The sequence below is a fragment of the Mustela putorius genome, unplaced genomic scaffold (genome assembly GCF_011764305.1).
Source record: "Mustela putorius furo isolate JIRA1106 unplaced genomic scaffold, ASM1176430v1.1 tig00000083_pilon_pilon_pilon, whole genome shotgun sequence".
NCBI lineage: Eukaryota > Metazoa > Chordata > Mammalia > Carnivora > Mustelidae > Mustela > Mustela putorius.
Genome location: NW_025421273.1, coordinates 10,864,358 through 10,934,468, shown reverse-complemented (window position 1 = coordinate 10,934,468; position 70,111 = coordinate 10,864,358). Strand labels below are relative to the sequence as shown.

General features: G+C 54.9%; 2 protein-coding genes across 4 annotated transcripts; one reads left to right on the top strand and one right to left on the bottom strand.

The window, feature by feature from the left end:
* The first annotated feature begins 24,957 nt into the window (after positions 1-24,957).
* On the top strand, positions 24,958-28,729 carry NKX1-1 (NK1 homeobox 1). The gene is made up of 2 exons (XM_045077162.1): positions 24,958-25,444; positions 27,563-28,729. The coding sequence occupies exons 1-2, from the start codon at positions 24,958-24,960 to the stop codon at positions 28,432-28,434; spliced, it is 1,359 nt and encodes a 452-aa protein (XP_044933097.1). The 3' UTR covers positions 28,435-28,729.
* A 13,276-nt stretch (positions 28,730-42,005) lies between these two features.
* Positions 42,006-68,928, bottom strand: UVSSA (UV stimulated scaffold protein A). Of its 3 annotated transcripts, none has more exons than XM_013045831.2 (14): positions 68,793-68,928; positions 67,125-67,224; positions 65,867-66,197; positions 65,114-65,234; positions 63,855-64,250; positions 62,837-62,949; positions 62,450-62,578; positions 54,312-54,423; positions 48,151-48,289; positions 47,622-47,741; positions 46,821-47,004; positions 46,366-46,474; positions 43,676-43,850; positions 42,006-42,492 (listed from the first exon to the last, which is right to left on the bottom strand). In XM_013045831.2, the coding sequence occupies exons 2-14, from the start codon at positions 67,220-67,222 to the stop codon at positions 42,399-42,401; spliced, it is 2,121 nt and encodes a 706-aa protein (XP_012901285.1). In that variant the 5' UTR covers positions 67,223-67,224; positions 68,793-68,928; the 3' UTR covers positions 42,006-42,398. The 3 variants fall into 3 exon arrangements, with proteins under 3 accessions (XP_012901285.1, XP_004772371.1, XP_012901284.1); XM_004772314.3 differs by having other exon boundaries at positions 67,125-67,365; positions 68,793-68,919; XM_013045830.2 differs by having other exon boundaries at positions 67,125-67,361; positions 68,793-68,866.
* Between the last annotated feature and the right edge of the window lie 1,183 nt (positions 68,929-70,111).

The window sequence follows — 70,111 nt, the reverse complement described above, 5'->3', positions numbered from 1 at the left end:
TAGAACATGAACAAAACACATAACAAAAATTAAATTCCTGTGTGTGTATATATATATATATATATATATTTTAAGATTTTATTTATTTATTTGATAGAGACACACACAGCAAGAGAGGGAACACAAGCAGGGGCAGCAGCAGAGGAAGCAGGCTTCCCACTGAGCAGGGAGCCATGCAGGGTTCTATCTTAGGACCCCAGGATCATGACCCAAGCAGAATGCAGATGCTTAACAACTGAGCCACCCAGGTGCCCCTCCAATATATTATTTTGAATAACGTTTAAGAAAACGTTACTGGATAAAGAAAGATTTGAAAGGACATACTGTTTTCCAGCAGGGGGGCGGAGCGACACAGCTCAATCAAAGTGAAACTTGATCTAAACCAAGGAGGGGGGAAAAAGAGATCAAGTGACCTCTACGGGAAAACAAAAGAGGCCGGAATCACAGATACAATCCAGTGGCTCAAACAATGGAGGAGCTGTCTAAAAACTTTTCAGGGAAAAAAAGCATCCACAGAAATGACCCCTTCTCCAGATCAGAGACACGCTTTCACGATAGGCAGTACGGGGCCCTGGAGCGTGGTCCCTGGGAGTCCTTCTTGAAAGGACCACTGGAACCAAACTGGAACCACAGGGAAATGGAGAGACCACGGGGAAAGGAGTGGTGGTGAGCACTGGTTTCATCTCAGTGGAAGCAGAAAATAGTAAAATCAGTTCAACGCAATAGTTACAGAACAGAACCCATGGTATAAATCACGGAAGTGTGGTGCGCCAAGGGAACAGAGGAGAGGACAAGCGGGAGTAGATGACGGGTGACCTGCTGTCACCTGTGGTGGGGTTGGGGGCAGAGAGGGTCTGGTGACTGCAGGCCTGAGGCCCCCTCACCCAGACCGCTGTCGCATGGGGAGGGCAGGCAAAGAGAGAGCACCTACCCAGACTCAGGACCTTCCAATCACAGCCGCCCCACCCTCTGGTGAATGAGGCCCAGCTGATAGCTTACCTTTCAGTCTGAACTAACAGGTTACCTATACTGTCTCTTGGGGAGGGGTCAGAGATACAAGGCTTCCCTCTCTTTCAGTCTGTCCCCCGGGAGTCGCTCACCCCTGCTGGAACACTGAAAGGCCTCTACCTCTGTGCCCCTGCACTGTTCTCCGCACACCGGTGTCCCCCGCTCCAACCACTCAGTAGTCTGGTGAGGGTGACAGAGAGAGGCCATGATACGTAATGATGACCACAGGATGGAAGGATGGGAAGGGGACGGCAGGGGCACCTGCCCCAGCCTGGGCCAGAGGGCCAAAGAAGCTATGGCTCTTGGTCAAGGGAAAAGGCTCCAGAATCAGATAGATATGAATGCAAATACTAATTCCTCCACTTAGAAGCTCTGTGAACTTGAGCAGTTTTCTTTAGCTATCTAAAGACAGAGGGGATCGTTTCGAGTGGGAACAGTAACCCCTCTTGGGCTGGGTTGTTTTACAGGGAGGAATAAAATGTACAAACATCTAGCATGCAGTAGATACTTGAGAAACATTATAAGAGAAATACAGAAATTGATGGTAGTGGTGATGATGGTGATGGTGGTGATGTGATGGTAGTGATGGTGGCGATGATGATGGTGATAGTGATGGTAATGATGGTGGTGATGGTGATGGAGATGGTGATGGTGATGATGATGATGGTGGTGGTGGTGGTGGTGGTGGTGGCTCAGTGCAGAGTCACAGGGATGGTGGGTCTAGCACCAGCAAGGGTGTGTCATTGGAAACAGAATTCTGAGCCATAGAGCAACTTCATACCCAGTGCCAGACCTGCTGTGGTCAAATGTAGGCAAGGAAATGTGAGACAATGAACTGCAGATGTGCAGAGCCAAGTGACATTCCACATACCAACAGTTACACAGAAACAGTAATTTTTTGTTCCTGAATTTAGCAAGTATTTCCTGAGCAGCTACTTGTAGGCAGGTCCCCGTCACTGCCTAAGCAGTAAAAGCAAAATGCACCCAAAAGTCGGGAGGAAGCAAAGTGACCCTGGTTTCTTGAGAAACTGCACTTCCACACTTGCCCTGTGTTCACCGCTACCCTGTGTTCATACCTTGTTCATACCTGCTGTGTCTCCACTCCTGCCCTGTGTTCACCCCTGCCCTGTATTCACCCCTGCCTTGAGTTTACCCTCACCTGTGTTCACCTCCTCCCTGTGTTCACATCTTGTTCACACCTGCTGTGTGTCCACCCCTGCCCTGTGTTCACACCTGCTGTGTGTCCACACCTGCCCTGTATTCAGCTCCTGCCGGTATTTATACCCCCGCCTGTGTTCACACCTGCTGCTTCGTCTGGTCCTCAATGGAAATCGCTGTCTCCTAAGAGTCTTTCTCTCTGCCCTGGGCTCTGAGGAGGAAACAAGGGCGACAATAATGCTATGACATGTCCATTGTTGGCCAGCATCCCTTTTTCCATTGAGGAGTCATATGGGGGAGACTGAATGTGCCTGGGTCTCAGAGGGAAGGGCATTCAGTCTCCTAACCAGTACATTGACTTCTTGCCCATCCCCTGCAGAGAGCTCACAAAACTTGAACTGTCTCAAGAGCCCAAACCCTGTGGTCAGTGATGCCCAGAAACTTCTTTCTGTCCCCACCTTGGCCAGTGGAAGCCTGGTCCACATGCAGGCGCATCTGCAGTATGGGCATGAGAAAGTGTGGTAGAGAAAGAAACAGTCCTGGGAGATCAGCTGAGCCCAGATCCATACCTGGAAGCATACAGGGCTACCTTATAAAGGATGGCTGGGGACATCTGGAGAGTCAAGGGGAGGCCATGTCAGAACAAGGCCACACTGGGGAGCCTGGGTGGCTCAGTGGGTTAAAACCTCTGCCTGAGAAGGGAGTCGGGGGAGATTGGAAGGGGAGGTGAATCATGAGAGACTATGGACTCTGAAAAACAATCTGAGGGGTTTGAAGTGGCGGGGGGTGGGAGGTTGGGGCACCAGGTGGTGGGTATTATAGAGGGCACGGATTGCATGGAGCACTGGGTGTGGTGAAAAAATAATGAATACTGTTATGCTGAAAATAAATAAATTTAATTAAAAAAAAAACAAAAAACCTCTGCCTTTGGCTCAGGTCATGATCTCAGGGTCCTGGGATAGCATGGGGCTCTGTGCTCAGCAGGGAGCCTGCTTCCTTCTCTCTCTCTGTCTGCCTCTCTGTCTACTTGTAATCTCTGTCTGTCAAAAAAAAAAAAAAGAAAAAGAAAGAAAAAGAAAAAGAACAAGGCCATAGCTCTCCGGATCCCTGGGACAGAAATGCCACTCAGACTGGTGAGGCTAACAGGAACGCTGGGGTGAGGCTGGGCTTAGAGAAGACCAGGTCCCCTGCTCTCTGATGTCTCCACTCCCCACTCCCTCCCCCTCTCTGTCTCTTCCTACCCCACCCCGTGCCTCTCTCTGCACTTTGGCTGTTTCTCCATCTGTTGCCAACCCAGCTAGCACATGTTCTTGGTCAATCACAGAGAATCTGCAGCCGTGAGCGATGACCTCTGCCGTGGGTGCCCTGGGGCACATCGAGCCAGCACTCACACTGTAACCACCCAGACTCTAGAGACTCCTCTCTGACTTTGCCCTCTGTCAGCTTCCATGTGATCCAGGCACTCCGGGATGGACGAGCCGAGCCCCGGGATGGACGGGAGAGGGGTTGTGTGGGGGCAGTTGCCCAGAGCTGGGCCGGCTCTGGGGACGCTGGCAGGGCTGCTTCTCTGCCATCTCCTCCCTCACGGGCTCTCCTCTTTGTCCCCAGGGTGGCTGCCCCACTCACGCCCTGCAGTCCTGGGATCAGAATCCCACACCAAGGAGCTGTGTCCCATCCCAGGATTTCAGCTCATTTCAGCTCGGAGACCCCACCACACCCCAGAAAGTGAGGGGTCATGAGTCCCCCCTTCCTGGGGGCGCAGGGGCAAAGTCTCCATGTACCCCGCTCCCTGCTCTCAGGGGTGAGCTCAGGGTCCCAGGTTCTAATCCTACCCCGGACAGCTAAGCTACCTGCTGGGGGCCAGTCTGTCACCTTGAGTGGCAGGTTCCACTGCCACTTAAAGCACATCACAGGTGGGGGGATGGGACCTAGAGCAGGCGGAGGGCAAGTGGGACCCTTGCTCTGACCTGGGTGCCCCTGCCTGCCCCCTCTCCCAGGCCTGAAGAAGCTCATGCACAGCTTGGGGCCAGACCCAGCACATCCCACCTGCCCTGGTAGGAGGGAAGGAGGCCCAAGACAGACCCAGAGGTCTGGGGAGCTGAGGCCTGCCCAGCTTAGCGGCAAGAGGTGGCAGGAGGCTGTATTTTTCCCTTAATGTGACAGACACTTAAAGCAGAGAAGGGGACTCATGGCCCCTATGAAACAGCGGCCCCATCTCCCAGGCTTTATTTTATTCATGACAACAGAAATAAAAGTGCCTTTTATGGGGCCTCCTGTTTCTGGCTCCCCAACCGCACAAAGACATCATTTACAAGGAAGCTAACTGCCCCCTTACTAAGCTCCAGCGGGGGGACGCCCACGTGGGCCACGGCTCCCCCAGCAACGGTGTGGGGCTTCCAGGGGCAGGCAGAGCAGATTCTTGGGACCACAAACAACGCAAGGATGGTGGTACAACGTCCCAGCAGCCACCACCCTGGCCAGGCACGCCCGGGCACCTCAGTCACCCCCACCAAGCAGAGATGACCTTCATCCCAACCCAGCCACGATGGAGGGTGTGGGGACGCAGGGTCCACATTGGGCGAGGCCATCTCGCAGGACCCCGGGGGGTGCATTTCCAGGTGGGCAAAACAGGGGTGCCAGGGGCCTCTCCCCATCCAACCTGGACACAGAATGGCCAAGATGTTCCGTCATTCGTCAGTCCATTTGTTGTGCGCAGCTGCTGACCCAGGTGCTGGGTTGCCTGCTTCTGGGACAGACCCGCCCCACACCCACCACAAGATGCCTGATCCTGAGTGCCCTTGCAGGGGGAGGAGGCAGCCTCTAGCAGAACTGTCAGGGGCTGCAGACTTCATGCTATCCCTTGGGTGGGGGGATGCGGGTGACTGGGGGCAGGTTGAAGGCTGCACCAGGTGTGGAGGCCACAGCAGGGCAGTGTGGATGCTGGAAGGGGCATGACGTGAGCACAAGGTGAACAGGACTGGTCAGAATTTGGGGGGGAGGCGGTCTTCAGGGGCCTGGCAGCATGGTTGGGGGAGATGGAGGGAAGGGTCTTTGCAGGCAATATCTGGAAGCTGAGAGCATGAGGACCAGTGCTGGTCAGACATGGAGCTGAGGAGGGGCAGGAGATGCCCAGCCTGGATCACAGGAGACCTAGGAGATTCTCTGGATGTGTGGTTGGAAAAGGGGCTCTGAGCTGCAGGAAGGATGGCCAGAAGGCCCTGTGCAGTGGGCAGTGGATGGGCAGGACTGGATCCCAGGAAAAAGACCTGCCCTGGAAAGGATGCAGGTGGAGACTGGACACTGGGAAGGGGTGTGGGGCCCAGGGGCTCTGTGACAAGAGGACAGAAGCTAAACACAGCCAGCAGTCAGCGCAAAGGCAGGTGGGCGGTGTCCAGAGGCAGGAGTAGAGCCCACAGAGCGTGGTGTCAGTGAAGAAGGGGCCTTGTGCCAGCCTGTGAAATGTGAGTCTGTGAGTCTGAATGTGAGCCTGTTGAGTGTGAGTCTGAGTGGCAGCCCGTTGAGCGTGAGCCCAAGCACAGGTCTGTCAAGTGTGACTCTGAGTGTGAGCCTGTCGAGTGTGCACATTCAGGTCTGGCCTGCTACTAGACAGCAGGTTAGGACCTCGTGACCTTGGCTTGGATACAGAGCCCCCATCCTGCTACAGAAGGAGGGAAAGGCTAGCAGAGAATGGATGAATCAGGACCGGATTGTGGAAGCTCACCTCTCAGGTGGATGCTTTCCCAGGAGCAGAGGCCGGCGGCTTTTATCTACGGGGCAAGAGGTTCGTTTCACAGAACTGGCTCAAATGCTGTGGGGTCAGCTGGATCACGGGGGAGCCACGGGGTAGGTGGTAAGCTGGTGTCTCCAGGTGGGGTCCCCTCCTCCTGAGGGGCCTCTGTTTTGCTCTGCAGACCTTTTACTGCTTAGAGGAAGCCCCACTTTGCTGGGGATACCTCCTTTACTTCAGGTCCCCTGATGGGAGATGTGACCTGCACCTGCCAGACACCCTCCCAGCAAATCCTGGGCAGGTGTGCTCACACCTGGGTCTCACCAAGTCCAACCGCCATCATAGACTGAGTCCATGCAGAGCAGGGTCTGGCCTACGTACTCGATGCTGGGCAGGTGTCCAGAGGGTCACAGCAGAGGACAGAGCCTGTGGGGCGTTCTCTGAGGTCCAGGTGCAGGCTGCAAACAATAGGCACCAATAGAAGCCTCAAGTGCCTAGAGCAGGGATGTGGTGAGCCCTCAAGGCCATTGGGCACCCCTTCCCAGCAAAGCCCCCAAGCCATCAGCCACTTTCTCCTTCCTTTCTGTGCCAGCAAGGCCGGCTTTTGTGTCCCCCGCCGCCCACCAAGACCTTCCAAGATCATCAGTGACTCTCTACCCCAGACCCAGGGGTCCGCCCACAGGTGTCACTTATGTTCAGCAAGCTGTGGCCCAGACACCCAGCCTGAGACACCTTCTTCCCTGGGTTCTAGAAACTTCGCCTCCTAGGAATCCTGCAGGTTCGGCAGCTGCCTCCTCAGATCCGGGCCTGGAGAGTGAAGACAGTGGCGGGGGGCATTTGGCACAAGCTCTGAGGGGCCACAGGCTCCTGGGTGCCCTGTGAGTGCACGCGGCTAACATATGGTGATGGCATCATGGGAGGGGTCAGGGTCTTGCCCCTGCAGCTGGCAGGACCCACCCTTCCTTGGCCCCCTCCACCTGTCACCTCAGGGTTCGCCACTCTCACAGCACTGTGACCCCCCATTGCTGTCTCAGCCTGTACCCTCCCCCAACCTGGACCCCTAAATCCAGCTGCCTGCTCCTGGAGGCCTCTGGCTGCTGGAAGAAGTACATGTGACAAAATGCAGCTGTGTCTCCACCCTCCTCCCCTCCTCCCATTCCCTATCCCAGGAAGACACCTGGGCCTCCATGGCTTCTCACCCAGACTCAGACAGGGACCATCCTGGGGCTGAACCCTGTAGGGAGCTTTGCTTCCTACTGAGAGGGAAACATGGGGAGAGACTCAACATAGCCCTCACCCCGTGCTCCCACCCAGCAGGCCCGCCCCTCCCCAGGCCCCAAGCTATACCAGCTCCTACCACACATGGCCACCTAGACTGCCTCCCCAGGCACGTCTCCCCGGTCCACACAGGCTCAGGCTCCTGATCCCTCGGCCAGTAGGTGGACAGAGGTCCCGCCCCATGTGTGCACATGTGACCCCACAGATGGACCGTCTGGGACCTGCCAGGCCTCTGACTACCCAGCAGGACAGCAAGACCCTGGTCACAGCCATTAACACCTGCTCCGAAGCCTGGTTCACACGCTCCTCCTGGGACTGTCTGCTGGGTCTCCAGCCCAATGCCTGTAGATACCCCGGTCTTGAGCTCACTGGAATGTGCTCCTTGCCTTCTAAAGTATGGTGGTTAGCCTGACGGAGCTGAGAAGAGGCCACCAGGCCGTTAGAAATGAAGGTCACGGACACTTCCAGAAAACCCATCGGGCCTGAGCTTTAATTCTGCAACAGCCCAGCAGAGAGGTTGCATTTTCCGATTCATATTGGCAAACTGATTATCACAGGTCCCACTCATTAAGGGCCTATCTGGTTTCAGCCAACTCCACAAGAAGAAGCACCTCAAAGACCAGACAAAATGTCCAAATGAATCCAGAACCCTCACCCACCTGTGGGTAGCCAAGTGTTCCACAGCCAAGCAGCTTGGTCCGAGCAGAAATCCCCAGAGAGAGAAGCTCCTTGCTTTCCAGGCCTCTGCCCACCCTCTACCCACCTCAATCCTCCAGAAATCCTGCATGGCCTCAAAGCCCCGGGGCCAAGAGAGAAGACCCTGGAGGAAGGAGAGGTGATGGCAGGGACCTGTCAGAACACCTACCACAGGCCCCCCTCCCAGTGTCCCCCTCTGCTGCCTTCCTTTGAGTCCCCCAGTGTCTGCTTTCCAGCTAAAGCCTGACCTGCTGGATTGAATGCAAAGACAGCTAGTCATCTCTGTGCACCCAGGCCCAGCCAAGTTCAGAATATTTGTCAAGCGAATGAACAAGTGGCCTGAAAGCACTTTCTTGATGATTGAACCTCTGACAGAAACTTTCCAAGAGCTGTAGAGTGATGTGCATGGTAGGAGTCTGCCCTGCCTGGGGCCAGGAGTCAGCTCTGCGTGCCAGGTGGGGGTGGTGCTTGCTACATAGCATTATCATCATTCTTATTTCCTAGCGGCTCACCTACTTTAAGGACCAAGACAGTAGCCTTCAAATGTGGGCCTGTTATAGGAGGAATGGGCTGAGGGGTCATTTAAAAGCTAAACATGAGGGCACTCTCCTGTTGACCCTGGGGGGCTCCGCTAGGCAGGTGCCAGGCCCAGGAAGGGAGCCTGTTGGGGGTGGGGGAGAAGGTGTGAGGGGACCAGCTCTGTGTAACACAGGTTGATGCAGAACAAGCTAGAGGGGATGAGATAAAAGGATGACATCTGTGAAGGTGCTTTGTCATATAATTGTGGCATTGGAGCCATGTAAAGGTTTTACACAATTATATATATATATATATACATATATATGTATGTATATATATATATATACATACATATATATATGGAGAAAATCAACCCACAGAAATTTAAAACAAACTGGAACTAATGAACTTACCACACAGAAAAAAGAATTAATTTAGGTGACCGTAATTATAGTATTTTTATGTGTATGCCCAGTGTGACTTATTCTAAGGACAAACAAACAAAAAACTGCATAAAGAAATCTTAAATTGCAATTGGAGATCCTCTTGCTAATAGAAACATTGGCATTACTATTTTGAAATTATTATAGATATATCATAGGATGAAGCATGTAAGTAATTATGTTAAGGTCGTTAGGAAACAAGATTTTTAGCATGAGAGAAAAAAGATGAAATTGCAAATAAAAAATGAAGTTTAAAACTGTAATATGAATAAACCATCTGAAAATAAAATTAAGAAAACAATTCCATTTACAATAGCATCAAAAAGAATAAAATACTTAGGAATAAATTTAACCTAAGAGGTGAAACACTGGTACACTGAACATTACAAAATATTTGCTGAAGTTAAAAAGGAGACCTAAATAAATGGTAAGATATCCTATACTCATGGAGTCAAAGACCAAATATTGTTTTAAGATGATAATTATCCCCAAATTGATTTTTAATTTCAATGCAATCCCTCTCAGAATCCAAGCTGGCCTCTTTGTACAAATTGACAAGCTGATTGTAAATTTCTTATAGAATTGAAAGAGACCTAGAATAGCCAAAACAATCCTGAAAAAGAAGAATAAAATTTTAAAACTTACTACAAAGCAATGGTGATCAAGGGTAAGCAGTCCTTGGGAGCCTGGGTGGCTCAGTGGGTTAAGCCGCTGCCTTCTGCTCAGGTCATGATCTCAGGGTCCTGGGATCGAGTCCCACATCGGGCTCTCTGCTCAGCGGGGAGCCTGCTTCCTCCTCTCTCTCTCTCTGCCTGCCTCTCTGCCTACTTGTGATCTCTGTCTGTCAAATAAATAAATAAAATCTTAAAAAAAAAAAAGAGTAAGCAGTCCTGGCACAAGGAGAGACAGAGACCAGTGGACTAGGACAGAGTCCAGAAATAGAACTTGTGTCCATTGTCAACTGATGTTTGACAACGGTACCAAGACCATTCCGTGGATGAAAGACAGTCTTTTGAACAAACAATGCCAATGCTGGGAAACCTGGATATCCATATGCAAAAGAATGAAGCTTAAGCCTCACTCCATACCACATACAAAAATTAACTCAAAATCAATCAAACACCATGTAAAAACTGAAACTATAAAACTCTTAGGAAGAAAATGTAAAGGTAAATTATCATGGCCTCAGGTTAGGCAGTGGTTTCTTAGTATGATACCCAAACAGTAACAAATAAAAAGAGACATATTGGACTTCATCAAAGTTAACAACATTTGTGCTTCAATGGACACTATTAAATAAGTGAAAAGACAACCCAGGAATGGAAGAAAATATTTTCAAATCCTATACTGATAAGGACTTTGAATCTCAAATATATGAAGAACCCCTAAAATTCAATAGTAAAAGACTTTAACCTTATTTAAAAATGGGCAAATAGGGGTGCCTGGATGGCTCATTGGGTTAAGCCTCTGCTTTCAGCCCAGGTCATGGTCTCAGGGTCCTGGGATCAAGCCCGACATCAGGATCTCTGCTCAGCAGGGAGCCTGCTCCACCCCGCCCCCCTGCCTGCCTCTGACTACTTGTGATCTCTCTCTGTGTCAAATAAATAAATAAAATCTTTTTAAAAAATGGGCAAATGATCCAAACAGACTTTCTCTAAGGAGGATATACCAATGGCCAGTAAACACAGGAAAAGATGCTCAACCTCGTTAGTCATCAGGGAAATAAAATCAAAGCCATAATGAAATACTGCACATCCACTAGGATGGCTAGATCAGAAAGCCAGATAACAGATCCCTACAAGGATCTGTGGAGCAGTTGAAACCCCTTTACAGTGGTGTGGGCATGTAAAATGATGCTGATAGGGACGCCTGGGTGGCTCAGTTGATTAAGGGGCTACCTTCAGCTCAGGTCATGATCCCAGCGTCCTGGGATCGAGTCCCAAATCAGGCTCCCTGCTTGGCGGAGAGCCTGCTTCTCCCTCTGCCTCTCCCTGCCACTCTGTCTGCCTGTGCTCACTCTCTCTGACAAATAGATAAAATCTTTGAAAAAAAAATGATGCTGATTTTTTCACAAACAATTTGGCAGTTCCTCAAATGATTAAACATAGTTACTGCTTGGCCAAGTACTACTTCACTTCTTTTTTTTTTTTTTTAAGATTTTATTTATTTATTTGACAGACAGAGATCACAAGTAGGCAGAGAAGCAGGCAGAGAGAGGAGGAAGCAGGCTCCCTGCTGAGCAGAGAATCTGATGCGGGGCTCGATCCCAGGACCTTGGGATCATGACCTGAGCAGAAGGCAGAGGCTTTAACCCACTGAGCCACCCAGGCACCCCGTGTACTACTTCACTTCTAAATATATATCCAAGAGAAATAAAAGCATCTGTCTGCATAAAGCTTGCACACAGGTGGTCATCATGGCATTATTTATAATAGCAAAAGGTGGAAACAACCTAAATGTCTGCCAACTGATGAATGGATAAGCAGAGTGTGGTGTAACCACATAGTGGAATATTACTGGGCAATGAAAAGGAATGAAGTCTTGAGATATGCCACTACATGGAGTCCCAGAAAGAAAAGAAAAAGTTCAGAAAAAAATACTTGAAGAGGGGCACCTGGGTGGTTGAGTGGGTTAAGCTGCTGCCTTTGGCTCAGGTCATGATCTCAGGGTCCTGGGATCGAGTCCCGCATCGGGCTCTCTGCTCAGCAGGGAGCCTGCTTCCCCCTCTCTCTCTCCCTGCCTCTCTGCCTACTTGTGATCTCTCTCTGTCAAATAAATAAATAAAACCTTTTTAAAAAATAATAAATTACATATAAGGGAAATAATGACTGGAAAGACCATGTATTTCTCATCAGAGACCAAGGAAACAAGAAGGCAGTGGAACAACATCTTTTTTAATGCACTGTTTTCATTTTTAAGTAAGATCCATGCTGATGTAGAGCCCAGTGTGGGGCTTAAACTTGTGACCCTGAGATCAAGACCTGAGCTGAGATCAAGAGTTGGATGCTCAACTGACTGAGCCACCTAGGTGCCCCAGGAACATTTTCTAAGTACTGACAGAATCAAAATGCCAACCCAAAATTCTATATCCATTGAAAATCCTTCAGAAATTAAGGCAAAATAAAGACACTCTCCAATGAAGGGAAGTGAAGAGAATTTGTTGCCAGCAGACCTGCTCTAAAATAAATTCTAAAAAGCGTTCTCCAGGCAAAATGAAAATGGCACCAGAAGAGAACTTGAAACTTCAGGGGCAAAGCAAAAGAAATCATAACTCTCTACACAAAACTCTGATTTTACTTCTTACTTCTTTAACATACATATGAAGGCTGAGACAAAAGTTACAGCATGGTCTGGGGAAAAATCCATGTATGCAGATGTAATGAGGCAACCCCAACTATAAAAAGGAGGATACAGGTGGTTTGAGGACTAAATTTTCTGCATTCCACTGGAAGTGGCAAAATATTCACTTGAAACAGACTGTGAAAAGCTCAGTGTCTGTATGATAATTCCCAAAGCAATTGCTTAAAACATAATTATACAAGGTGACATAGTAAAACAAAACAAAACAAAGCTAAACCACCCACTGAGTAAAGTGGAATACAAGAAAGAAAGAAAGAATTATAAAGAAAAGAGAAGAGAGAGGCATGAAAGAGAAAAGAGAAGAGGAGGTATGAGATGAACAGATGAACTGAGATTAGCCAAATCCAAATCCAAATCCTATGAGATGAGCCCAAATCCAAACACATAAATAATTATATTAAGTGTCAATGGTTTAAACCACCAATTAAAAGACAGAGATCATAAAAAAAAAAAAAAAAAAAAAGACAGAGATCATTACATAGGACTGAGAGAAATCCAATGTGCTGTCTACACAAATTCACCTTAAATAAAACTATATAGGTAAATTAAAAGTTAAAGGGTGCAAAAGGATAGACTATGGAAACAGTAATCAAAAGAGAGCAATGTTCATATAGTATATGTGTACTATATGGTACTATATGGGTACCTAATACTAATATCAGATGAAGAAAAATTGCCAGTAGTAAATGGAGAATCACAAAATCATAAAAGGATCAATTCTTCCAGTAGTCATAAAATCCCAAGTGTGCATTTACCAGACAACAGATCTTCATGATACATAAAGCAAAAACTGATAGAACTACAAGTTGAAATAACAAATTCACAATGATGGCTGTGACCTCAACCATTCTCCCTGTGTCAGCAGAACAAGCACCTAGTCAGCAAGGAGGCAGAACTAACTGAGCACCACAGCCACCTGGTCCTAAAGGCCATTACCAAACACTCCATCCAACTACAGCAGAATATGCATCATTTTTAAGTGCACATGGAACATTCTCCAGAAAGATCAGATCCTGGCTTATAAAACCGACATAACAGATTTAAAAGAATTCAACATACACAAAGTATGTGCTCAACCACAATGGAATTAAAGTAGAAATCAACATAGAAATGTGTTTGAAAAACCCCAGAGGTGCAGAAGTTAATGCAGTTGTAAAAATTCACAGATCAAGAAAATGCCTCAGAGGAAACCGAAAAACATTTGAACTAAATGAAAAGAAAGTTTTCAGTATCAAAATTATTTGTGGGATGCAGTTAAAGCAGAACTTAGAGGGAAATTTATAGTATTAAATGTTTACATGGGAAAAGAAGAATCCAAGCTTCCTCCTTAGTAAACTAAAAAAAGAAGAGCAGAAGGAAACCAAAGCAAACAGAGAAAAGGAAATAAAGATGAAGCCCAAATCAGTAAAAATAAAAACAGAAAAATTGTAAGTAAGATCAATGAAGGAAGGACTGGTTCTTTGGAGAAGACTATTATACCAATAAATCTCCAGCCAGATGACAAAGAAGAAAGAGGTCATCACTATGGAACCCACAGGCATGAAATGCAGAGTGGGGTCTGCTCCATGTATACAGATTCCGATTCCGCAATCTGGATGGTTGGACCAGGTTCCTGAAATCCACAAACCATCCAAAGTCACCCAAGAACTAACAAACCACATACCTTCTATCTACTGAAGCAACTGAGTTCATAGTTCATAAGCTTAAGTTCATACGCTTAAAGAACGAAACTTTGAACCCAGATGGTTTCACTGGCATATACTACAAAATAGTTAAAGATTAAAAAAAATAATAAAAGCTCTTCATAATCTCTTCAAGAGAATAGAGAAGATAATACATTCTCACTTTAAAAGGGCAGCATCCCCAAATTCCAACAGGAGACAAGGACAGGACAAGATAAGAAGCTACAGAATCATGAACACGTGTGCAAAATCTTCAGTAAAATAATCCAGCAGCGTAGAGCAAGAATAAAAACATCCGGACCAATGGGGTTCGAATCCAGCAGCGTAGAGCAAGAATAAAAACATCCGGACCAATGGGGTTCATCCCCAGAATGTAGAGTGGTTCAGTACCCATCATCTGTCACCATAGTAACAGACAAAACCACAGGGCACCACAGAGAAAACATTTGATAAAACAATGTGTTCATGTAAAAACTCACAGAAAACTAGGATCAGGAAGGAACTTCCTTAAGTTGGAGATATTGTAAAAAAAGAAAAAAAAATTAATTTCAGTTTCGAGTTCTTGATTGCTTATATGTAGGAATTTGACCTTTTATAGGTGGTATCCTCTGACCTCCCTGACTGGTCCTGGGAATGTCAGTCAGCTGAGGGTCCACGGACCAGGGGTTTTCCAGGTGGATTCTCATGTTCTTTGCACAAAGTGGGGACAGTTGGAGTTTTTCCTTTCCACTCTGTATGTCTTTTGCCTCCTTTTCTCCACTGAGACGTTTGGAGGTGGAGGGACACAGTGTGTGGAGATGTGCTTCCAACCATCACAGCAAGATAAGCGTGGCAGTGAGGACATGGGGTCGTGGGACGTGCTGTTACCCTGCTGAGCCCGAGCAGCAGGGCTCCTCTCCGCATTTCTGTGTACATTCGACATATTTTATGATAAAGGTTTTTTAAAAATCTATTACAACAACCCAACAGCTGAACAAATGGGAAAGGGACAAAGGCAGTTTACCCCAAATTAAAAACACCTGATCAATATTCACTGAGGAAAGATTGCATCCTTCTTAGCAAATTCCCGTGGAGGGGACCTGTCCACCCTGTGTGCGGAACGGAGGGCACCAAGGGATGTGTGGCTGCCTTCCCGTGAACCCAGGCGGGCACCAAGAGATGCGATGCACCTTCCCCTGAACCCAGGGACTCGCATCTGCTTCTTCCTAAAGGGGGGACAGAAATCTAAAATAGAACCCACACGGCAACATGTTTAGAGTAACCTGCAGCTAACGGAGTGATAATTTGCTCAGGTCTCTGGAGGAGGTACGGATGACTATGGTGGGGCGGAGAAGCGGAGACCGAAGGCCATGGATCGTGCCAATGTGCACATCTTTAAAAAGCAACAAACACCGTAAACGAGAAACAGGCAAGACAGTGCCCTGAGGTGTTGCCGTGAGGCGGGATTGCAGAGGTTTCCCCCACCTGGCATGTCTCCGCAAGGGCACGTTACTTCATCATCAGAAAAGATACAGATTTTCTAAGAACATGGAGATAGCAGGATCCCTCCCACGGCCCCACAGCAGGCTGGACCAGGGAAGCACGGAGTCCCCACACCAGGCTGGACCAGGGAAGCACGGAGTCCCCACACCAGGCTTCTGCCCATTTCAGCCCCAGCTGCCCCCCTCCCTGCCCCAGGGCTACCTAGGCTTCTCTGCTAACCGTGCCCTGGGCTGGCTGTCTCCAGGGAAGCGGGATCTTTGAATTTTCTGCAGACAGTGCGACCTTGGCCCCAAGCCTAGTACGGTGGGCAGCCAGGCAATGAGGAATTGGGGACAGGAACAGGGTCATCTGGGCAGAGGCCTGGGGGCCAACGGACAGGGAAGGGGGAGGCACCAACTTGCCAAGGGCGACAGCCTTGCAGAGGTGAGGAAGGTCACAGAGGGTCAAGGTCCGCAGGCTCCTTCGAGGTCTAAGCTCACTGGGCAGAGCAGACTTAGCTCTAAGGCACCGTCTGACCCCGCTTCCAGGACCCTTCTGGGCACAAAACCCTATGCTTCCCAGCCACCCTCTCAGGGCCTGCCTCCTGAGAACCAGCTCATTCTGTGGTTTCTGTGGTTTCTGTGGCATATCCCAGTGAGGGAACTGGCTGCTCTGCCCAGGGCTGGTGGCCAAGAGCAAGGCTTTGTGCAGCACATGAAGGATGAGGGGAAGCAGCAGATGGCCACACCTGCCGCAGCTCACTCCAGACCACAGTGCCTGTCCTGGTCTTACACACAGCATGTCCTGCCGTGCTCACCAAAGGTCACCTTAGGAGCAGCCAAGCGGCTCTGTCAGTCCTCGATTCCATCAGCAAATGAATAAAGCAGGTCTTTTGGGGGAAGAGCTGGGCCAGGGCCTTTAGGGGGTGCTGCTGGAGCAGAGAAAAGCATATCAGTGAGAAGCTGGTGACAGAGGCAGGGCAGTGCAGAGGCCCTGGGGCTGGAGTGAGCTAGGTGGAGGGCATAGCAGCGCAGGTGTCCTGGCAGGGCTGTGCTAAGCCCAGTGAGAAGGGGGGAGGCAGGTGAGGGCCTCTCCAGCCATGGCCACAGGCCTGGGTTTTGTTGTCAGGTATCATCTAGAAAGCTTTGGAGAGGTCACGAGCTGAGCCCTGCACCCGTGCTCTGAGCATCATGAACAGGGGGACCCCTGTGATCCAGGCACCCACTGTAGAGAAAGATGGGAAAGCAGCTGAGGGTCCACGGACCAGGGTACCCACCTCAAAGCAGGACAGGCAAAGCCCCCCTTGGTTGCTCAGAGCCAGGGTCAGAGACCCACTCTTCAGGAGCCCCACTGTCTGGGACCCCAAACACCCCTGGTTCAGAGGGAGCCAGCGGCGGGGGCAAGACCAGCAGGATAGGCAGCAACGGCCAGAGCCTGCAGCAGGGCCCTCCCAGCACCTGTCCCCAGATTAGATTTCTCCTTTCTCATTACCACCGTAATAGGTCCTTCAGACCTCATTCCAGCCCTAGATATTATCTGACCCGTATAATTAATTAATTATAGCCCAAATATTATAGATTATTAAAAATAGCATAACTAATAGTGTAATATCTCAAGCTGTCGACTTTAATAGTCAACATTGTCTTGGCCGCGCTTATCAGCCCGGGACACCCGGTGAGAATATTGATTCCGGGGTAATTTTAGCCGTCATCTGCCATCCTGACGGGGACTGTCAGGTCCTCACCCAAGCCGGGGCTCATTTGAAATCGTTAAACCGCCGCTTGGCTCACAGTGGATCTTAATGTTCCCTTTTTCTCCCCTTCAATATGTTTCAGCAACAGAGAGGAAAATAAATAGAGAAGAGGAAGGGGAAAGCCAGAGAGAAAGCGACGGAGGGAGGGAGGGAGTCCGCTCTCCAGGGGAGGGGAGGTGCGACTGATTTGTCTCTCTCCCCGGGGACCCTGGACTCGCGCCCCCGCTGCCCCCAGCCGGTCTTCCCCGGAGACTCCGCCCGCAGAGCTGTGCAGGTGGAGATGTGGAGGGACGGGACATTCGTGCGCGGCCTCGCCGGGAGCCTCAGCCCGGTCCGCTGCGCCCCAACGACCCCGGGGACCCCTCGCAGGCCGACCCACTGGGTCAGTCCCGGCCGGCATCTGGCGCAGGCGGCCACGCGCACGGACACGCACACCGCGTCACGTGGACACGCACGCACCGGCAGGCACCTGCGGAGCCACACGTGTGCGTGAACACACCACCACATGCGCGCGAGGGACACGGACACACGCGTCCCAGCCAGCGTGCATTCATTCACCGAGGGCCCGGGCTGGGTGAACGCGAGCCCCAGCGGCTCGGAGTAGCGAGGGGTCCCGGGGACGCGACCTCCCGGGGGGCCTCGGGAGAGGAGGGAAAGTGCGGCCGGGAGCCCCTCCCGCCGCCCCACCCCCCCACCGCAGCGCTCTAGCAGCCCCCGGCAGGCCGCGGGAACCCTCTGCACTCACAGACCGCCCCCAACGGGAGGGGTCTCGGCGGGGTGAGGGGGCTCGGCGGGGTGGGAGGGACGTCGGGGGGCGGGGCGAGTCTCCCCAGAACCTCCAGATCCTGGTCCTGTCTGCGGGCCCTGCCTGGCGCGCGCCCACCCCGCACTCCTACCCGCCGCACAAGACCCGTCCCGCGCGCACTCACACCCCACCCTCACCCCACCCGCCCCCCTCCCATGCCTCCTGTCCCCTCGGGCACGCGCTCAACCCCACCTCCACCCCCACATGCCCCTCTCCCACTCTCCGCCCCTCTCCCACTCTCCACAGCCTCTTGGACGGCCGGGACCCCAGCGGCGTTCCAGAATCGCTCCTCCAAGCCTTCCCTTGGAGTGTTACTCAAAATTCTAATTAGGATTCACGCGTGTGATAATAATTTAATAATCAGGAAGCCGTGCAAGAGGCATTAACCTCAATTAAGCTCATTACGAGGCCTGACGCCCCCCACCACTTGCCCTCCCGACCCTGAGTGAGTCCTGCCGATGTGACTGTGGCACGCGAATGCTGGGCAGGAACAGTTTCACTGAATGCATTTATTGAACACCTTCTGTGTACCTGGCCTGGACCCCCCTCGCACCCTGAGCCGGCTCCCCAGGCCCCCTCCCCTCTTCCTCCTTGTGTGCTGTCCATTCCCCCTCACAAGGGAAGTGCCATGTCCTCCATGCCTAACCTCCCCACCAGCCCTCATGATGGCCCTCCCTCCCTCAGGGTGCCTCAGGTGGAAACTGGGAGGTATGCCTTGGAATTAGCCAAATGCGTGGCGGATGAAGGAGTGAGCCCCCCATGGGACGAGGTGTGGGGGAGGAAACACGGTATCTGACACTGGGTGACTGTGGACATGTCCAGGAAAGAGCCCTGTGACTGTGGGATGGATGAACAGTGAATAGGTCGCTGTGGGACACAGAAGAGAGCCAGGTGACATGGGTTGTGAACGGACAATAGGTGGGGATTGCAGAGCCACACCTTCTCACCTCTAGGATGCCACAGGCAGTAAGGTGCCCCACTTGTATCAGTCAGGTTTCTGCTACAGCATGGCTGAGTAACAAACAACCCTGTAGCTCTCAGTCCACAGCTATGACCAGCCATTTCCTGCTTGTGAACCTTGATCAGCTGCCATTGGCTGCCCCTGATTGGGCTTATGGGGAGGGGTTCAGGTGGGCTCTAGACCTTTATTCCTAGACCCAGCTGAATGTCTGGAGTATGTTCTCTTCACAGAGGAGAGCACAAGCTGCAAAAGGCCAAAACACAGATGCTCCTAAGGCATGAGCTCAGAGTTGGCTCCTGGAAACTTCTGCCCAGTGCAGGTCATGTGTCCAAAGTATAGTTTCAGTGGGTGGGAAGTATACTTTCCCCATTGCAAGGCCTTGACCGAGTAAGAGGATGAAGGGAAAGAAAAAAACTGTGGTTAAATTATCCAATCTATGACATTTCTGATTTAATTAGAGTTTTTCCAGTTGGGTGGGGAGGGGCAGGGGAGTGAGGAACAAGAAGCATTACTGTAAATGTCCACATGTCCGCAGACACATCGTCACTTCCGAATCAAGCTGTGCACGGAGACACACAGCATGCAGGGCTAATTAAGTCCTCCCTTGGGCAGGGACCTCCTGGGTCTGTCTCCACCCCATCCCATCCTGTCACCCCTGCTGAGACCCAAGCAGAGTAAGAGGCACAGATTTGGGCCCCTGGGACTTACTGAGGGAGGAGAAATCCAGGAGGCAGTGCAGGAGAGGCAGGGGGAGGACAGAGCCAGGTTGCCTTCGGCTGAAGTCCTCTTGGCCTGATCTTCGAGTGTGTTGATAATCTGTCACTTTGCACATTAAGGATGTTGGCATCAGGGGTGTCTTCGGCTCAGATCATGATCTTAGGGTCCTGAGATCAAGCCCCGCATCGGGCTCTCTGCTCAGCAGGGAGCCTGCTTCCCCCTCTCCTTCTGCCTGCCTCTCTGCCTACTTGTGATTTCTGTCAAATAAATAAATAAATAAATAAATCTTAAAAAAAAAAAAAAAAGAATGCTGGTCAGTAGGATCCAGCATTCACATACTGTTCTATCACATACTGGCTGGATGACCTTGAGCATGTGATCAATCCTCTTCACCCTCAGTTCACCCATCTGTGAGATGGTCATCCTCACCCTGCCCTTCGCTCTGGTCAGAAAACCTTTTGGAACTAGGATGTCCTCTGAGGCCAAGAGAGGAAGCTGGCCACCACCTCACAGTGCTGAGTTGGGTGTCCTACCCTCCACACACAGCCCGAGAGCCACTCCCAGTTTTGATGATCTGCAATTTTGTTTTTGCCTTAAGTTTAAAGGGTTTAAACCTCACCTTTACACTCGACTGACCCCTTGCTATGAACTGGCCCAGGGCTATGTGCTCTTCATCTTTGAACTCACACAGCTTACAAAGAGAACCATTCAAACCCAGGCAGTGAAAACCTTGTAAAAATCCCTGGCGCTTTGGTTAGTTCTGGCTTAGCCATGGTGACTGAGCTGGGCGCAGCATATTGCCAGGACGCCACACCATACACACCCTGCCGCCCTTTCCCTTTTCCGGAGGTAGGGGAGAGAGCCAAGGGCGGGGCGCAGAAGTCAGCGGGTTGATGAACCGGGAGAGCAAAGACGCCTGTAAGTTGTTTGCGCTGTCCGCGGTACTGACCGCGGGAGCAGGCTCAGTCCTGGGCGGAACAGGGCGGGGGCGCTGTCGATGGTACTGACGTGCAACGGCGCTGTCCATGGATCCGAAGGTGCCCGTGGTGCTGAGGTTGTGCAGTCGGCAAACGCAGCCCGCTGCCCATAATTCCTCTCTTCTCTGGTGTTCTGAGGGTGGGATATCCTTGCTCGAGAAGTCAGGAGACCTCAGGAGAGACATATTTTAAAAAATGAGTAAAAAAGCCAAAAATCGGAAAGTTCCCCTCTTGTTTTCCAAACTCTGGATGAGCAAAAGGGTTCACCATGGAGTGGAGCTGGTGGAGAGGCAGAAGGAAGGAGAGTAGAAGCCTTCTGTTCTCCATCTCCGCCTCTACCTCCTGCATCCTTCCCAAAGGTGGGCAGGAGGATGGCCCAGGCAGAGAAAGCACCATGTCATCAGCAGGACCCAGTAAGAACTCAAGGAGTCAGAACACTAACTTGTAGATGGGGGTAATAATCTCTTCCCTGCATATCTCATGGCGATATTGGGGGGTGCTGGACCGTCTGGGATGGGGTGTGCTTTGCATGAAGCCAACATTATACAAAGTGGAGGTTATCCATCCATGTGCCCTGTAGACCCCAGAACATTGCTGCCCCTCCATTCTGTCCAATAAAGCTCTCCAGGTGCAAGAGAAGGGAAGCCCCTACCCCTATGTACAATTAAGGCTGTGATAGTGTTGTCATTCAACTCACAAGGGGAAGGTATAGGGACCTTAAAGATCACATAGAATCCGACCTCCATAATTGACAGAAGAAGACATGGAAGAGGGAGTTCATAAACACATGACAAGTTAGTGGCAGTAGGGGAATGCCTCTCCCGCTCTTGTACACCCCAAACTTGCAAAAACCCCGATGTGGGGAGAGGAAATGGCCATGGATTGAAAGGGCTGGATGCTCCACTCTCCCCAGCCCCTCTCTCTCAAAAACCTCCCCTTCCTCTTCCTTCCCTTCCTCTTCTGCATAATCTCAGCCCTCACCCACTACTTTTCCCTGGGTCACTTCACCACCAGTCCCTCTCCCAGATTTCTTCACTTGTTCCATGTTGCTTCCTGCTTTGGTGCAGCCCCTCCCCCAGCCTCCCAGTGACCCCATCTGGTCCTCCTGATGTGCAGGGGGTGGAGGCTTAGCAATGAAGTGGTGTCTCCTGTCCACCATGTAGGCAGAGGCATCCCTATCTCAGGCACTGATTTCACCTGTCAGTGCCCACCTGGGGCCCCGCAAGTGAAGCTCGTGGCTTGGAGATAACCCGATATGGCAGATGGGCAAAGATTGCACAAATGAGGGTCTAATTGACAATCAATTGTGATTAGGAGCGAAAGGACGTCTTTATAGCCCTGGAAGCTCTGAGTTAAAGTTGGGGGGAGGGGAGGGTTGTTCCCGGGTATCTGAGAGAGTAGGATGGGGGCTGTGCAACGCCATGACTTACTTGGGTTGTTTTTTAGACATGGGGGAGGCATGGGGCAGGAGCATATGTCATGATCTCCCTGACCCTTGTCCTCATATAGTACCTCCTCTTTTCATGGGAACATGACCCAAGGTCCTCTATGTAGCACTGGAGGCCTCCCCTCACACCCCATTGCTCTGCCCCTATTCCCCTGGGTCAGACTCTGCAGCTCATTACTCTGATGGCTGCAGCTCCCATTAGACAGTTCACAGCGAAGAGAGGGGAGAGGAGAGCCAAGGAGGAGAATATTGGTGACTCCAAACTCCAGGACAATCACAGCACTTTTTGTCCAAGCAGCACTAAACCTTGAACCAATCCCCACCTCTTAGCAGGGAGAACAGCCTGCTGTGCTGAGTGTGTGAATATATGGTTGTGTATTAAAACATGTTACTTCATTATGCTTAGCATGTATCATATTTAATATACTGTATTCTGTTTACTATGCTTTAGTACTATTTACCATACATTACACTATATTGACATTATATAAAACGTCATTTTATGTGGGTTTGTGTTGAATAAAAGTTATACCAAGAGGCGTCCCATTTCTCTTCCTCACCTGCAGGTGTCTGGTGTGTAAAACGGGGGCAAAAGCAGACCCAAACCCTGCCCCTGCCCACCCAGCCGGGTGTGGGGGTAGTGACTGCCATGTTTGTGCCCCCCCCTTGTCACCGATGGTAGATAGGGACAGACTGTGTGTGGCATGGAGTGTGAGCACGCACAGGAGGAGGTCGTGATGCTCTAGGTCACACTGAAACTCAACCACCCAGAGCCAAGTCAAAGGTCTGCACTGAAGATCTGCCCTAGCGCACCTCACCCTGTGCCTCAGAGGGCAGAGTGGCAGCTCAGGGACTCTGCAGGTAGGGGCCCTGTGTGCCATCCTCCTGGAAAGACTTAAAGAGAGGACTGATACCATCGAGAAGCTGGCAGGTGCAGGTGAGGCTGGCTGCAGGGCACTGAGAGCCTCTGTGGCTCCTGCGCCTCAGACCAGGTGGCTAGGTGCTCGTGAATGAATCTGGGATTGGATGTGGCGCATCCTCCTGAATGAGTGTATGTGTATGTGTGTGTGTGTGTGTGTGTGTGTGAATGGGGTGTGCACATCTATATTCAAACTTAGCTGGGGGAGGGGTAGAGAGAGCCTAAGAGTACCGCCAGGAAGGTGGGGGAGGGAAGGAGATAATTACCTCCCTGTGATGAGAGATTATCCACCCTCCTTCCCCCAGAGGTGATTTATAATTTAAAGATAAAGAATAATCAAGTCCTGGCAAGGAAGGACACAGTGTTGTGGGTCTGATTAGAATCTCAGGATGGACCAGCATGCGGGGGAGGGGATGGGCTGGGAGAGGCGAGGCCTTGCCTCCCCGCCTCCCCCCCCCCCCCAGTCCCAGCCTCCCTGAGGCTCAGCATGTCCGAGCTTGGCCCAAATTACAGCCGATTGGTCCCCCATTATTTCTCCCAACTTTTAATTTCTGCTTCCAAAGGATCATTGCCCGCGGTAATTGCAAAGGACCCGTCCTTGTGTGCGGAGCAGGCTCCGGGGACCGCAGTGAGAGGTGGCGCGCACACCGCTCGTGCACACGCCCGCGCACACACCCGCGCCCATCGCAAACAGCCTCACACCCTGAAGACCCTCGCACGCGCGCTCCCACCGCCGGTTCCCACCTGGGTCCCACCAGCGGCCCAAGCGTTCGCCGGCTCTGCTGTGGGAAGGGGGAAGGGCGCTGCCCAGGAGCAGCGGTGGTCTTACCCTCGGACGCCGGACGCTGGCCGGTCCTTCCGAGGGCCGCAGGGCCCTGTGGTGCGAACATCGCTTCTGTGGAGAAATATGTGCAAATAAAGACCCGGACCGAGGGCATTCTTCTTTCTCCGGGCGTGGGGCTGGAAGAGTTTGCCGTAATGTGTCCCCTTACTTGCATATCGATTTTTATGTAGGCCGCCTGCTGTGTGTAGGATTCTTCGGTCCCCATTTTGGGGGGCGGGGGTGGGAGGGCCGTCCAGCCTCCCTCATTTTCGATCCCACTTCTAATGAGCGACCCAGGGGCCGCCGGCCCCGCCCCTCGCGGGGACACTAGGCCGGGCCCTAGTTTGACGACGCAAAAGGGGCGGGAGCGGGAGGGGCTGGAGGGACAGCGACCCGGAGCCACGAGAAGAGACCCCGGCAGGAGCGACCGGGAGAGGCGGGACCGACGTCCACTGAACCCGTGGGAGGGGGCTGAAGAAGCGAGGAAGACACCCCGAGTCTGTCCCCAGGACCCACCCCGCCCCAGCCGCTGAGGGACGCCGGAGCCTTGGGGACCGCCGGAGTGGCGGGACCGCGCGCCCTGAGCCCGCAGAGAGGCCGCCTGGGCGCCGCGTCCCGCGCCGGGATGTCCCAGCCAAGTCTTAGCGCTCGCCCGCCCGTGCGCCCCGGGGCCTCCGCAGCCCCTCCAACGATTGATCCCGCAATTATTTAAAAGCCAGGGCTGTCTCCTCCCCTTCGCCCAGGAGGCAGGCGCACCGTTTCCGGACGAGCAGAGGCGCAGCGACGCGCCGCTGACCGCGACAGCCGCTCGCGGCCCGCACCCGGGCTCCGGGCGGCGCGTCTGTCGGTCGGGTCCGGGGCTCCGTCCGTGCGTCCCGCGCGGGGCCCGCCTCCTCCGCCCGGGACCGTTCGCAGCCAATTAGGCGCGCGCGCTAACGAGGGCGGCGGAGCCCCGCGGCCGCCTGCGGGCGCACGTGTGTGCGGCGTGTGGGCGCGTGGGCGCCGCCGGCGGGGCCGCCATAAATGCGCGGGCCGGGCGCGGCGGGCGCCTGAGGCGGCGGCGGAGGCAGCGCCGGGCAGCAGTGGCGGAGTGCGGGGCACGGTGCCGAGAGCCAGGCGAGCCGCGGCCGCCGGCGCGAGATCGTGCGGCGGCGCCAGGGCCGCCGGGGATGGGAGCCCAGTAGCCGGCGGGGCCCGAGCGGCCGGAGCGGCGGGAGGCCGGCATGAGCGCGAGCGGCCCGGCGGCTCCCGGGGACGGCCCGGCGCTGCCGCCGCCGCCGCCCGGGCCCGGCCCGGGGCCCGCACCGCCCACTCCCGCCGCTGCCACCGCCCGGGACGCCATGGACGGGCGCGCCGAGCTGCCCGCCTTTCCCCGGGCCGGACCCCCGCCGCTCGCCGCCAGCGACACGGTGCCCGCGGCGCCCGAAGGGCCCGGGGCGGTTCGCCCTGGCCCGCCACCGCGCCCCACCTCCTTCTCGGTGCTGGACATTCTGGACCCCCACAAGTTTAACAGCAGAAGACGCCGCTGTGTGCTTCTGGGCCCGGTGGCGCCCTCCGCATGCGCCCCGTGCGCCTCGGCCCCGTGCGCTCCGGCCCCATGCGCCCCGGTCCCTGCCGCCCCGGGACGCCCGCCGCGCGCGGAGGAGCTGGAGCGCCGCGCCCTCGCCGCCGCGGGAGGAGCTGGAGCCGCCACCGGAGCTGAGCCGCCGCGTGAGTAGGACGCGGCCCGCTCTGGTAGCGGGAGCCGGGGGACGGGCCGCATCTCTACGTTTACGCTCCCGGGCCCCTCGATCAGCCGGGCCAGCCGGGCCAGCCGTGTGCCAAGGCTCAGTGCAAAGTTCGCAGCGCGCGGGGCTCCGTCCGACCCGGACTCCGGGGCCGGGGCCGCCCGGCGCCTCTCGGGATGGCTCCGCCGGGCCGGTCCCAGGGCTGCGGGGCTGCAGGGCCGGCCTTGGAAGGTAGTTGGTGCCAGAGGAGGAGGGGACCTGCGAGGCGGAGGGCTCGTGACCTCCCCGCCCCCACCGCGGCCGCCGGAGGCCTCCCTCCCCATTTCCTCCTTCTCCTTCTCTCTCTCTCTCTTTTTTTTTTTTTTTTTTTTGGACAAATCAGACTAATTGTGACAAAACGCTGGTTATCTCTGGAAAAACAATTAAATCCCTTCGATTACAGTTAAGGGGAAATGTGCTTAGCGGCGGAAAGCGGCCGGTAATGGGGCGGCCCGCGCCCCCGGCCGGGTCGATATCCCATTACGGCAGCATGCATATCTCTTTCAAGCACCTTGCAAACTCCCCCCGAACATCTAAATTATAGGGTCAAAATTCGGATAATTACTCGATTAAAACCTATTACACTTATTAGGGGCCGCTATTGATCGAGAATTGCATTCGACCGGCTCCTGATTGCTTTTGGTGCCCCCTCCTCCGGCCCTTCCTCCCTCCAACTTCCCAGGCCCTCCGCTGAGCAGGGACGGGAGTGCGGGGTGGACAGGGCTGGGGTCGCTGCCTTGGGGCATAGGCCCTCCCGGTACATGGGCTGGTGGGTTCCATGTGGGGTGGAGATGAAGGAGGAGCAAACCCAGCTTGGCTGGAGGGGAACCTATCAGGCTATTGGCCTAGCCAGGGTTCTGGGAGCCTCCACCCAGAGCCTCCACCCGCATGGGGAGCCCATCCCAGCGGAAGGCCATCTCTTGGTTCCAGGGGTAGCCTGGTCAGGCTGTCTTCCTCCAACGACTACCTCCAACAAGGCAAAGCTAGATGGCCAGGTGCTCTCAGGATCCCCTAGGGGACAGCCTGCTCCTGCTAGGGGTGTGGGTGCCCCCCACCCCCACACACCTGCCCTGCTGATTCCCATGCAAGCTCTGCGGTTGCCCTGGGGAAGGCTGCTGGCCCACGATTCCACATTTATTGCCTGGGTTTTTGATGCCAACCTGACAGAACAGCGGGGTCTTGGTGCCTGACTGGGTTGCTGCGTGACCACCACGTGCCCAGGAACCACCACCACCTGTGGGGTGCGGTCTGCAGAGATGGCCTCCCAGGCCCTCCCTAGGACAGACTCTGTCTTCCAAATTTTCCACACTGGAAATGCAGCCTTTCAGGGGCCTCTGCTTGGAGGATCGGGGCTGCCCCTCAGACTGGGCCTAGTGGGGACGCGGATCCCCCCCACCCCCGCAAGTTAGCTCTGTTCAGGACCCACCGCGGGGCCAGGACCTTCTGGTCAGGACCCAGGCCTGCGGGCTTTCAGCGGAAGGGCGGAGGGGCCGCGGCTTGAGGTGGAAGTGGGGCCAGGGAGGCCGGGTTTGGTTGGTCCCCAAAAGTCCCCTCCCGGCAGGCAGCTCCAGTCCCACCCCTGGCTTCTGGCCCGCTGGCTCTGCAATGCCCGGTAATTGGCTGGCCCACGCCTTTCTGTAATTGGAGGGTAATATACGCCGAAATAAATTAAATGGCCGTTAACTAGTTTGTACATTACACAAAATGAGTTTAATTAAGTTTGTATCTGCCCCGCGGATCGATCGGAGCTTTCACTCCGCCGTGAACCCCGCGCGCGGCACCGGCCGGCCCGGCTCGGGCAGACGCCGCGAAGGGAAGCATCGAGAGGAGGGAACGAGCCAGGGATGGAGAGCAGACGCGGGCGGGCGGGCGGGCGCCGAGGGAAAAGGGAAGGAGAACGAAAGCGCAGGGCAGAAAAAGAGGAGGAGGGCATTAAGACAGAGAAACGACGACCCTGGAGGAGGGAACCTTTCCCGAGTCGGGACAGCCCGAGGGGACGAGCGCGCGGAAGGGAGGGCGCCGCGTCCTAACTGTCCTATCCTCTCCGCCCGCCCGCCCGCAGACGCCGGCGACCCCTGCAAGGCGGACGAGGCCGAGGCCAGCGGCTACAGCAGCGGCGGCGGCGGCCGCAGCCCGAGCGCGGACAGCGGGGACGAGGCGCCCGACGACGACGACGACGACGACGAGGCGCCCGACGCGGGGACTGCGCGCGGCGCGGAGGAGGCGCGGGGAGGCGGCGGCGGCCTCGCGGCCCGCGGGTCGGGCTGCCCGGGCGCGGCCGAGACGGAGGCGCCCCCCGGCGCGGTGGACGAGGCTGCAGCGCCCGGCCCCCGCGGGAACTCGCCCGGAGCCCCTGTCCCACCTGGGGCCTCGGCGGCAGCGCCGGGGAGCGCGGGCACGACCCCGCAGGGCGCGGCCGCGGCGACGAAGCCAAAGCGGAAGCGCACGGGCTCGGACTCCAAGTCCGGGAAGCCGCGGCGCGCGCGCACCGCCTTCACCTACGAGCAGCTCGTGGCTCTGGAGAACAAGTTCAAGGCGACGCGCTACCTGTCGGTGTGCGAGCGCCTCAACCTGGCGCTGTCGCTAAGCCTCACCGAGACGCAGGTGAAGATCTGGTTCCAGAACCGCCGCACCAAGTGGAAGAAGCAGAACCCTGGCGCCGACACGAGCGCGCCAACCGGCGGCGGCGGGGCGGCAGGGCCGGGCGCGGGGCCCGGAGCGGGGCTTCCCGGCGGCCTCAGCCCGCTCAGCCCGTCGCCGCCCATGGGCGCGCCGCTCGCCATGCATGGCCCCGCCGGGTACCCGGCGCACGGCCCCGGCGGCCTGGTGTGCGCCGCGCAGCTGCCCTTCCTGTCGAGCCCGGCGGTGCTGTCGCCCTTCGTGCTGGGCTCGCAGACCTACGGCGCGCCCGCCTTCTACGCGCCGCACCTCTGAGCGCGGCCGCGGACAGGGACCCACGGGCGCCCGCCAACGGGCTTGTACGGCCGCAGTCGTGGACTCGGTACACAGCCGGCTGCTACAGAAGAGTTTTACGTTTATTATGGACTGTACGCGTCGGGGCCGGGCTCGGCCCGCTCGGAAGCACTTTGCTGAACTTCGCTCAATCAATAAACCGCAGGAGGCTGCACCGCGTTCCTCAGGCTCCCACCTGCCCGCGCGCGTCCGTGGGGACTTCGTCGCGTCGGAGGTGCCTCGGGCCGTTGGACCAGGCACTGCGTTCAGGCCCCGGTGTTCCCTGGCCAAACTCTGCCCTCCCTTGGCGCCGCCCCCCTCCCCAAACACAGACATACACACAGGGACACACAGGGACGCACAAACACACACAGGGACACAGACACAAACACACAGGAACACACACACAGACACAGGCTTCGGGTTGGGTGACTAAGTTTGTCCTCTGAGAGGCCCTGGTCCCCGCGTCTTCCTTCCCCCTACCCTGGGGCCCATGGCTTCAGGGACATCCCCTTCCTCCTCTGTGTAGCCTTAGGGGGCTCTTCGGGGTGGTGGACGCCTCGCGGGACGGAGCCGGGCGCAGGGTCTGGTCTGGAGCAACACTGTCTTCTGGGCACCTACCGCAGGCCCGGCCGGGACGGGCACTTGCACCCCCAGGCCCAGCAGGGACCAACCAGCTCCTGTGGCTTCCCAGGGGAGGGAAGGTGGGGCTCCCCAAGCTCGAGCGACTTGCCCAAGGTCTCCCGAGCTGGACCGCAAGCCCGGCAGCAGGTAGCGCTCCAGGCCGGCGCATCGACCTGCGGGTCCCGTTCTGGGTGCGGGCCGCACACGGTTCCTGGAGCCCTGGGGACGCGGGGAAGGGAGATGTGGCGGCGCCTGAGCTGGCGGCTGCCCGCCGCGAGAGCCAAAGCTGCGGGGATGCAGGCACTGGGGCGCGGTGAGGAGGGGTCCCTCGGGCAGCACCGCCGGGACTTGAGAAGAACTCGGGAGGGGCAGCAGGGTGCCGGGGCGCGGTGACTGCTCCGCGCCGAGGCCTGCGCGGCAGAGGGAGCTGGCTGCGCTCGGGGATGTGTCTTCTCTAGGCGGCGACCCCTCCGCGGGAGGAGCCGCGGAGCTCTCAGAACTTGCTCCCGCGCCTGGTAGCCGCCCCACTTCGCACCCAGCTGCATCCACTTCGGGGAGAGCGGAGGCTGAGTTAGGGAGCGAGAGGGTGCGGCAAGGGTGGTGGGTGGCAGCGACTCCCACACCTGCCGGAGCAGCAGCAGAGAGAGCGACCCCCTTGGCTTCACCATCACTAGTGGGTAAAGGACCACCGAGGGGCAGTCCCCAGCCGGTGGGGCTGGGGATAGAGGCGGCTGGGACCACCTTGCCCACCACTGGGGCTGGCCTCCTGAAGGCTGTTGCTCTGCTTCAGAATCCCCCCCCCCCAAACACACCTGCCACCCCTTCTCTGCGCTCCACCTGCTCAGCACTGGCAGCAGGAAATTTTCTAAGTAACCGTGCTGCCTTGTCTGCCCAAGAGCAGGGCTCTCCAGCTGGCAGAGCTCAGCAGACCCGATGTGTCTGTGCAATCCAACAGCAGAGGGTGGAGGGGGTGGGGACACCCCTTGTCTCACCACTGAGGCCTGTGCACCCAGGGTACAGGCAGCTGACAGAGGAGACCCAGAGCTCCAGAAAGTTCCAGATGGATCTTGGCCTAAACTCAAATCAACATTATTGTGCACTTAGCCTGGCTGGGCTTGAGGGCTGCCAAGCAAGAAGCCATAGCCTCCACCTCCTGGGCGCAGGGAGGACAACAGCAAAGGTGCAGGGGTTTTCCCAAAGTCCCCCTTGCTTGAGCTCAGTGGGGCCTGCTCCATCATAGCCCTGGAGGGAGAAGAGGTGGTAGGACAGGTACAGTCACCCTGCGAGTCCGCCCGGCGGCCCATGGTGCTCAGGCCTCCGTGAGCCGGCATCCCCAACTTGAGCTAGAGGCGGAGGTGAATGGTGGTTTTCCTAGCCCCTCGTTGCTGTCCCCCCACCATAGGGGTCCCACTTTGGTGTTAGTGCTACGAAGGGCTGTCTCAGCTTCGAGATCTGGGTGCACTCTGGGATGGTCCCTCCTCAAGCTCTTAGGACCAGTCCTGGCTGTGTCAGCATCCACCCGCATCCCAGATTACTCCCCTTTCATCTCTGCCTCCTGTCAAGCAAGGCACAGGCCCTGCAGGTGTGCACCTGGACAAATCCAGGCGTGTCCGAAGGCCGCGCTGTCTCCTGCCTGGGCACTGCTGAGCCCAGACAGAGGCAGAGCCCCCTCCCCCATGAGGCCACTGCCCACACCACTCAGCCAGCCCATGGCTGGCACTCTGGTGCGTTGCTATTAGGATTGGTTTTGGCTGCATGAAAGAGAATATCCAAATGAACACAAGTTGAGAGATTATTCATTTTTTTCTTACGTGATGGAAATCTGGCCACTGGCAGCCCAGGCAACGATGACACCTACACAGAGTTCTTGGAAATCCTCTTCCATCCCACTGTGTGCTACAGCATTCCTGGGCTGGGAGCTCATCCTCAGGGACCCAGATGAAGGGCAACGCTCTGACCATCACATCCCCATTCCAGGCAGCAGATAGGAAGGAGAGGAGAGAAGGGGTTACACCCCTTTTCCTTTTAAGGTGCTTTCCCAGAAGCCCATGTAAAACAGCTGCTCATAACATTGGTCTGAGCTTGGTCACATGACCACTCCTCACACAGGGAGGCTGGGAAATGTAGTTTTTAAAGCTGGTGGTGACTTCCCCCTTTTAAGGAGGGAAGAATAGGTATGGGGGCTGCTAGCTGACCTGCCACCTTCAAAGTTTTGCCTGCTCTCCTGCCTAGACCAGCTCTGCCTCTCCTCCCCGGCAGCTGGGCCTCACCCTGGAGAGGGCACTCACCTAGCCAGCAGCCCGCTGCCCCACCATGTCCACGTTCTTCTCTCCATGGCCCCCCACCGCCCCTCCTACGGCCTGCTCAGGCCACCTGCCTATTCCCAGTGTGCCCTCCCTCCTCACCCACTCTTCCCCACTGGGCCACATGTCCACACCCTCCTTCTGCTCCACCCTGGGTAGCCCAGCTGCCCCCTTCCAAACCAGAGTTACCTCAAGAGCTGTGTACACTCACTGTCTACATTGGCCTCTTCACCAGCTTCTCCACTTGAGCCCCCATGACCCCCACCCTGCTGCCTGGCTAGAACTGGCTGCTATTCCTCTGATCTGCCGCCCCCGCTGGACCCTGGGCTCAGCAGACCCCTCAGGCCCCACCTGCAGTCCCATAGAGATGAGCTCAGCTCGGCCACTGTTGGGGAGTGTGCCCCCCAGACTCTCACTCCCCATCTCCAGGACTTGCTTCTGTCCTCGCTTTCCTGCCAGCACTTGCCCAGCTCTTGCCCTCATCCACGTGGTCCCCTCCCCAACGAGGCAACAGAGGGTGCTTCTGTGGCTGCCTCTTCAGTCCCATAATCCTCTGCTGGGCCAGTCACTGCCTCTGCCCTCACGCTCCTCCTCCCTTACCTGCGGAGTCACTTCTGACTGCTCGCTCCCTGCTTCCAGCAAGCCAGACTTATCAGTGACATCCACAAACCCCCAAAGTGGTACCCAGGACCCATTGTGGCGTCCCCAGGTCTCTGCCCTGGGCCACTTGAGATTCATATGGCTCTGGAGTGTCACTCAACTCAGAGGGACCTTCCTAGGCTAATCAGGGGAAGGGGTGAAGCTTCCTGAAGGGGGTGACATTTCTATGGGGAGGGTAAGTCTGGACATAGAGCCAGGGGCACCCAGGACAGCAGGTGGTAACAACTGGGGAGGAAGAGGAGGTCAAATAGGTAATTCACAGAGGTCTGTAGTCTGTAGGGACTGTCACATGTAGACACTGTTGCATACAGGTCCATGGGGAAAGGAGGTTCTCTTCCATCCCAGGGCTCCATCCCCCACAGGCAGGTGACAACTCCAGGATGCCACGTCCCACTCCATCCTGTGTGATGGCCCTTTCAGAGCAGCCAGCTGATGGCTGATCTCTTCACCCTCTTGCCTGGACACAGGAGTTGCTGGTAGCTGGATGCCTATCCCCTGCATAAAGGACTGTGTTTTCTGCTTGCTGGGCAGCTGGACACTGCCAGGTGACTAAGACTGGCAGAAGCAGCAGGGCACCTGAAAAGGTTCTCCACAGGAAACAGAGGTACACCCCCTCTGCTCCTTCTGTCCCCATACCCTGGGAAGGCTGGAGCCCCAGCAGCCAACTTGGGCCAAGAGGTAGCCTTAGGGATGGAGGCCCTATGCACTGATGCCAGCAAGCAAAATGCCCCAGTGGCACCGTGGTGTCACCAGGTTGGGGCACCCCACCTTAGGGCTTTTCATGACAGAAGCACACATAAATCCTGTGTTGGAGTCCACTAATTCTGTGACACCCTGTTTCTGTAATGGTCCGTCCAACCCCAGTGCTGAGGCCACGACTCTGCAGTGATGCTCCCTGTGCCCTGCCTTTCCTCCCTCCTATAGTCTACTCTGGATGGGGACAGCAGGGCCCCTCCCGCATGCTCCACCTGTGTCCCGTGCTGTTAAGTTTCACAAAACGTCCTCTTCCACCACACCTCTTGTTGCCTCAAAGTGAACAGAAAGAAGCCTCTGACATGAAAACATAGCACAAAGCTATAGTAACCTCAACAGTGTGGTAACACACACAGAGGCAAGTTGATGGGGGGGGGGGGAGAGAAAGCTCCTGCGCAGAACCGCTGTCTGCGGGTACCACATGAGACAGCAAGGCTCCACATCAGCTCAAGAAACACGGATTCATCATGAAGTGGATGACACAGCTGAGCAGCTGTCTGAAATAGAAAACTGGATTTCCTGGTCACGTTTTAAATAAGAGTAAGTGATAAACAAATCAGTGATTTAAATGTGGAAATGAAACACAAAGAAGTACCAGAGGAAACACAGAAAAAAATTTTTACTTGATTTTTAAAAAATAAATTTTAAAGATTTTATTTATTTATTTATTTGACAGAGAGAGAGAGATCACAAGTAGGCAGAGATGGAGGCAGAGGGGGAGGGAGAAGCAGACCTCCTGCTGAGCAGAGAGCCTGATGCAGGGCTTGATACCAGGACCCTAAGATCATGACCTGAGCCAAAGGCAGAGGCTTAACCCACTGAGTCACCCAGGTGCCCCCCAAAAAAGTTTTTAATAGAATCTTTGAGGGGGGAAGGGACACAGATACACGAACTTCCACATGGCAAAATATTAGCAAAGTCAGCAGATGGGAAATATTTGCAACTTGTCACATAGAGCTCATTTTTTAAAAAGATTTCACTTATTTATTTGACACACAGAGATAGATATCACAAGTAGGCAGAGAGGCAGGCAGAGGGGGAGCGGGAAGCAGGCTCCCTGCCGAGCAGAGAGCCCGATGAGGGGCTCAATCCCAGGAACCTGGGATCATAACCTGAGCTGAAGGCAGAGACTTAACCCACTGAGCCACTCAGGTGCCTCCAGAGCGCATTTTCTTAATGAACAAAGAGCTCCTACAACTTATGTAAGCTAATAAGCCAACAGGAAAATGACCAAAGGATACGGACATACAATTCACAGAAAAGGAGCCAGGAAGAGCGCTTTACCATACGAAAAAATGCTCAACAGTTGCCTCTTAAAAGACAAGTGAATAATAGCCCCGAGATGCCAGTGTTCCATGGGGCTTGGTAAAGATCACGATGCTTGCCACCACGCCGAGGAAGGGAGGATTCCAAAGTCAGTGCTCTTGCAAGGTCACTTCTGGGAAAGCAAGCTGAAGTCCCAGGGCCTCAGCCCTGTGCGTGAAGACGGGCGTGTCCAAGCACACCTGTGGCAGGACGGCGCAGTACAGTATAGGGCAGGGAAGGGCCTTCCTGCCCAGCACTCGGGACAGCTCGAAATGCCACAGAACCCGGGGAAAAACTGAAAAAATAAACTTTTTCAAAACTCTGGAAATTAAAAAAAAAAAAAAAAAAAAAAAAAAACCTCTGGAAATTAACCAAAGACCCATAACAATCCAAGGAGGGTTCATCCTAGAAAAATGGCTCAGTCTTGGTGGGAAGGCAAACCCTGTGGCATTTTCAGTTGGTTATGCCCACACCCTCTCTCCAGCTATGCAGTGGCCTCCACACCCAGCAGCCTCAGAGCCGTAGCAGCCTCTGGGAGGGGAAGACGGGGTCTAGGGCACCCCAAAACCCCACCCTTACTCCTCTCAACTCCACCTGTCACTCCTGGACTTGTCTGGCTACTACCTGGAAAAAATCCACTCATCAGACTCGTCTTTTTCCTGGCCTGACTCAACTGGCTCAGTGTGGGTCTGCAGAGAATAATCAGGGCTACTGTTGAACAATGTAGTGGCCTGTAATGGCGACATCCGATTGGCCAGGGACGCTGGTGAAAAATCTCAGAAGACTTGAAGAGTACTTAGCTCTTAACCACTGGTTTATCTTGAAGCCCTGAACAAGCAGGAAGTGTGAGCTAAAACGGAGTCGGCAACTGCCTGGCTGAGTGTTCAAGGTGTGCCCGACACACACACGTGGCTTTCTGCCAAGACCACAACACTTCTTGGATCGAAGCATTTAAGGAAGTCTCTGATCATTAGTGATCACTAAGCTGACCAGTTACTTCAGTGGCCAAGCATGACAAAGAATACAAATTTTTACATAATTAGTCCAGAAAAGATGCTAAATAAACAGCAACAAGAAGTTGTGGGGTGAGGGATCTGATTTCCAGAGTTGCCACGTTATGTTATCTAAAATGTCTAATTTCAACAAAAAAATTAAGACACACAAGGAAACAGGTAACTACGGCCCATACATAAGGAGCAGAGCAGTCAATGGAAATGGTCCCTGAATAAGGCCAGATGTTGAACTTATTAGACCAACACTGTAAACCAATTCTTATAAATATTTTCAAAGAAGAAAAGGAAGCCATGTCTAAAGGATTAAAATATGAGATAATGTTTCACCAAACAGAGAACATTGGTAAAAAGAAATTACAGAAGAGAACCAAACAGAAAATTCTGGACTTGGAAAGTACAACTGAAATGAAAAAATCATGGGGCACCTGGGTGGCTCAGTTGGTTAAGCCTCTTTCTTCAGCTCAGGTCATGATCTCAGGGTCCTGGGATCGAGTCCCACAACAGGCTCTCTGCTCAGCAGGGAGCCTGCTTCTCCATACCCTCCCCCCGCCTGCCTCTCTGCCTACTTGTGATCTCTGTCAAGTAAATAAATAAAATCTTTCAAAAAAATCATTAAAGCAAGTAAATATTAGATTTTACTTAGTAAAAGAAAGAATCTGTGATCCAGAAGATAGACCAATTAGGTTCATTCTGAGGAACAGAAAAAAGGAAGAAAAATGAACAAGGCTTCAGGGACCAGAGAGACACCACCAGCCCTCTGATACACATAAAGGGAGTCCAATGACATGAGGGACACACACACCCACACATACACAGAGGGAGAAAGAACCTTTGAAGAAATAATGTCCCCAAACCTCCCAAAATTGATGACTGACAACCTCTACACACAAGAAGCTCAATGAATTCTAAGGAAGACACACACAAAGAGATCCATAACTAGACACATTTTTAAAACTGTCAAAAGTCAAAGACAGGGGTGCCTGGGTGGCTCAGTGGGTTAAAGCCTCTGCCTTCGGCTCAAGTCATGATCCCGGAGTCCTGGGATCAAGCCCCACATCGGGCTCTCTGCTTAGCCCCTTTTCTCTCTCTCTGCCTGCCTCTCTACCTACTTGTGATCTCTGTCAAATAAATAAATAAAATCTTAAAAAAAAAAAGTCAAAGACAAAGCGCATGTTGAAAGTAGCAAGGAAAAAAATCCAACTTACTGTGTACAAGGCACCTTCCAAAAACCCAGCTTATTAACACTGGCTTCTAGTCAGTGGACACCAGAAGGCAGTGGGATTACACATTCAAAGTGTTAGAACAGAAAAACTATTAACAACATATCAAAATCCAGTGAAGCTATTCTTCAAAAGTGAACAAGTTAAGGCATTCCAGATAAATGAGCATCGGGATAATTCACTGCCAGCAGACCTACCCCTCAAGAAACACTGAAGGGCACCCTGCAGACCAAAGTGAAAGACAAAAGCCAAATCCACAAGAAATGGAGAGTGCTGGTCAAGGCGGCCACACAGCCCAAGAGCAGACAGTATAATGTAAGTCTATTCTTTTTCTATCTGACTTTAAAGAGCTGCAAAAAGCAGTAATCACAAAACCATGTTGACAGGCTCACAATCTATCAAGATTTAATTAGTATGGCAAAAATGGCACAAAGGTGCTAGTGGAGAACATATCTATATTTGAACAGAGCTTTTGTATGCCTCCCCAAACTAAGCTGATACGAAGCCATACTGGATTGTATTTACTTGTTCACTGGAATCTTCAGAGCAACCACTGAAAAATTCCCCAAAAACCCCCAAACTCAGTGAAAGATACAGGGGAATCCAGTGAACATCCATGCAACACACACACACACACACACACACACACACAGAGCAATGGGAAAAAGAAGAAAAAAGATGTGTAGAAAAACTGGGAAATGGTAGACATAAATCTTCCCTTCTCAGTAATTACATTAAAGGTAAATGAACTAAATATCACACTTGGAGGCAGAGATCAGCTGCATGGAAGTACAAGGATGGAAGAAGATATAGTGTGCAGACACCGCAAGGCGTGAGGACACCATACAAAAGAGAGTTTAAGACAAAAGCTGTTATAGAGACAGAAAAGACCCCATGACAAAAGGGTCAATCCATCAGGAAGAGTACGGACTTAATCAATCAAGCCTGAAAGCACATGAAGTAAACTGACAGAAAAGGAGAAACAGACAATCAAGAATAACAGAGGCAGCAACACCCCACTTTCAAGAATGGACAGAACAACTGGATTAAAGATCAACAGGTCTCAAGTGTACACAGAACATTCTTCCAGGAGAGCACATATATGAAATAAGTCTTAAATTTCAAAGGACTGAAATTATACACAATGTATTCTTTGGCCACATGGAATGAAATTAGAAATCAAATGACAAAAGAAAATTTAGGAAATTAACAAGTATGTGGAAATTAAATCAACTCCTGAATAATCAGTATGTAAAAGAAATTCAAGAGAAATTAGAAAATACTTGGAGATATAGATGAAACACAACATACCAAAACTCATGCAATGAAGCTAAAACGGTGCTTAAACGAAAACTTAGTTATAAACACCTACATGGAAAAGTAACTACACCTCAAATCAAGAAGCTAATCTTCTATCTTAAGAAACTAGAAAGAGGGGTGTCTGGGTAGCTCAGATGATTAAGCGTCTGCCGTTGGCTCAGGTCATGATCCCAGGGTCCTGGGATCAAGCCCTGCATCGGGCTCCCTGCCTGCTTCTCCTACTACTGCTCCCCCTGCTGTGTTCTCTCGCTCTGTCAAATAAATAAATAAAATATTAAAAAAAAAAAGAAAGAAACTAGAGAGTAAACCCAAGGCAACCCAAAATTTTTCAATTATTTTTTATTACTTTTTTGAATTTATAAACTTTTATTATTATAAAGATCAGTGTAAATTAACAAACAATAAAAAACATGAGAGAAAAATCAACAAAACCAAAAGTTGGGTTTCAAACAGATCAATAAAATTGATAAGCCATTAGCTAGACTGGCCAAGAACATTTTAAAAAGTGAGAAAACACTCACATTTCTAAAATCAGGAATGAAAGAAGAGACACTGCCAGCAAGCTTCCAGAAGTAAAAAAAATTACAAAGGAATACTGTAAACAACACTATGTCAACAAATTACAACCAAAAACCCATATGCAATAGATATTTTAGATTCCTAAAAATATAGAAACTACTGAGACTGACTCAAGGAAGAACAGGAAATCTAAACAGATCTACAATAAATAAAGACAATAAATTAATTTTTAAAAAGATTTTATTTATTTGTCAAGGAGAAAAAGAGCACAAGCAGGGGGAATAGGAGCAGAGGGAGAAGCAGACTCTCCACCGAGCAGGGAGCCCGAGGTGGGACTCAATCCCAGGATCCTGGGATCATTACCTGAGCCGAAGGCAGACGCTTCACCAACTGAGCCACCCAGGCACCCATGAAAATAAATTAATTTTTTAAAAAAGTCTCGCAAGGAAAAGCCCAGGACAAAACTTCACTGGTAAATTCCACCAAATGTTTAAAGAATTAATACAAATCCTTCACAAACTCTTCCAAAAAACAGAAGAGGAAGGAACACTTCCCAGCTCAATCTGTGAGGCCCATACTACTCTGATACCAAAGCCAGACAGACGTCATAAGAAGAAAAGTCTGTGGTAATCTCTTTTATGAACACAGACACAAAAATCCTTAACAAAATACTAGCAAACTAGGTCAGTGGAATTGTAGAATATTAGCAAACCAGGTGCAATAACATATACAAAGAATTATATATCATGACCAACTGGGATTTATCCCGTGAATGCAAGGGTGGTTCAGCATGTGAAAAACAATTCATGTAATATACCATATCAAAAGAATAAAGGATAAGAAATACATGATCATTTTAATAGATACAGAAAGACATATGATAGAATTCAACATCCTTTCAAGACAAAAACATTCAACAAACTAGAATTAGAAGGGAACTTTCTCATCCTGGCAAAAAGCACCTACAAAAACCCATGGCCTACACCATTCTCAATGGTGAAAGACTGAAAGCTTTCTCCCCAAGACCAGGAACAAGATGAAGATGTCTGCTCTCACCACTGCTATTTGACACTGGACTGGAGGTTCTTAATTTACCAAGGCAATTAGGCAAAAGAAAGACAGGCATCCAAATCAGAAAGAAAGCATTCTATTTGCAGATGACATGATTATGCGTAGAGAAAATCCCAAGGGATCTACACACACACACACACACACACACACACACAGTTAGTACTGAGCTCAGCACAGTTTCAGGCTACAAGACCAACATACAAAAATCAATTATATTTACAATAACATCAAAAAGAATAAATACATAGGGATAAGTTTAACAAAATAAGTGTAAAACTTGTACACTGAAAACTACACAAAACTATTGAAATAAGCTAAAGAAGAGTCAAATAATAAGAATATCCCAAGTTCATGAATCATAAAACTTAATATGAAGATGACTGTGCTTTCCAAAGTAATCCCTAGATTCAACAAAATCTCTATCAAAATCTCAGCTGCCCTTTTTTGGTAGAAATCAACAAGCCGATCCTAAAATTCATTTGGAATTGCAAGGGACCCAGAATACCCAAAATAATCTTGAAAAAGCCAAAGTGGGAGGACTTACTTTCAGGAATCAAAATCACAAAGCTATAATGACCAAGACACGGCAGCACTGGCACAAGGATATGTAGGTCAGTGGGACAGAATGCAGACTCCTGAAATAAACTCTTACGTTTATGGCCAGCGGATGATCAGCAAGGTGTGATGGTATTTCAGTGGGGGGAAAGAATAATTTTACAACAGATGATGCTGGGACAACTGGAATCCACACACAAAAGAATGAAGGTGGACCCCTATCTCACACCATATACAAAAATTAACTCAAAATGGATCAAATACCTAAATAGCTAAAACTATAAAACTTTCAGAAGAAAACATAGGGAGTAAATCATGATCTTGGACCAGGCAATCTTGGACCAGAAACACACAAAACAAAAGAAAAAACAGATACCGGGTGTCATCAAAATGAACAACTCAGTGCTTCAAAGGGCACCATCAAGAAAGTGAGAAGAGGGGGCGCCTGGGTGGCTCAGTGGTTAAGCCGCTGCCTTCGGCTCAGGTCATGATCTCAGGGTCCTGGGATCGAGTCCCGCATCGGGCTCTCTGCTCGGCAGGGAGCCTGCTTCCTCCTCTCTCTCTCTGCCTGCCACTCTACCTACTTGTGATTTCTCTCTGTCAAATAAATAAATAAAATCTTAAAAAAAAAAAAAAAAAAAAGTGAGAAGAGAATGGGAGAAAATATTTGCAAACAATGTAAGGGTCTAGAATATATAAAGAATTCTTTTTTAAAAAGGTTTTTTAGGGGTGCCTGGGTGGCTCAGTGGATTGGGCCGCTGCCTTCGGTTCAGGTCATGATCTCAGTGTCCTGGGATCGAGCCCCGCATCGGGCTCTTTGCTCAGCGGGAGCCTGCTTCTCTCTCTCTGCCTGACTCTCCGCCGACCTGTGATCTCTCTCTCTGTCAAATAAATAAATAAAATCTTTAAAAAAAAAAAAGGTTTTTTATTTCAGAGAGAGTGAGCGAGCGAGCGTGTGAGCACAAGAAGGGGGAAAGGCAGAGGCAGAGGGAGAAGCAAACCTCACACTGAGCAGGGAGCCTAATGTGAGACTGGCTTCCAGCACCCTGAGATCATGACCTGAGCCTAAGAGAGAAGTTTAACTGACGAGCCACTCAGGTGCCCCCTAGAATATATAAAAAATTCTAACAACTCAAACAATGCAATTAAAAATGGATAAAGAATCTGAATAGATATTTCTCCAAAAAAATACACAAATGGCCAATAAGTACATGAAAAGATCATTACCATCACTAGTCATTAGAAAAATACAAATTAAAATGCAAATCAAGATATCACTTCAGGGATACCTGGGTGTCTCAGTTGGTTAAGCATCTGTTTTGGGCTCAGGTCATGTTCCCAGAATCCTGGGATTGAGCCCCATATGGAGCTCCACGCTCAGCGAGGAACTTGTTTCTCCCCCTACTTCTGCCCCTCCCCCCTCTCATGCTCTCTTTTTCTCAAATAAAATCTTAAAAAAAAAAACCACTTCACACCCAGGTGGCTAAGATTAAGGAGACATCATGTGTTGGCAAGAACACAGAGAAACTGGACCCCTTGCGCTGTGGCAGGAATGAAAGTAAAACAGGGTAGCTGCTTTTGAACAATCTGGCGGTTCATCAACAAGTAAACACAGAGTGGCCAAATGAACTAGCAGTTCCACTTCTAGGCATAAACCTAAGAGAAATGAAAATATATGTCCACACAAAACTTGGACACACATGTTCACAGAAGCATTACTCATCACAGCCAAATGGTGTGAGAACTCCCCAAATGTCCGTGATACAGAGGTGTCATCGTGGGGCCATATTCCACAACACGCAAGACCCCTGGAGCTGCTGTGCTAAGTGAATGGAGAAAGCAGACACAAAAAGCCACATGTTGCTAAGACGCGTCCACCCAGAAAGGACAGTGTCACGAACAAATCAGGAGGGGCCAGGGGCTAGAAGAAGGACAAGGGGAGTGACCGCAAATGGGGATAGGCTTTCTTCTGGGGTGACAGAAAGTTCTGGAACCTGGTGTAGAGGTTCTGGTCTAGGTTACACAGTGCACTTCATGCCACTAAGTGGTATACTTTGAAAGGGTGAATTCTAGGGTGTGAGAGTATGAGGCTGTTTTTTAAAAACATGAAAACCGTGAGGTAGTTGCTGGCATTCTGATGCATAACCATCACCAAAGTGCTCCGTGAGCTGGAAACGTGAGCGGTGACGCCAAGTGGCTCATGATCCTGCTTGTTTTAAAAACAGTGTTTATGTGAAAGTGTGAGGTTTCCTAGAGTCCGAGTGACCACTGCCCAGGGAGAAGGCTGGGAAGTGGAGTTGGGGCTCTGCAAGGACACGCTGCCTGTGTCACCTCCAGGCTCTCAGGCAGGCCAGACCCATATCACCCAGATGGCAGTGGCTCCTCAGGGCAGGGCTGGGGCTCCCCAGGGCAGGGGAGCGTCAGTATCTCTGGGGCACTGTGATTAGAATGCACACTATTTCCTCTCAAGAAATCCATGCAACAAATGGTGGCTGTGGTTCTAGCCCAGTCCCGTGTCTGCGTTCCCATCCTGGCACCCTGGCTGCGGGAGGCTGGAAGAGGGGCAGACAGCCAAGGGGACTGTACACACCACGTCTGGCCCTCTAATTCAGCGCATAGTTAAACTGGTTTGCAAACTTCTCGTGCTTCTTCCGGTCCATCTGATTCATGACTGTGACCACTCTTTGCACAGCAGCCCTGTGGGGAAAGCAGAGCGAGAGGAGATCAGAGAAGCCTGGCCAGGGCTCTGGGCTCCGAGTGTGGTCTGGCTGGGATTAGGCCCTAGTCCTCAGTGGCTGCTTCATGCAGACCGCTCAGACTGTGCAGATGGGCAACACAGCCCAGAAATGGCTGCAGCTTACCTGTCCGGAGCCTAAAGCAACCCCATGGGAGCTCCAAGCCCCAAGCCCCCAGGATCCCAACCTCACCAGCACCAGGCTGCACCACAGACTGACAGCAGAGCCTGCCCAGCAGGCTGGAGGGGGAGCAGACTGAGGGCGCAGGCCCCATGCACAGCACCCCAGGACAGAGCCGTGGGGCAACACCGCAGGCCTGCCAGCAAAGACTCGAATGGGCCATCAAGCGTGTCTGCTGCCTGTTCAGCAGGGCCCTGGGCCCAGGAGGAAGGCTCCGAGGTCACCAAGCAGTGATGCCCTGCTGCCCCCAAGTGCCCAGGTGACCACCAGGTGCAACTCCGGGGCTCAGTCACCTTTGGTCCTCCAACAGGATGAGCTCATGGGGCTCCCTCCTGTCCAACCCTGCATAGGCCAAGTATGTGGTGATGCTGGCCAGGATGGACATGCCTCCTACAGCCGCCGCATGGAGCAGAATGCCTTCCAGGTATCATCTGCTTGAGAAGGTCGCCCCACGAGGATGGCCTGATGGCACCCATGACGTGTGCATAGATCCAACCAAGGAGCCCACGGCCTCACAGGGCTTCCTACAGGAGCACCCTGAGTGTGCTCATCTGGCCAGCCCCGGTGGTGGGCAGGCAGTGAGAGCACTGGCTGGCAGCCTTCCTGCCTGAGCCCTGCCAAGTCCCCAGCCACCAGGCATGTCCAGCTGGGCTCTGGAGATGCCCTGTCCCAGAGCCCCCTCCCCGGCAGCACTGGCCAAGGTCTGCTAAAGCAGAGACCCATGTGGTGTCTCCCATCTCCCCAGTCTCGGCCGGCCTCCCCTGCCCGCTGTCCCCATGCAGACACCTCCGGGCACGATCACAAGACAGCCCCCCAGGGCCAGCTGGCCCCCCACCACCAGAAAAGGAGGGAGTGCTGGCTGATCAGTGAAGCTCATCCACCACCTTCGGGGTGACCAGCTTCAGGCCCCTCTAGGGTCCCCAAATCCAGGGGCAGGGGGCAGACATGGGGCGAGTAGCTCTTACTTGGCAAACACCTTCTTGGCAATACGTGCGCGGGCAGTGTTGGCCCGCCGCTTCAGGTCGGTGAGGCCAGGATGCTTCCTCCTCTTGCCCTTGCTGCTCCTGCTTGACCCAGACGAGCCAAGGTCCACTCCAGTGGCAGCCTCCACATCTCTCATAAACTCGGGGTCCTGCCAATCTGCAAAGAGATCCCAAGATTCCAAGACACTCCTGACACTGACCAGAGAGCCTCTCTCCCAAGCCCTGACCCGTCTCGGCCCACTGCTGGCCAGCAACAAAAGGGGCGGACGGCAAGGCAGAGCTGCCCACCCATCCTGGGCCCACAGGCCCCTCTGCCACCAGATGCCAGAAAAGAGCTGGGAGGGGACCCAGAAGCTTCATCTGGTGTACCCACTAGCCCCCCAGGCAGGAAGGTAGCTGAGATGGGCGCCAGTGGCAGGCTACTTCCCAGCCTCCAGCAGGACTGGTCCACCTGGCCCCCAGTGACAGCGGCCAGACCCATCTGACGACTGGTGTTTGGGTGCAGCAGGGGAGCAAGGGCCCAGCGCTCAGGACAGGCTGAGCTTTCTTTTTCACTTGTCCAAAGAGGACTTGGCAATGGGCTTCAATGAGGGAGTCAGTTTACCAGGGCAGTTCTGTTCTTCCTGCTACGGCCCAGGTCAGGCAACGCAGCAGGGGACGCTGTTCCACGTACCACAGAGCCTGGCCTCGCCAGCCTGGGGCTGCACCCCAGCCAGGCCAGCATGCTCATTTGCCAGGACCAAGGAATGCTTTCACTGTCTCATGCCGGGGTCCCCACGGCCCCACTCATGCCCTGGCTTTTCCTTCCCATCCTGGCCTCAGCTTTCTGGTCCCAGTAGGAGCGGGCCTGCGTCTGGTGGTGGGGTTGGGCTCTGTGATATCAGGCGCATCCTGGTCAGGAGGGTGACAGCACAGCCCCCCTCATGTGCCCAGACCTTGGGCCACTGAGCCCAGCTCACAGGAGGGTGCCAAGCACCCCACATGCCATTGGTGACAACCATGCCCACTGGAACCCCATGGAACATGCGCCCCAAACAGATGGCTGAGCCTCCCCAAGTTGATTTTTTGAAGTGAAGGAGTACAGGGCCGCACAATTCAGATCCAGGAACGATTAATCCGAGATTAAGGAAAACTGTCTAAACAGTTTATCTCCCATAATAAGAAGGCGCCACAGTTTAGGGGCCCAGTGAATGGAGCAATTGTTTAAACACCACGGAAAAATACCGGCGGCCGGGAGAGATGGAATGAGCATCTCAGTAAAATGAAGGAGCAATTTAAAAGCCTTTGAGGAAAATCAATAGCTGCCGGGGCCGCACGGCCTTCCTGTGCGCTGGCGGGCCTGGAGCTTGGTGCATTGTCACCAAGGTTAGCGCCGGGGAAAGAAAATTGCTGCGCGTGCGAGGGAGGCGGGGATCAATACTGTAGTTAGTAAAGAGATGCTATTTCACATCTGACTGGCCAGCGCCGGCCCGCGGCCGCAGCCCGATACCTGTTGTTAACAAGTCACCGAGGCCTGGAGAACCAGATACTCTTCAGGGTTGACACAAAAAATACGCACTTAATTTGCTACTGAGTGTGAGCCACCAGGGAAGGCCTCGCCCCACGGATTAGTAGGTCAGGGGCCCCTCCCTGCTGCTGTCTCCGGCCTGGGGGCTCAGACACAGCATCAGCCTGAAATCTCAAATCTGTCAAAGGGAAAGACCCCACTAATGACGATAAACTCCACCTGGGTGGGACCCTCACATGCAGGCCAGCACTGTCCCCACACACATGGGGGCTCCAGGTTCCACAACGTGGCTTTCTTGGGACAGCGAAAGCCCCAGGTGGCCAGGACCTCCAGACCCTAGCCCAGGCTTGACAAACCACAGAGACTCCGAGACGGGTCAGAGGTCTGATGGGTAACCCCCACATTCTGAACATACCCACATGTTTCCCAGAGAGTGACAGCCACTTCTAGGGGACACCATGTGACCCTGCTATTCAGGGGTCCTCAGGAGTCACAGGGTGGCCAACCTGTGGCATGTGCCCAGCACAGGGCACCAACACACATACTGTGTTGAGACAAGTTCCCCAAGTTGTCCTGAGAACACTTTTGCGGTTCAGGGCCTGAAGCTAATCTATCAGCCAGAACCTGAAATGGCCTCTGTGTGGAACTGGCTGCCGAGACCTGGGGCTCAGGGCCTACCTGGGACCTTCTTATGTCTGCCTGGGCATGCACACATGCATGCACATCCTACTTGGACACCCGTGTGCACACACCCATGCACACCCCATTTGCACACCTATCCCACTCACACACCTGTGCACACGAGCACATGCACTCACAGCTGTGTGTACACACACATGCCCCAAACCTCCCATGCTACAGAGAACCTGCCGCTCTCCTCTCTGGAGCATGGGCTTCAGCCAATAGCCTTCTTACCTTCATTCTCCAATTTCCTTAAAAACGTGATTCAGAACCCAGACCCGAGCCACCAAACAACATGATGCTTTCTGGCCGTGAGTCCGTTTCTCCCAGGGGGGAGCGATATGAAAGCCAGGCCCAACCAGAAGCCCATGTCCTCCGGGGGGCTGCCATGAGTTACGAACACACTGGAGGCAGCAGGTAGCCGCTGGGTCCCAGGCTATCCCCCCACACAGCACCCAGCCGTCTGCTCTGGCCCCAGACCTACCTGCATGCCCCGCCCCCTTCTGCAGCCGCCTCTGCTCCCAGGCCCTGTCCTCTGGCTGGAGGGGCCGGCCCATGTCATCTCTGGGGATGATCTTCCCGTGGAATGGACACTGGGACAAAGAGAAGAGAAGTTCTGGCCACAGCCACCTCCCTCACTCTGGCTACCTGGTGCTCAGCGCAGCAGGGCACAGGAGGGGTTGTGTGGGGCAGGCATACAGGAACCAGCGTAGAGCACTGAGGTCCTGGACATCAGACCCCCAACCCCAGGCACGAGGTGGTGGCAAGCAACGCGGGCCAGCCATGGACAAGCCCTCTCTGAGGAGGGGCCCCATCAAGGGCCACAGCTGACTTCACAGGGGCCGGCGAGAGCCCAGCACTCCATACAGCCACCCCATTCCAGCGGCAACCATGCCCATGTGTGCCTGTGGTCCTTGCCAGCCTTGGCTGCCACCTCACCTTTAGCCGGTCCTGGCGTTCACAGAGCCGGCCGTCAGGCCTCGGGGCACGGCACCGGTGCTGGACGGGCTCGAACCTTCCTGCGAAGGTAATGGAGCGGCTCTGCAGCATCTCCGAGACAGCGGCACTGTCCACTTCTGTGTCCACCTCGCTGGGCTTCCAAAAGCGGTGCTCAGAGTCACACCTGCAACACCAGATTCTCAGAGCCACCATGGGGAGGTTGCCTGGCACTGTGGCCGCAAGGCTGGGCCAGGCAGGGCAGTCTGAGGATAGCGGACCCAGACTTCTGGACCCTGTCACAGGTGCCACAAGCCCAAACTCAGAAAGGGTCCTCCCCTATCCAGCCTCCATGGCTGCGCCCAGCCTGCCAGGACTGCAAGCTCCCCAGCAGGTTAACCAGTGGATCCACCTGTGCCCCCTTCTTGTCTGTGGCCCCCAGAGGACAGCGCCAGCTGGCACAGCACAGGGAGTCCTCGCAGAGCCCCAGGCCTGGCCCACGTGCAGGGTTAAGTCAGAGCACTGGAGGGGCAAGGATGGGTCATGAAGGGCCCTGGGCCCAGGCAGCCAATCCTTCACACCCCATGATGCCAGACTGTAGGAGGATGGTGCAGGATGTCTCCCTAGGGAGTCACAGGAAGGCTCAGAAGAGGTCTAAAAGGCGCCCCCTGGCACAGTTCTGTGGTCCTACTAGAGCCTGCATGTGGTGATCACCCCCACAGGGAAGGTGAGGCAGAGCTAGGCCCTGGGCCCGGTGGTGTTTGTGGGCCGGGGAAAGGTGGGACCAGACACACCCACACTCACTTGAGGATCTTTCCTGGCTGCTCCTGGCCCCAGTAGCACAGGTCCACCCCAAAGGGTACAACAGGTGCCCGGGCCCGCTCTGCTGCCAGCTTCCCAGCCTCCTCGTGTCCCATAGGCATCCTAGCGAGGTCACAAGAACAGGACATGCTGACTGTGCATGCAGGAGCTGCCACAGGCCCCGTCTCTCCCTCTTGTCCTCTGCTCTCAAAACAAAGACCCCGGGTCAACACGTCCAAGCAGTGACCTCTGCCACCTTGGGCTCGGGGTCCAGGGCTGCCGCTGAGTCCTGGCACCAAGCCCAGAGGTCTTCAGGGAGCTCTGCAGGGAGCTGGTCTCAGATCTTTGGACTTCTTCCTGGGTCTGACACCTGTCCCCACCAGCTCTCCGAGGACCCCTCTCTCCCATGCAAGCCAGAGGCACAGACAGTGGCAGGTGCTCATCTAGCCCGGGGCACACTCACAGTCACCCCCACACAGCCAGAGGGGTCTGGGAAGCCTGCGCCAGGCAGAGGTAGGCATCTGGAGGTCACCTGGGGCTCGGGGCAGGGAGCGAGCGTCCACGTAGGTGGTGACGCTGGGCAGCAGCAGAGGTGGGGTCATGCGCCTCCTCGTCCTGCCTTGTTGTCCTCCTGGCCTGCACGCCCCGGGTAGAAGGGTCCTTCTCCAGCCCTGGAACACAGAGGAGCTGTTCCTAGCCACTGCTCCCATGACCCCAGACCGACCCCCAGGGGCACTATGCTCTATCTCGACCCTCTGCTGGTGGCCCAGCAGTGATGACCCATGTCAGCCTGCAGCCAGGCTCCAGCTAGAAGAGGCCACCACGCTGGCGCCTCTGTACACCTCCACCAGAGATGGCCAGAGACGAGGCTACCAGGCTGCAGAGCTTTTAGGCCAGCGTCCATCCCAAATCCTCAGAGCAGGGTGAAGGGCAGATTCCTAGCACCATAAGGGCCCTCCCTGGCCCCCTCCGGCCCCTCTTGCAGGGCCTATGGCCACACTGCCCCCACGCAGGCCAGGGTCCCAGGGCAGCACACAGTGTGGGTGGCTTCAGCAGAGGCGTGCCACCCAGAGCTGAGGTTCTGTGGGCTGAGCGCAGTCACATGTGAGGACTGTGACATGCCAGGAAGGAAGCTGAGCAGCATGTTCCAGACAGAGGGCGAGATGTCCAGCAGGTCAGGTGTGTTGCATGCTCCCCAAGGACTGTGGGGCCCGGAGCACACTGGAGCTTCGGAAGAGGAGGAGAGAGCAGAGACCTCCCCACAATGGACAGCGGTAATGACTCATGGACTGTAGCGGGCGCCCCAGGCGGTGGGCACCCCAGGCAGCGGGCGTGGGATGAAGCCAGATGGCAGCTTTCACAGCTCAGGTGCGGACACTGGATGTGCTGCATACCAATGTCAGCATCTTCGCTACTGGCCCCCAAAGCACAGAAAAAATACCTGGAGTTGGGAAGCAGTTGAAGAAATGAGACACTCAATTTTGCTGGAATTTGGGAACTACCCAAATGTCAAGAAAAAGAGAGAGAAAACATGGCTAGTAGACTTACAAGGAAACTGAAGGACGATAAGATGAAGATCCAAAAAGCTTCTAGAGAGGAACAGCAGAAAGGGCAAAGGACAAGCATCCCACCGACACCAGTGTTTTTAACAGTGACCGTGAACGTGAAGTCTCTGGAGCTCCTCCTGAGAAGCTTGAAAGAGAAGACGAGCTAGAACTTTCTATCTAGCTCACTAGCACCCTGTGGTGCCTGTGAGGGAGAGCCTCACACACATGAGACCCTTTCCGGAGCCACAGGAAGGCCTGCTTTGAAAACACTCTCTGAGCGAGTCATCAATCCATCCGTCAGGGAGGAAAGGGAGTTTGGGGCAAGGCTTGCAAGCGGGAGCACAAAGTGATACCTCTGCCTCTCACTGCACACCTGGCACCAGAGCTGAGCTGGAGTGAGCAGGGTGCTGGGCTGGGAGGGTCGCAGAGGGGAGGGCGGTGCAGACAGTGTTACGGGACCAGGACCGTGCACAGGAAACATGAAGATGAACCTTTCAAAAATAAGGGATAACTCTCAGAAAAATCAACGCTCTTACAATTTTATCAATATTGATGGAATGTTTTAAAAACTAGCAGAGGGGCGCCTGGGTGGCTCAGTGGGTTAAGCCGCTGCCTTCGGCTTAGGTCATGATCTCGGGGTCCTGGGATCGAGTCCCGCATAAGGCTCTCTGCTCAGCAGGGAGCCTGCTTCCTCCTCTCTCTCTCTCTCTCTCTGCCTGCCTCTCTGCCTACTTGTGATCTCTCTCTCTGTCAAATAAAAAAAAAATAAAAAAAATAAATCTTTAAAAACTAGCAGAAAAAATATTAACCTACCAAATAAAAGGTGGGGAAAGAAAACCCAGTGGGTAATAAAGTATCTGGAACATCGAACAACCAGAAACAATTCATTAAACAGATTAAAATCAGCTAAAAGGCAGATTAGTTCTAAAACTTTTAGCAACTTGTGGTCCACACAAGACCCACTTAAACAGTCAACAAGACGATGAAGCTAAAGACAGCCACGCAGGCTCACCCTGTAGAGTGGAACAGAGAAAGCAAGGACAACCGTGTCTCCAGAAAGACCAGGTTTCAGGCTCTAGACACACAAGGAGAAACACAGTACACGTGGTAAGTGGCTCAGGGGCTTGCCATGGCCGGCTCTGTAGACCCTCACACAATAGACCAAAAAGGCCAAATCCACAGCCACATGGGACTCAGCATCCAGGAAGCCCTTCAGAACACACGCATGCCTGACAGGACCACATGCAGGACCACCAAGGGGACCTCAGCGCCCCCAGACCATGTTCCTGGGTCACGGAGCAGCCAGGAGCTGAGCAAAGGGCAATGAAGACCCAGACGTCAGAAACCTACACACACATTCTGACACTCCTTTCCTGAGCACACAGACTTGCGGTGTAGATGGCCCTGATGAACACAGATCCACCCAGCACCCTCCAACACCAACTCACGAACACTGGATTTAGAGAGAACAGGAAGGAACGTGGCAGCACCGAGGACTAAAGCGTGTGCTTTAGGCGTGGGCTCTCTGCAGCAGGGGCAGTCTGACCCGACTCGGGGACGTCCAGCCCAGTCCCCCGCAGCGTCACGGGCAGCAGCGGACAGGCCCCTTTCTGTGCATGGTCTCCCTGGCATGTGGCCCACACAGCTTTGCAGGGGCTCCAGAAGCCCATAGGCCCTGTGCAGGAAACATGTGCCCGCACCTACTGCAGATGCCTGGCAAGCCCGCCCGCTGCCCTTTCCCAGGTTCCAACAGCTGAGAGCGGAGGACAGAGCTGCTCAGGCGTGACAAGTCCACCAGGGTTGGGACCCCAGCCCAGATTCCATCATCACCATGCCGCCTTGGCCCCAGCTCCCCAAAAGCCCCCAACACCCCCACTTGGGATGTTGACAAGACGTATGCAGAGCCTGTCGCAGATAGCCAACCCCACGAGTGTGCACAAGCCACACACACGCGCCCGGGGTGCTGGGGGAGGCTGATAAGTGGGCATTGTGGCATTTAGATGGATACAATCACAGCCAAAGGATCAATATGTGAATTCCTAGGAGTTACAAGAATGAAATATATTTTTCATTGATTTGTTGTTTTAAACCATTAAAAAGATGGGTAAGCGTGTTAAAGCAGAGTAAATACTCAGGGCGCTAAAAAAACACGACCATTTTCACATTGTTGTAGAAAATCAATCTCGTTGACACACACTTTCAAAGTAAAACCCCAAAAAGCAGCTGGTATGCCTCAGCCCGGGAGAGAGCATTCTCCGGCAGAGCCGGCCACTCGGCCATCAGACGGGTATGGGCCCCAGTACAGGAGCTGGGATCAGATTTACTCCCACCTTTGCTTTTAGAAAGAATCCTACAAATGCCCAAATCCCCTTTTTTGTTTAAATTGACCAAGTGGCACCCATTTGCCTGGAGCGCTAAGGCAGACAGGGCGGGAGCGATGAATCGATAGCGGGAAATGGAGAGGCTGCGGCTTCCGCACGGAGTTAGGCCGCCGAGCTTGACATTATTGATTTTACCTAGTTCAGCTGGCCTTGTAATTAAAATGTAAATTTGAGAAAGAGATTATGTCCTGACAGAAATGGTAGGATTAAGGGGAAGATAAAAGCCCCTCGCTGAAAATTCACAGAAAGAAACGAGAAAGAAAAAGCACCAGCTTCCGCAGCCGTGTGGATTTAGACCAATCTACTGCGGGTTCACCTGCATTTAATTGAAAAAACAGAGGCAGAATATAAACCAGCATTATGAACTGCTTCGGCTGCCACACTTCTGTGTCTGGAAGCCTCCAGAGCCCTGGGGCCTGCCGGGGCTCCCAGTGGGATTTAGGGTGGTGGCAAGGGTGGGCCCACCGGGGGCACAGCTGTCTCTGGGGTCCTCCGGACCCTCGAGACCCTGCAGCCCTAGTCCAGCTGGGTCCATCACCACCAGGCCCCCACAGCCCACCTGTCTGCAAACACAGACCCACGTCAGCCATGAGCATGACCTTCTGGCTTACGCACAGGATATCATGAGCAAAGGGAGGGGGGTTAGCAGCAGTCTTGCCTCTTTTCCTGGGCTCCTGAGGTACCCTCCATGGGCCAGGTGTGGCTATGGGCACCAGGGACTTGGGCCCTCCTGGCCTCACGAGGAGGTGGCGGTCAGGTGCCCTGGGAGCCCAGAGCGGGAGGCAGCCTGCACACTGTCAGGCTTGCAGACTATCGGGATTGGCAATGTCTCCATGGGGACAGCTCATCTTTGCTCCCTCGTGGCTGGGGCCACGGCTGGCAGGTCCCCTTGCCACGGTGCCAGGGCTGTGCTGAGTCCAGGTGCATGTCCTGTGAGCATGGTTGGCCCACCCAGCCTGTCGCCCAGTCCCCTCGGCCACTCCTGCTCAACACCTCGCCAGTGGGAGTGGCGGCAGCCCCACCGCGCCTGCTGGAGGCCATGGCCTCCATGGCACAGTGGATGTGGAACAACAGATGAAGCACTCTGCGGACTGTAGCCATGCTCCCTGCTTCGACCAGAGCTGGCTACCAACACAGCTCCAGGCCGAGCTCTCTCTTCTGTGGAAAAGGCTCCATGCCCTCCAAGCAGGATGTGCCAAGGACCAGGCCAAGCGCCTGTGGCTGGATAGGGCGGAGAGGACCAGCTGAGGGTCAGTGCAGGGGTCCCAGGCCCAAGGGGCAGGACCCAGGGTCTCTGAGCCCAACCTTTGCTGGATGCGCTGCTAGCCACAGGAGGTGCTCAAGCTGGGGCTGCCCATCACCAGACTCCTCCAGTGCAGAAACCTGGAGAAGCGACCACACTGCACCGTGTGCGAGCTGCTCCCTGGCAGTCCTGGCCCCACTGCCCACTGCCCACTGTCCCAGCCTGGGCACAGGCAGCCTCGGGTGTGGCTGGGCTTCTGCTGGGCTCTGGCCTAGGCACAGGAGGGCGCTCACTGCTCCTAACAGATGCCTTGGGCAGCCCCAGGTCCGTCGTGGGGGCAGGTGAGGCCTCTGGCCACAGGGAGCCCCTGATCCAGGGCGGTGGGGAGGGACGGCAGCATAACCGAAGCCATTTCAGGCACAGAACACAGAGGAACGAAGGGCAGGAGGGATGCCTAGTGGTTAGAGGAAGACCTGAAAACTAAAACGTGAAGGCCTGCATGGCTGGGGCAGAGGGCAGGATGGGTGGCCGCTGCTTCCACATCCAAGCTGGTGCTTAGGGAGAGAACACCAGGTTGGCGGCCAGCCAGCAGGAGAGGAACCAGGGCTCTGGATGTGCTGCTTTGCGTGCTGCCCCTAACAGGCCCCAGTTGAGCTTCCTGCCATCTACACCCTGTGGAAAAGTTCACATTTCATCTTATAGATTCAGAGACAAATCGACTAGTCTGTTTCTCCACAAAAGCCACGGGTCTTGTTTTTATCGGCCTCCTGTGTGTGTGCTGGGTGGATTCCACGGGTCCACACCCACTCTCACCAGACGGCCACCATGTTGGGGTGGAGTCGTCCGAAAGAAGGAAACCCCAGACAGGAAAGAGAAGTCACAGCTGCTCAGTCTACACTGAGTAGTCTGAGCAGTCACAGCTACACAGTCTGCACTTCCCAAGGCACAACCCTCCGCTGCCAAGAGCTACACAGGAGCCCTGGGCCAGCGGCACAGTCCGTGACTCCACAGGTGGTAAGTGGGGACACCAGGGCCAATAAGGCCTGAGGACTAAGGAGCTGGTGAACGGCCAGCAGTCTCCTGGCACCTCGAGAGTCAAACTGCATACCCACAGCACTCTCCCCAGGGCACAGGAGCCATGCAGGCTCTCTGTCCGCTCTGGGGTACCTGCCCCACTCCTGAACTCGCTCCCCTGTGCTGAGACCTGTGTATCCCCAGCAGGGCTGCCCTTCATGGAGCATCAGCCTGGCTGTACCCAGTGAATGAGTGCTGGGGCCTGCCCACCATGGACAGTGGGAGCCCACGGTGGGGCAGGCCTCAGGGAGGAGCCTGGCCCGAAAGGACCTGGAGCACAAATGGGGAGAATCCCATGATTTTCAGTGACAGCTCTGCAGTGTTAGCAGGTGGGGTGGCCACCATGGCTGGCTCCCCTGCTCAGTGGGCCCCAGACCCCAGATATGACGTCACGCCCTGAGGGTCAGCATCCTTAGCAGGACCCCCCTCCCGCTCCCACTGCACTCACCGTACTCAGGCTGCAGGTGGTCAGGGATGCAGGCCTCATACCCCTCCTTCTCTGGAACCTCGACAAAGTCCCCATCATCCTCATCCTCTTCCTCGTCCCCTGGGGCTGCCACCTGTGGAAACCACCCCCCAGACCTGCCTATGAACAGAGCACAGAGGCCCGGACATTTCCAGTCCTGCCTCTGCAGGTCAGGCGTGGGCTGCACCACAGCCCAGAGACCAAGGATTGTCTCCAGGCCTGGTCCCACTCCTGAGCTCATGCCAGATCCACAGCTCCGAGTCTAAACCATGCTCAACCTGCTCCACTGCCTGGTGCCCTTTGAAATGCTGGGAGAGGCACGGAGTGAGTGTGTTTCCAGAGCCCCAGGACAGGCAAGGCCACCCTTCCCTGCAGGTCGAAACACAGCATCTGGCCGTTCTTGGGGCAGCTCTGGGGATGCTGGTGTGACTACAGCATTTCTGAAATAGTCTGTCCTTAAGAGTAACTTGTTAAAAAGCCAAAAAGAAACAGTTTCCTTTCAATGATGCCTCTTTCCCCACCCAGGTCAGTGTGGTGAGGGGTCCAGAGCTACCAGAGGAGCTGGGGGCAACCTCCACCCTAGCCTGCCCAGAGGGCCTGAAGAACTATAGGGAGCTGGCTTCCTTCCACGAGACCTGGACCCCTGCCCCAAACCCACAGGCTAAGTAGCACCTGACCTCTTCATGGAGGTCCCCACAGAGGAGTTTGGGCCACCACACACTGGGGGAGTCAGGCTGCTGCAACTGGCCCCACATTCTCAGTGACCTCTGAGGGGTCAAGCCCCAGGATGGGACTTGGGGGACAGCAAACCGCAGGGATCGCTCCTTCCTGAGAGGGTCACGGCAGGGAGGAAGCAGGAGCACCTGTCCCACTGCCAACCCACCCGGAGCACTCGGGGGCCAGCTCAGCCTGACCAGGACGTAAATCCCGCATCACTGTTTCAATCCCCCATAAGGAAACACTCAGGATGGGGAGCCCTGTTGGATAAACACCAATCACGGAGGCAAACTCTGGAGAACCTCGTGACACGCCTTCTCTTCTGAAGTCTTTCTCCGCAGCACAGCTCACAGGCACCAGTGAGGCCCAAACGGAGAATGGACAGCCTGGGCGACACCGGGGGCAGGAGGCCACCCCAGGCTCGGCTGAGTCACAGACGCTGGCAGCTCCCTCCCACAGCTGCCTGTGGCCACAGAGCCAGGCCTGGTGGCAGCCACCAGCAACCACATCTGTCTGTCTGCCGTACCTGCAGCCCAGGACGCCTGCCCCTGGGAGGCATAATCAGATGCAAATGCACTATGTTTGGGCACAACCCACGGCAGTGCATCTGGGAAGCTTGGCAGACATTAATCATCGGAAACTGTAATTTTTTGTTATCAGTCTAACACTGATCAAAAGGGAAGCCTGTCTCCACCACTGACCTGTGAAACGTCCCAATTATACTCTTTGGAAATGACAGGGGCACTTAACTCCCGAGCTGGGCAAATGACGGCGATCAATCACGTTTGAATAACAATGAGCCACGGACCTGAAAATTATTTTTGTATAGAATCTACCCAGGAATTTATGAAAGGTGGAAAGCAGCCCAAGGTTTTAGGGCATTACGGTTCTCGGCTAGTGCAGTGCGTATCAAACACTAAACAGAATTTATGTGTTTTAATTTTCTAAAAGGTAGATGTGGACGGGGTGCTACAATGCATAACAGAGCGCGGTGGGTTTTAAATATGGGGGTCATTTTCATAAAATATTATGTTCACCACTCACACCCTTCAATTTCACCAGGGACTTTTACTAAATTTTCATTTCCTAAAAAATATTCAGCTGCTTAGCTAACTATTAGGAATTACACCTTTTTTCTCCCCAACGAAAACTGTTTATTCCCGTGATGAAATACGGAGCCCGGTTGGCTCTTTGTTCTTAAATTAGCACCGACAACGTCTGCCAGGTCGTACCCACCTCCAGGAGGACCCATGGGGTAAGAGCTGCCCCCTCAGGGTCCCCGCAGCCGGGCCGCTGGTCTCTGCAACAACCCACCTGTGCACATGAGCAGGGAGCTCTCCGGCCACGGGTAGCCCCTGGACCCGTAGTGACCCCCGGCCAGAGACCGACTTTGCTGCTAACACCAGATCTGCAAATCCGCACTCCAGAGCCTCCGAGTTCAACGTGGAGTTCCTGGGGCTGCGACAGTGCTCTGAAACCCCCCAGGCCATGGGGGAAGGGCAGTGACATCTGCTGTCCAGATGTTGGGCAGAGGAAGCCCCTCGACGAGGCACAGTGGTCGTTGCTGTGACACCTGTATGCCCTGCTCCAGGGCCTCACACCAAATGCTAGCTCAGAGAACAGAACACTGCCACCAGCCAGGCCAGAAAGCCCTCTCTAGGACCCCAGCCAAACAGCAAAGCCTGGGGAAACTGAGGCCAGCAGGTAGGAGCCCACCAGAGCCAGTCCCGGGGTGGGACAGGGAGGTGGCCAGAATCCAGAACTGAGGGAGGCAAGGCCCTGGGCAGGGCGTGGGGCAGGGGTGTGTGGACACCCTGAGAACCCTGGGAAGGAAGAAGATCATGCCACAAGGAGGCAAATGGTCCTCAAAATGGGGTCCACTTACGAACTGTTCTCATTCTGCAGCTCCCCACCCCGTCCCTGCGGCGTCTGGGCTGTGCACCCACCTCCAACAAGTGGAGTCCCTGGGAAGGCGGTCAGAACCCTGTGGCCCACCAGATGCCTCCCACACCGGGAGACGCCAGCTGGCTGCAACAGGGAGGCACCAAGGAGGCCTGTGGGCCTTCCGCTGGTATCCTAAAAATGGATTTGCATCCACAGTTAAAAGGATTTAGAAAAATGAGCTTCTAGGATCATAATTAAACAAGCAATAAAACGTCTAAAATATACAACACAATCAGCTTACAGCAGTGGGGGTATCAGGGTTCCTGATTATTGGAGGAGGAACAGGAAGAGCGACCTGGTCTGGGAGCGGGTCTGCCCGCCAAACGCACGAGATGCAGCTGGGACTGTTGAATAAATTTTGTACGATCTAATTAACTCGGTGCGCAATCTCAATTACTTTTCACCCAAGAAATCACTTTTGTTCAGTTTTATGTGTGTCTGTTTCCCTTTTTAAAAAAAAAAAAAATGATGTAAGGCCTCGTCAGACAAGTGAGCTCCAAACTGCATTTGTCTTTCAGCGGCTTGATGGCCATGCATTTAAAACCCCATTCTATCTTATAAACTAAAAATTAAACGTGCTCAGCTGTGATGGTCGTCATTGCATCTGCTATTTATATGCTAATGCCCTCCCTGGAAGGCCGTGCAAATTGCCCAGCCCAGCCAATATCTCATGTGCATCTCCAGTGGCTGGGGACGCGCCTTCAGAGGGCAGAGGACAGTGGGGCTGCGGGGCTGACTGGGGCAAGTGCAAGGGAACAGGGACCCCAGGCCAGCACCACCCAGGCCACACAGAGGCCTCTCAGACGCAGACCAGGCTACTGCACATGGCCTCCCGCTCAGGAACGAGCTGATGCACAAGCACCACCGTGTCCAGAGTGACTGGTGCCCCCTTTCTTGTCTGATCCAAATGGGCTCGGGATGCAGTTCCCCAGGGCTTTGCCTTGGCGACAGGCTGCCAGCGGCACATGCTATGGGGCCATGGGATGCCTGGAGGTCCATTTCCAAGGCGAGGTGGGGTCCGGGCACATCCGTCCCCCAGCACAGGTAGTGACCCGGGAGCCGCAGGCGGGTAGCCTCTCCCCTGCAGCCACTGCCCTGGGGAGGCCCGTGGGAGCGGACGAGCCGTGGGACAGGATGCCAATAGCATGACCACGGAGCACACAGTGCTTCCTGGTTAGAGCCAGCCACTTGCCCGGTTCTTACCACCCATGGAAGTGGCACCCACACAATAACAGGGAAACCTGCTCCCTCAGCCGAACCTGCACAGGCAAAATGCAGGTGACCAGTGGCCTCGGAGACTGAGACTCACATGACATCCCCCAGACTCAGTTTTCCCACCTGTGTAATGGGGAGGTGACATCACCCACCTCCCAGGGCTGCTTGTGGGAAGGTGTTCAGGGGCAAGAGGTGCACAGCAGCATAGGGCGAGCCTGGGCGCAGTGGGGCTGTGCTCAGGGCCCTAGGGCACAGGGGAGAGGGCTGGCCCTGAGCAGTGGGGAGCCTATGTGTGCTCTCCCAGCACCGAGGCGTGCGGACCCCTCCCCCAGCTCCAAGCCCTCAGCCACAGAGTGGCCTTCAGCGTGATGGAGGGAGCCTCGTCTCCAGGAAGGTTGTTTACTGGCCCTGCCGAGCACAAGGTCCCCACTGCCGGCTGATTTAGTTTCCCTGCCTCCCTGGGGTGCCTGACTCATTCAACATTTCATTCCCCAGCTTCCCGCTCTGTCCTTTTCACCTACAGGGAGCTGACACTCACATGGTTCCCACGGTACAGAAAACTTGTGGGACACGATGACAGCAAGAGCGTCCTGGGCCCCTGCCCGAGGCGGGAGGAAGTTCCTCCGCCAGAAGTCCCATCCGCTGGGAAGACCGCTCAGGCAGGCAGGGGTGGCTGGCATGAGGGAAAGCCTCCCAGTGCCCTGCAGGGTGATGTCTGCTTTTGGAATGAGGATGTGCTGGCTGTCTAAACCTTGTGGCCACTGTGTCAGATGGCTGGTCGGTGAGAACAGAGACACCCACACAAGCATCTTACCCACTTAAACCTACAACCCAGCCATTAAAAAAAACCCATCTTCCTGAGAGTTTACATAAACTGATGCTTGAAGTTAATTTTTTCAGACATATTAGTTGGCAGGAAATTAATATTTTGTTAATTACACAATACAAAATAATTGGTGATCTTGAATACATAATTAAACCGCAGGCAATTTCAAAGTTTACAAAGGATTTTTATCAGTGTAATGAATGTAGCAGGCACGGATTATTACACTCCCCACAGCAGCAGGCTGGAGACTAAATCTACCCAATGATGCTCCACATCGATCTATCTGAGATTTATCCCCAGCTGCTCCCAAACACAACAGAGACACACTCTATAAAACAAACAGTTAAACGTATTTAAACTGGCTTAAATACTTCTCAAAGTCGGAACCTCTGTGTCAAAGGGAAAACAGTATGTACAAACCAACAGCAACCCCAAACCAGAAAGGGCCACCTTCCAACACCCCCACCCCAAGGGCTTGCTCCCCATGGGCTGACTGCAGCAGCATACCAGCCAGAAGCCCTGTGTCTCATCTCCGGCCCATCCATCTGAAGTTCTCCAATACTGAATCCCTCGTTCCCAAGTCAGCACCCCCAGCTCGGCCTATTGTGCACAGTTAGGACGCTGAACCCCTGTGGGAGGAGAAACGCTAAGGCAAACCATGTAGGGCAGCTCGCTCATGATTTCTAGGGACCGCAGTTGTTCCCGCAGCCACAGGCCCTTCGTGGAGCAGGAGCTGATGGGCAGATACACAGCGGCTATTCTGGGAAGCGACGCTCACCTGAGCGGGGCGCTGCCACTCAGCCATTCGTGCCCCAATCGCTTCATCTCCAGGTGCCGCAGCCCGCCAGTGCGGCGAGCACAATCTCCAAGGATTTCAGAGCAGTTCCTTTTTTCAATCAGTTTGTGGAGAAGCGTCTGGAAACCATCAGCGCGCTGACAGAGGCGGGAACGCTCCCTTCCCACTGTGCCACCTTCCCCCAGGCAACCCAGTGACTGGCTCAGTTGGCCCTGCTGTCCCTGCGCAGGAGGGGCTGGGCCCCTTTTCCCACAGCGCTCTTCTGGGTTGGCCTCCCACCCTTGCCAGCGCCCCCAGGATCCCCGACGCCCCTAGTACCCCCGATGCTCCGTGGAGCAGCATGGAGCTGCCCCCACCGGCTTGGTTGTCTGGGGGCAGTGCAGGAGCTGCCCAACAGTCCCAGCACAGTCAAGGCCCTGTGGGGGCCCTAGGGGTCCATGTGGGGACAACAGCAGCCACAGCAGAGCTCGAAGCCCAACCCCGACAGTCCCAGGGCACCCAGGGCAGGGCTACTTCCACACGGGGAGCCTGAGCCCACTCTGTCTCCTCCAGACCTTGGGGTATCTGGAGAGAGGGCTCCCAGTTGCTGCTCACTGGCCGCCGCAGGCTGGAACCCACCACACAGAGCACCTTGTGCCTCCCACTGGGAGACTGCAGCTTCCAGGGACACGCAGACCCCTGCCTCACTGGGTCCATTAGGAGATGGGCCCTTCCCCTGGGGGCTCTACAGCCACAAGGCAAGATGGTTCTTCTGCCAGCTCTAGGCTCGGGGCCCTGTGGGCCCCAGTGGTGCTGTGGCCCCAGGCCCAGCAGGACAAGGTCATGCTGCCCAACCAGCCCTCATGGCTGCCAGGGCTCTCTCCAAAGCCCCTGCTGCTCTGAGGGTGCCTCACCAGCTCCTTCCCAGTGCAAGCCCCTACGGGGGAGGGGGGGCTGGTCATCAGGGCATCATAAAGGGGGCACCCAGAGGAGCCAGCCTGATTCCCTACCCCTCCCTGCTCTCAGGCCAGCCTCTGCTCTGACGCCATGATCCTGGCTTGTCTAATGTTCAGAGCTAAATCCTGACATGCTGGGAAGAGCTGACCAGATTACCTCCCTCTTGAGACCAGAAAATAACCTTCCTTTGCTGTAAAAAAAAAAAACAACAAAAAACCACCTTGGTCCAAATTCACACAACTAACTTCTTAATGAGGTCACATCCCCAAAACAAGGCTCTTCAAGGAATCTTGTGCCCACAGAAACCCCTCTAGGACATCGACCAGCAAATACCAGGCAGCATGCAGGCTGGGCTCCCTGCCCAGAACGTTCCTCTGATGCCACAGCTTTGTGGAAGAAAGGCAAGACCGCCCTCTGCCGGTCTCCGGGGACCCCCACACCTGCACCTGGAGGACAGCGGGGCAGATGCTCAGAAACACACGAGGGCAACGGCCCTGCAACAGGTGTCCAGTGGCCCTGGAGAGATCAAGGTCACTAAGGTCCAAGACCCAGCCTGTCACCTACTGTCTATCCTAGATCTGAGTGGCTCCAAATCTGCTCTCTTCCCCACTGGGGAATGCTGTTCCTCCCACCACAGAGCTCCTGTTGGAAACAGTTACATCCACCGAGAGCCAGGGCCCTGCTCAGTGGGCCAGGTCCGGGGTCCCAGCACCCTGGCAGAGAGGGGCACTCTGGGATCTGCCTTCTCACTTCTGAGAGGCCAGCAGCTGTGCTGACACCCCGGCAGCCCCGCAGTCCAGCTCTGGCTGTTCCACCCTGCTGGCAGGCCCTGAGAACAAAGGACACAGCTCTCAGGTCCATCCCAGACATCAAGGTCTAGGTCCTGGCACAGGCCACGGGAGGTATCTCAGGAACTGATGGACTTCACCTGTGCCCCATCAACAAGTGTGGGCCTGTCCCAGCTCTACAACCTTGCCCCGGGACCTAGCACTCAAGGTGACCAGCCACTCCCGACCAAACCACATGGGACCCATGAGGTGCCACCTGACCAGCAGACACCTGGCCTGGACTGGCTTCCCCAAATGGGGCACCAGGCCACATGTTCACCCCACCTCGCCGCCCAGGAGCTCCTCTGTGGGGTCCTGCTTGGGAGGGCCTCCCAACTCCCCAAGCCAGGGACATGGCTCTCTGCATAAAGCCGAGGCCAAGTCCTGATTCTCGGTCTGTCACAAGTACCCTGACACCAAGCGCCCTCAGCTGCAATGTAGGTGGAAGGGATGAGGCCCTGAAGCCTGGAAGGCCCTTACCAGCTCACAGGAGGCTCTGCTGGGGTGCTCGGGGGGCTCAGGGTGCAGCTGTGCAGTGGGGCTAGACTAGGTCTCAAGTCAGCCCATGGCCAGCTACCAGATCTCCTCCAGGGCCCTGGGATCTCCCTCCAGACTAGCTCACTCCCCACCACACCCCAGCTCTGCCACTCCCTCCTGCCGTAGACCCTGTTCCAACCCTTCATCCATAGGGAACCTGTTGCTCTCTGGCCCCCAGGGCCAAAGCCTCCATTTCAGGAGAGGAGCTCCCACTATTAGGAACCAGAATATTCCCAAAGTCCAGTGATGCTTGCTGACTCAGAAAAGAGCTCAAAGAGATCTCCCTGCTGTCACCCCTCCCCAGCCCAGTGGTGGCACTCACCTCCCTCCGACGTCCCTCCTCAGGCTTAATGTCCAGCTCTTCCGACCGCCGCAGGGTGGTTTCCAATTCTGCCTTCAGGTCGATGGCAGCTTCTAAGTGCCCACCGTGGATCCCCGCGCGGGTGAACAGCTGCCAATGAGGGGGCGCATCACTTGGGCGGACCAGGGCACCCTCCCCAACCCCCCAACTCACCCCTGCTCACCCCGTGGAGCACACAGTCCTTCCCCACCAACCTCCCCACCCTGCATCATCCCTGCACACCCCGGCACGTGCGACCTCACCTGGACCCAGGATGGCACAGCCCTCCCCACCCCCTTGCAGCGTCACCCCTGCACACCCCATGGGCCCCTGACTCTGCCCCAGGACACCGGCACACACGGACCTCACCTGGACCCAGGAGCGCACAGCTGGCAGGAACTTGTTCTGGATAAGCTTGAGCGCGTCCCGGACTGACTGGATGACGGCATGGTTGTCCTCGTCCTCATGCACCCTCAGGCTGTCTGGAACAAAGCATGAGGGTCACTGAAGGAGCCAGGGTGGGTCACCCAGCACCGCGGAGGGACCACCCACACTGCTGCCCACCCTGCCCCAGCCATGTTCTGCCCGGGACCCTGCACCTCATGCCTGAGAAACAGACGCGCTACTTAAAGATCTGGCTTTGGTGGGGACCATCTCCCCCCGCACACACTAATGCCTCCCCCCACACCACACCCCAAGGCCCCACACGGCTTTCACACAGATACACAAGCCCCAGGCCATCCAGCAAGCCCGGGGAGCTGTCAAGCCCCCTCCCCCATACAGCCCATACCACAGCTCAGTCCCAAGGGCCCCCCTCTGCATCCTGTCTCCTGATCTGTCTCTAGCCAGGCAACCCACCTCCTGCACATGGCCTGCTCCCTGGCCCCCAACAGCTGTTAGCTCCCTGGGGCTGCTGATACCCAAGAGGTCCAGGGGCAGCAGGTCTTCACACAACTAGGCTGACCAGCCTTCCTCTGTGAACACCCCTAACGGGCCCCCAACCACCCACACCCCACACGCTGCCGGGCCATACGGGGCCCTGCCTCTCACATGGCATCCTTGCAAACGTGATGGAAAACCACAATCCAACTACGAGTGGGGGGCACCTGATCCCTTACAGTCACCCTCTGATCCCGATAGGCCAGGGACCAGGCCACTGCAGCCTCCCCAAGGGCTCTCCAGTCCCCCAGAAAATGAGGCCAGCCCATCACAAGGAGGATCTCAGGGTGGAGCCACGGACACTGAGCCTTAAGTCACCCCTCACCCCAACCTTGGGAGTCTCTTCCCTGCTCACCGTCTGGGGAAGTCTGGGCTCTCACCAGCATCCCTAAGGCCCGTGGCTGAGGGGAGAGAGAGCCCTGGCCGGCCAGCAGGAGCTACCAGTTACCTGAGGAGAGCTCCACATTCAGCATGTACTTGTGGGAACCCAGCCCATGGCACCGCACGAATTCTTCCTCGTCACTGTCTCTGTCGCTGTCCTCCTCCTCCTCGTCCTCGTCCTCCTCCTCCTCTTCATCCTTGGCCCCTGAGGTGGTCTGAGGGGGCCCCGCCCCACTGCTGGCTCCTGGACAGCTGGCAGAGGCAAGCAGGGTCTTGCTACAGCAGGGCTGCTCCTCGTCTCCGTGATTTCCTGCACTGGCCCAGCTAGAGGCACTCTCCACAGACACATCGAAGGCCACTGTGGGCAATGAGGCGCCCAGGCCTGTGGCAAAGTCCAGTGGCACCAGCAGCCGAAAGCAGCTCTCCACCTCTGTGAGGCAGCACCGGATCTCCTCGGCCATTTCTGTAAACACATGTATGGCCTGTTGGGGCCACCAGCACAGGGCACTGCCTCCCCTGGTGCAGGGCCCAGGATCAAGGGTAGGGTGATGTTCTGGGAGCCGGTGGGCCCAGGGGCAGGTGGGCTGGGGGGTGACATGTCACATGTAAGTATAGGTCTCCTCCTGCCCCCCAGAGAGGCCAGTGCCCTGGGCGTGCAGAAGCTTGGTGACTACTGGGAAACCACCAGCTCAGCAGCACGAGGCTGCCCTCTGGGACGTCCTCAGAGACACCCTCAGGTCTGGACTTTGGCCATGAGGGTCACGGTGCCCCGGACACTGAGTGGGATGTGCCACCACGGACAGAGCTTTCGGACAAGGGAGGCCTGTGGGGAGCCATCAGGACACACACCATTTCCCAATCCTCCCTTTGGAGCACATCTCGACCATTCCATTCCTGCCAGCCACTTGCCGATGGGATCTGCCTGGGGCCAGCCAGCACCCTCCTCAAGTGACAGAGGCCTGCTTCCAGGCTCCCCCTAGGCCAGGCAAGCCAGAAATGCCTTAATCTGGGGCCTGCCCGTCATGGAAAGGGCCGAGTGCTCAGAGGGATCAGGTTTTGGAAGTGGGGGGTGCTGGCAAGAGGAAACAAGGGCCATGAGATGAACAAACACATATTCCCTGCTTCCTCCAGCAAAGAGACTTTCCAGGAGTCGTGAAGGAGAACTTCCATTCTGCACCACCAGGGGGCGCGGGAGAGACGCGGCCACCCAGAGATTCCTGAGAACAGGGCTCAGGTCTGCCCTAACCTGGGCACCGAGGGTGGGCTGCACAAAGCCCTGGTGCAGCGCAGCAGGCCCAGCGCCCTCAGGCCTGGTAAGTCACTCACCCTCCATCTCCCTGATGGCCCGCTCAGACTTCTCCCGGTAGATTCTATCCAAGCGCTTCTGCTTCTCCTCCTCCCGCTTTCTCTCTGCCACAGTCCGTGCACTCACATCCTGAAAATCCACCTGGGAAATTGAAGGGGATGTGAGACCTGACTGCACAGAACACAAAGAAATAAGTCAAACAGACCTAGGAGACATGCCAGCACAGAGCCAGATCCTCCGGGTCCCTGGGGTCCAGCACTTCCAAACGCAAGGAAACACATTTGACAGCAATGATCGATCCCCAGCCGAGCACAGCCAGCCCACAGTCCAGAAAGCAGCATGCCTCCGAGAAGAGTGTGTGCGCCAGGGAGTGGAAGGAGCCACTCGCCCCACCCCGGGACCTAGAAACACCCCAGGAGGGGACCTGGACATGCAGTGTCAGGCAGCATGCTCAGGCTGTAGAGGGGACCAGCCAGCTGCCCAGACAGGAGGGCAGGGGTGGTGGCAGCCAATCCTGGTGGGTCTCATGCACCCAGGACCACCAGAGCCCACAGCAGACCCAGGAGGGATTCAACTCCAGGACACAGAACAGGATTGCATCTGAGAAGCTAACCCCTTTCTCCCATTTGGCTTTCTGTGAAGTCGGGACCAGAGTCCCAGCTCTCTCCACCCAGACCTGCTGCCCTGCTCCCAGGAGCCCTGCCCCCAACACTGGCTGGCCCTGAGAGGCAAGTCTGTCCACTAATGCAGCACAGAGCTTGTGGCCTGCCCACCTGTTTGCTGTGTCTTAGAAAGTGGTAGCCAAGAGCCAGCTTCTTGTAGGCCGCACCGTACTTCTCATTCCACCCTTGGATGGCCCGGGTGGCAGCCTGTCGCAGCCTCTGGGCCACCTCCCTGGGGGGCGGCAGGGGCTGCTCATGGTCAGTGCCCAGTGTGAGTTCCAGAAACTCCTGGAAGTTGGAAACAACCAGCATCCTGAACTGGTGGGACCGGGCGAAGAGCTCATCTATGGCCTGGAATGCGGAGAGGCGGATCTCGGCATGGTCCTGGCTCAGCTGGGCCATGAGCAGGTGGTAAGCACGGCTGAGTTGCTCCTCCGAAGACCTAGGGACACCAGTCATCCTTGCCAGGGCCTGATCCTGTGTGTGTGCACAGTGTGCAAAGCAGCAGGGACGCACCCTCTCCCACTCCCCTCCCCTCGGTCCAGAGCAGGCTGGACCAACGACTGCCTTCAGGTTCCCGCATGTTTCTGTATGACCCACAAGCAAGAATGGCTTTTATGTTTTTTAATGAAAGAATAATACTTCATGACATGTGGAAACCACGAGAGCCAGCGTCAGTGCCCATCAAGTTTTATTGGGACACAGCACAACCACCCCGTCACATTGTGCCTGCTACTGTCCATGGCTGAGAGGCCATCGCAGAGATTTTATGGTCTGCAAAGCCTCAAGGAGTTACAGTCCGACCCGAGCAGAGACCCCTGGTCCCCAGCCTCCCCTGCAGGCCCAGGAGGGCACTGAAGCAAGGAGGAAGGGACCTGCTGCCCCTCCCCCCGCAGAAGCCGGCATATACCCTGCCCCCTCCTGCCGCCCCTCCCAGCTACCTTCCCTGCAAAAGAAGCCACCACTGTTCTGGGTCTCCAGGGAAACCTGATCTGGGCTGCAATTTTTTTGTCAAAAGCTAAAAACTTCATTACTTAAAATCACTTATGCTTTCCTGTTTTGTAAATACAGGATAAGGACAATCAGTGAATCTCAAAATTTGTTCCAGCTGAAGCCACCTTTGAAGTGTTAAAGCCCAAAACGCCCTCCCCCTCAACCTTGGGACCACTGCCCCACAAGGTGACTGCCCACCAGAGCTGGGACCTGCAGGGTCCTGGGGGAAACATCCTGGGCCTTTCCTTCCCCGTACAGAGGCCATGGTGGGGGCAGACGGGCAGGGCTGACAGACAAGGTGGTGAGAGGCCTGCCCCCAGGAGTGTCTGGACCTGCACAGCCAGCCAGTGTTGAAACGCTGAACCTTAAGACATACTTGCAAATTTTCTTCAGTTCCTTCATTTTCTCAGGACTCAGCTGGGGTTCTCCCGAAGTCGTGAGCTCTTCAACCAGGTTGGACAGTTTCTGATCCATATCTAGAAATACGCGTGGCAGAGACACGGAAGGACCACCTAGCCTTCGCGGTCTGTTACACGTTTCCTGAGCTCACTGTGTCCTGGGCATTCCGGGGGTTTGCAAGGCTTGCCCCTCCAGCCCTAGCCTCTGATGTGACCTGGCTGCGGAAATACAACGCAGATGGTATTCTGGGCACAGCATTTTGGGTGGTAAATCAGGAAAAGCACAACAGAAGAGTAACTCTAGAGTCCACATGTGGGAGGTACCTCAGCAACCCAAGAATTCAACTGCCTAGATAAAATTTAAATGAGCTTTTCCCAAAGGTGCCTGTGGCTCTTTCTCCCTTCAGCAGCACAGGGCTCATTCACAACCCACAGGAAGCCTCTGCAGACGGGAGAGCGAGTGGCTACCGGCCAGAATCACTTGCACTCAGAACTCCAGGGCTGAGCAATGCAGCAGGTTTGCAGGAAGGGAAACGAAGAGCGAGGCTGATGGCCCAGGAAGTCGGTCATTCAGCAGGAACTGAAACTGGGGGCAGCACGGGGGTCAGGCTGACTGGGGGGCTGCTTTATTTGGTAGAAGGAGGGGCCGGGCCCAGCACTGTACACGCACCCCTCCAGGAGCCACTCTCAAGCAATAACGTTTGTCACCGACACTAACTCAGTACCCGCTTGGCAGGTGTAGGGAGCTGCTCATCTCCTCTGAGCACCCTCCCGGTATCCCCCACTGACCATGGGTACCTCCCATGGACTCTGCCAGAGTTCCTAAGCCCAGGGCACCATGGCCACACAAGACAGAAGAAGGGGTATCCCAGAGAGGAGGAGAAAGCAGTGACCAGGGAGGAGGAAGCGTCCAGAAAGCGGAAGGGGTCAGGGTCAATGTCCTAGCAAGGAGAAGAAGGGGACAGTGGGGTGAGGGGAAGGAGAGGACCGTGTGAGGGGAAGAGGAGGAGGGGGAGGGGCGGCAGATGAGGATGGATAGGTGTCCCAGGGAGGGGGAGGAGGGATGGCGTCCTGGATGGGGAGAAGAAGGGACAATGTCCTGAGGGGCAGGGGGAAGAGAGATGGTGTGGTGGGGAGAGGAGGAGGTGGTGGTGGTGGAGGTGTGGGAGGGGGAGGAGGAGGAGGAGGAGGGATAGTGTCCCAGGGAGAAGGAGGAGGTCGTGGTGGTGGTGGTGGAGGGATGGTGTCCCAGGGAGGAGGAGGAGGAGATGGTGTGGTGGGAGGAGAAGGGGAGAGGGAGGTGAGGGAGGGGGAGGAGGAACAGTTTCCCAGGGGAAGGCAGAGAGGAGGGGGTGGGGGTCGGGGGTGGGGGGGGAGGAGGCGGAGGAGGATGAAGACGAAGGGGAGTGGGCGGAGGAGGGGTGGTGTCCCAGAGAGGAGAAGGATGGAGAGTTGGAAGGGGAGGAGGACGGCGAGGAGGGAGGAGGAGGGGTTGGTGTTCCAGGAAGAAAGCGGGGCTGAGGGGGGCGTCCTGGGGAGAAGGACAGAAACAGTCCTGGCACGAGGACGGCCCTCAGGACCCCAGCCCTCAGGACCCCAGCCCGGCCGCAGCCCCTGCCCGGTATCGCGACGACCGCGACACCTACCGCGTACCAGGCCGCTCGCCTCGCCCCTCCCCTTCCGGCAGGAACCCCGCCCCTATCACGTGCCCCAATTCGCCACAGTCATTGGCTCGCCCTGGCACGAAGGGCGCGGTGACGAAGGTCAGTGCGGCGACGACCGCGCCTAGGCGCGACGCGACCGCTGTCACCTTAGCCCGCCCTTTCCGGCGAGGACCCCGCCCACCTTCGGTCACGTGACCCCAAGCTCGGCAGTCAGTGGCTGGCCCTGAGGCGCGAGCGCCGGGCGGGGCCGAGATCTGCGCGGTGACTCAGGCGCGCTCCCGGAGGGTCAGGATGGCCGAGGCGGCCGCGAGAAAGGAAGCGGGCGGGCGCAGCAAGTCCTTAAAGGGGCAGGGTACTCTGATGCCGGGCGAGGCAAGGCGGGGCTGGCCCGAGGGGTGCGAGCGTGGTCTCCACGCCGCGGTCGCCCAGGAGTGTGCGATTCCCAGGCCTGACACCGCGACAGGCAGGCCGGGATGGCCCGGGTGGGAGCCGGTGCGCGCTTCTCCCGGGGGTGCCGGACACCCCGCGGCCCCGTGCTGCCTGCTGCCCGGCACGGACGGCACGCTAGGCCCTGGCCCTCCCTGCCCCGCTGTCCGACCCGCGCTGGTGACCGCTTCCGGAGGCGGTGAGCTCGAGGAGCCCTCGCCGTGCAGGCAGGGACCCCCTCCGGGCTCTGGCCAGGGTGCTTGCCAGGCTTTGTCCTTCAGGACGCCCCTCGCCCCTGCCCACTGAGCACTGCAGGCCAGGCTCTCCTCGTCCGGGCCCCGCGCTGGTGCGGCCCTGGTGCAGCCCAAGCCCCGATCCGTGCCGTCCAGCCGCGCGTGTGCGCCCGTGGGTTCCCTGGGCACCCCCACCTGTGGAGGAGGACCTGGGGGTGATCCGCCCAGCTCTCCAGTTTCTTGCACCAGGGGGTCCCCTCGGGGCCAGGCGGTGGCCTCACCCAGCGCCTTCTTGGAGCCTGTGCCTGTGTGCCCCCAACCCACAGGCTGAGTGCTACCATCTCCTCGGACTTTTGTCTTTGCCTTTGCCTCAAGAACACCTGCCTCACCCCCAGGTACTGAGGCCCCCGGTGCTTGGGGCTCTTTGAGGGGGTCTCCACAGGGACTCAGAAAGTAGGTTTGCATGTTTTCTAGGATCTTGGGGGAATGCAGAATGGAGTGGAAACACCACGGACCTCTGCACATGGGACCAGTACCAGATGGATCTGAACGCCCTCAGTAGTATCCTTAGCAGCAAAAGTGATACCAGCCCATACTACCATCAGTCGGTGGTAGATGAATGTCTGTCCTTCAGCCAAAAAG

Coding starts and splice junctions, on each gene's coding strand:
- NKX1-1 (XM_045077162.1), top strand. CDS start 24,958: ATGAGCGCGAGCGGCCCGGCGGCTCCCGGGGACGGCCCGGCGCTGCCG. Junction 25,445..27,562: donor CACCGGAGCTGAGCCGCCGC/GTGAGTAGGACG, acceptor GCCCGCCCGCAG/ACGCCGGCGACCCCTGCAAG.
- UVSSA (XM_013045831.2), bottom strand. CDS start 67,222: ATGGATCAGAAACTGTCCAACCTGGTTGAAGAGCTCACGACTTCGGGA. Junction 64,251..65,113: donor GGCCATCAGGGAGATGGAGG/GTGAGTGACTTA, acceptor ATGTGTTTACAG/AAATGGCCGAGGAGATCCGG. Junction 62,579..62,836: donor CTGTGCGCTCCTGGGTCCAG/GTGAGGTCCGTG, acceptor CCTCATTGGCAG/CTGTTCACCCGCGCGGGGAT.